General features: G+C 39.3%; 1 protein-coding gene and 1 long non-coding RNA gene across 3 annotated transcripts; one reads left to right on the top strand and one right to left on the bottom strand.

Moving 5' to 3' along the window:
- The first annotated feature begins 45,551 nt into the window (after window positions 1-45,551).
- On the top strand, window positions 45,552-48,614 carry LOC107797924 (uncharacterized). The gene is made up of 2 exons (XR_001650796.2): window positions 45,552-48,161; window positions 48,236-48,614. It is a non-coding gene; the product is annotated as an uncharacterized LOC107797924 (long non-coding RNA).
- Window positions 48,615-48,821: 207 nt separating this feature from the next.
- LOC107769100 (uncharacterized) lies at window positions 48,822-65,580 on the bottom strand. Of its 2 annotated transcripts, XR_012701448.1 has the most exons (12): window positions 65,364-65,580; window positions 65,090-65,305; window positions 62,639-62,734; window positions 62,270-62,358; window positions 62,067-62,195; window positions 60,812-60,926; window positions 60,384-60,468; window positions 60,146-60,255; window positions 59,609-59,760; window positions 56,855-58,463; window positions 49,930-50,026; window positions 48,822-49,256 (listed from the first exon to the last, which is right to left on the bottom strand). XR_012701448.1 is itself a non-coding variant. In XM_075234953.1 (11 exons), exons 1-11 carry the CDS (start codon window positions 65,442-65,444, stop codon window positions 48,945-48,947), a joined length of 1,482 nt encoding a protein of 493 aa, XP_075091054.1. In that variant the 5' UTR covers window positions 65,445-65,576; the 3' UTR covers window positions 48,822-48,944. The 2 variants fall into 2 exon arrangements, 1 of the variants encoding a protein (XP_075091054.1); XM_075234953.1 differs by lacking the exon at window positions 56,855-58,463 and having other exon boundaries at window positions 65,364-65,576.
- Window positions 65,581-72,089: the final 6,509 nt, after the last annotated feature.

Below are 72,089 nucleotides of genomic sequence, written 5' to 3'. Positions count from 1 at the left end.
ATTTTAAAAATAAAAAAATATTTCGTTTTAACTATACTGATGAACACATCTTAAAACAATGGTGCTATCTGAATGAGCGTCAAAATGGCATAGCATAGCCATTTTTACGGCTGACTATCCAAAATTAGCCACCATCTTTAATGTCATTAATTTCTAGCCATTTTAACTTAAAATATATAGGTAATTGACAATTTTGCCTTTCTCTTTTTAAATGTACTGTTTAGTTAGTTTTCGTCTTTAAATCGCTTTTCGCTTTCTTGAGAATACTTTCTTCAAATTTTGTCGGGGTAAGTGTTGTTTTTACAATACTATTGTTGAATTTTCATTCTAATTGTTGCTTCGTTTATTTTAATTTTGATTTCATTAATGTGAGCATTTAAATTTTTGTGGCATTTTAATATCGATAAATTTTTTTTGTTTTTTTTTTCTGTTCAGTTGTTCGACTTATTTATGATAATTTTGTCACTTTGTTCTTAATTTTATGTTGCAACCATTGCGTAACTTGTTTTCATAAGTTGTTCAAATATTTTATAGTCGATGTATATTAGGGTGGATTTTATGTAGTTTGTTGCTTCAACTGCATTATAGATTGCTGGAGTTCTTGTCATAACTTGAAATTCAGAACAATGTGTTGGACTTCATACTTCAAAATTTGATTCCAGTATATTACGCGGGAAGTCGTTGTATATTATGCTGCTTTTTAATTAGTTTGTTGATTTCTACTCCAGTATAGTTTGTTGGAGTTATTGTCAGGTAATTCAAAATTTGGCGTCCAGCATATCAAAGAGTATCTTGTAGTACTTGATCTTTCAATGTAGAACTCAAGATGCTCCTTGATTTCTGCTAAGCAAAAATATCTAATCATAACATTTTTGTCTTAAAAAACAGACCCCGGTTTTACATCATCCAATGATGCTTTTTCTTTTAGTATTATCAATGGTGATCCTTTTGCCTTTCCTTTTGCATTTCTTTTTATCCCTTCAATTGTGTGTGGTATTTCAAAGTGTTGACCTTTTACCGGAATTACACTCTCATTTTCCATTGTAATTTCAAAAATCGACATGTGCTGCTCTTCTGGTATATATGTGGTTGGCTGCAATAATTGTTGATTGTCAATCTCTATTATTGCATTACCTTCTTGTTGTTGATCTACAGTAAAAATTTCAGAATATATTTCTGATACATCAAAAATAAATTTGCAGCCTTTGTAGTATGGATCGTTTCTTAAAAGCATCATACGGGAAGTAAGTTCTTCATCTTTTGTTACATGTATTCCCTTTCCGGTACCTAGGTTGATATTAAGCCATATTGTTGCTTCAAACTTGTTCTTGTCGAGCTCAATAGTTTCAAAAAACTTATTAATGAATTCGTCAAATGAAATCCCATCATTTACAAGCAGAAGCTTGGTTTTATGATCTAAATACTTGTAATCTGGTGTCCATTTTCTATTGAAATCAATAATCAAGAAATTTGTATGCATCTTACATTTAATGTACACAAATAATTCGATATTAGTATCTTGCATTTTATTCAGGAAATAGGGGAAAGATAAGGCATTCACATTTTTGTTTCTTCTATGAATCAGAGCAACTTCCAGTATTATATGCTCGAGAGTTTGTAGTTTTCACATATCTAATCACAAACAAAATTTTATTCAGGACATTAAGGGAACATTAGACATTTAGATGCGTTCTTCTGGTTTGAATCACGGATACTTCCAGTATAATATGCTGGAAGTTTGTGAGTTTTACATATCAATTCAGAAAGGTTCAGCATATTATACTGGTGTTTTGTTCTGCAGTAGCATTTTTTCTGGTTTGAATCAAAGAAACCTCCAGTATTATATGCTCGAGAGTTTGTAGTTTTCACATATCTAATCATAAAAGTCCATCATTTTTTTCAGGATATTAAGGAAACCTTTGACATTTAGATGTGTTCTTCTAGTTTGAATCACAGATACTTTCACTCTCTGACCGAGAGTTACTGAGTGGGTAAATTAGAGTTGACAGCTATAATACACCCCAATCAACGAAACAAGCATTAAAGTTTTTAACTCATTAGGCAAACACCTAGGTAATGGTCACGGCCCTAGGCTTTTTATCCATTTGGAAAAACCTTAAAAATAATTTTTTATAGTCTTCTTCCTTTATTTTGAAATCAATAGAGTAAAATTAGAAATAGAAAACAATCTTATTATGGAATTGCAATCTAGATAATCCAATCACTCACATTGAAATATATACCCCAAACTCCTATCTTAGCTCCCTGTGGATTCGACCCCGACTTTTAGTTGGGTTTCTATTATTGCAAGTGACCGTTTTATACCTCTTTTGAGGTGTGCTTTGGACATGACCAATTTATGGCGCCGTTGTCGGGGAGTTAAATACGGTATTAGCTATACATTTGGGTGTGTTTTTGGAGTATCTTCTTTTTCTTCCGTGTTACTAACTTGTTTGAAAAATCATAGGTATAACCATGGAAAACAAAGAGCTCGAAAATATTGCTTTGGGGGATGTGGACATGGAGGATGAGCAAGTTGATGAGGTTCGTCTTGAACCTCAAGACCATAGAAGAGGCATAGTGCCTCATGACAATGTCCCCGTTCCACCCTCACCTCCACCATGAGTGGCTCCACACCGGGTGTTACCCAATGAAGGATATGCAAGTGCAGTAGTCCCTCCTCACATTAGGGTGGGCAACTTTCAAATCACCAATGTGATGCTCACTTTGCTAGAGCAACGAGGTTTTTTCACCGTTGCTCCAAGTCAAAATGCATACAAACATTTGAAGGGGTTTGTGGACACTTGTTGGGGGAGCAAACAAACAAATGTCTCCAAGGATACATTGAGGCTAAGGTTTTTTCCCTTATCTCTATAGGGGAAAGCTTTTGATTGGTTGAAACGTTTGTCGAACCATTCCATTCACACTTGGGATGAGTTGGCGGAAAAGTTTATTTCTAAGTTCTTCTCTCTGGGGCACATGGCTACACTTCAAGATGAGATTTTGGCATTCAAGCAAGAGCCAAATGAACCACTACACGAGATATGGGAACGCTATAGAACAATGGTTAAGGAATGTCCCAACAACGATAATTCAACACAACCAACCAATGTGTAGTGAACCAACTTGTCGGTGGGAACTTCATGACTACGCCTTATGCGGAGGCGTGTGAGATTTTATATGAAATGGCAGAAACATCATCGGCGTGGCAATCCTGAGCTAATGTTCCATAAGGTAATCCCAATATGATCCACCTTCACAAAGAGTTGCATGAACATGGACAAGCCATCGCCTAATTGACTACCACCATGAATCAATTAGCGAAGGCTCAACTTCAACAAGTGCAAAATCCTAAGGAAGTCAATGCCATGGAGGGGGTGAACATGATGGTGAACAAGAGGAGAACCAAGGGTCCCCAAGTGCAACATCGAGTGGACAATTTTTTGCAAGAGGATAGTGGTTTTGATCAAGATGATTCTTACAATGACCAAGAAAAGGAGGTGGAATATGTGAACAACTTTCAAGGGAAACGAAACAACTTTGAAGGCCCAAAACAACAACAATGGTGACCTCAAAACAATCAAGGCAATTGAAATTCTAACAACCAAGGAAATTAGAGTGGCGAAAACAATCAAGGGAATTGGCATAACAACAACAATCAAGGAAATTGGAGCGGCAATAATCAAGGAAATTGAGAGGGGGGGTAAAAATCAAGGTGGATGGAACCATAATCAAGGCAATCGGGGGTCGGGTTTTCAAAGGCCCCCGATGTATCAACAACCGAATAATCCGTCTCCTTATCCTTACCATGGTTCTAGTTCTTGAACCAATAAGATGGGGCATATTGAGAGAATGTTCAAGTAAATGATGGAAAAGAATGCCGATTCGAACGCCCAACTTTCCTCACACAACACATCGATCCGCAATTTAGAAGTTCAAATGGGGCAAATCTCTCAAGCTCTAAATTCTCGTCCTAAGGGGTACTACCAAGTGACACGGTGGTAAACCCAAAGGGTGGAAACAACATGGGGCATGCCATGGCCGTTACTACAAGATGTGGAAGAGGTGGGAATGTATCCACATCAAGTCAAAAGCAACTTGTGGATGATGAGCAAGTGAAACAAGAAGAAAAGGTCGTGAACAATGTGGTGCAAGCAAATGATGAAGTTCATATTGATATTGATGATAGCATGGAAGAGACTCAAGAGGAGGTGAACTCGTCTAGGGATCACATTAGTGACATATTGGAGTCGGTAGTGCAAAAGGCTAAGGCACCATTTCCTAAGCCTCTACCTCCATACCCTCAAAGTCTTGCCACACAAAATGGCAAGAATCAATTCAAAAATTTTATTCAAATGATGAAGAGTCTCTCAATCAATGTACCATTAGTTGAAGCTTTGGAACAAATGCCCGGTTATGCGAAATTTATGAAGGATCTAGTGACGAAGAAGCGGTCAATGAATTTTGAAACTATCAAAGTCACTCATCAAGTGAGTGCAATTGTGCATTCAATGGCTCCTAAGTTGGAATATCCCAGCACTTTCACGATTCCTTGTCCAATTTGAAGTGTCGAGTTTGCTAAAGCTCTTTGTGATCTTGGGGCAAGTATCAATTTGATTCCCTATTTGGTTTTCACGACCTTGGGAATTGAGCAACCAAGACCCACCTCTGTGAGATTGCAAATGGCCGATCGTACCATGAAGAGACCTTTGGGAGTTATTAAAGATGTCTTGGTTCGTGTTGATAAATTCATTCTTCCGGGGGATTTAGTCATTCTAGATTGTGAAGTTGATTATGAGGTGCCGATTATTCTTGGAAGACCTTTCCTTGCTACAGGGAAGGCTCTTTGTGATGTTGAAGCCGGAGAACTCACTTTCTGGGTGGGTGATGAAAAAGTGGTATTCTATGTGTGCAAGTCCATGCGGCAACCAAATAGCAACGAGGTGTGTTCCTTTATAGACTTGGTGACTGATGTTATTGTTGATGATACAAATGCCACAATCAATGTTGATGATATGTTGGAGGCCGCCTTGCTCAACTTTGATGATGACGAGATGGATGGCTTCATGGAATGTGGGAATTCTTTGCAAGGAATGGGGTCGTATAATTATGCACCCCAAAAACTATCTTTGGATCTTAAAAATAGGACAACTCCTCCTACAAAACCTTCCATTGAAGAGCCTCCTACCTTGGAGTTGAAGCCATTGCCTCCACATCTTCGGTATGAATTTTTTGGCCCTTGTTCTACTTTACAGGTTATTCTTTCCTCTTGTTTGACTGACATGCAGGTAGATTCTACATTGGTGATGCAACATAAGAGGAAGAAGGCTATTGGGCGGACATTGGCGTATTTTCAAGGGATAAGCCCCGCATTTTGCATGCATAAGACCAACTTGGAGGACGGTGCCAAATCATCTATTGAACATCAAAGTAGACTCAATGAGGCTATGAAAGAAGTTGTCAAAAAGGAGATTATCAAGTGGTTGGATGCCGAGGTTGTCTACCCCATTTTTGATAGTTCGTGGACTTCGTTGGTTCAATGTGTCCCGAAGAAGGTGGGCATGATGGTGATCACCAATGACAAGAATGAGTTGATTCCTATAAGAATGATGACCGGTTGGAGAGTCTGTATGGACTATCGCAATCTCAACAAAGTCACAAGGAAGGATCATTTTTCACTTCCCTTCCTAGACTAAATGCTTGATAGGTTGGCCAGCCGTACTTTCTATTGCTTCCTTGATGGGTATTCGGGCTACAACCAAATCCTTATCCCTCCGGAGGATCAAGAGAAAAAAAACCTTTACATGTCCCTATGGTACTTTTGCCTTCAAGCGGATGCCATTTAGTTTGTGTAATACACCGGCGACTTTTCAAAGGTGTATGATGGCTATCTTCACGGACATGGTGGAGGAATACCTTGAAGTTTTCATGGATGACTTCTCGGTGGTTGGGGATTCTTTAGATGATTGTCTTGCAAATTTAGATAAAGTATTGGCAAGATGTGAAGAAACGAATTTGGTGCTCAATTGGGAGAAGTGTCATTTCATGGTCGAAGAAGGCATTGTCCTTGGCCACAAAATCTCAAAGAATGGAATTGAAGTTGACAAGGCAAAGATTAAGGTGATTTCTAAAATACCACCTCCAACTTCGGTGAAGGATGTGCGAAGTTTCTTAGGCCACGCGGGGTTTTACTGGCGTTTCATCAAAGAGTTCTCTAAGGTGGTGAACCCGTTGTGCAAGCTCCTTGAGAAAGATGCTAAGTTTAACTTCAATGATGATTGCATGAGAAACTTTGAATTATTAAAGTTCAAGTTGAAAACCACTCCCATCATCACCGCTCCAAATTGGAGTGTCACTTTTGAACTCGTGTGTGATGCAAGTGACGTAGCGTTTGGGGATGTTTTGGGGCAATGTATCAATAAGATTTTTCATCCGGTCTACTATGCTAGTAAGACCATGAATGGTGCCCAAGTAAACTATATCGTTACGGAGAAAGAGCTCATTTCCATTGTGTTTGCAATTGAGAAGTTTCGCCCGTAATTGATGGGTGCCAAGGTCATTGTCCACACGGATCATACAGAACTTCATTATCTAATGAGCAAGAAAGATTCAAAAGCTTGATTGATGAGATGTGTGTTTTTGTTGCAAGAGTTTTATATTGACATCCAAGATAGAAAAGGAAGTTAAAACCAAGTGGCGGACCATTTGTCTTGTTTGGAGGAGGAGGGGAGGCCGCATGATGGCTTTGAAATTAATGACTCCTTCCCCGATGAGCAACTCTTGGCTATTTCAATAAAGGAGGTGCCATGGTTCGCGGATCTAGTAAACTTCCTTGTGTGTAGAATCATCCTGGATGGTTCTCTTCAAACCAAAGGAAGAAGCTCAAACGGGATTGTCAAGATTATTATTGGGATGAACCATACCTTTTACGAATTTATACGGATGGAGTGATTAGAAGATGTGTACCGGAAGAAGAGCAAGGTAAAATTCTTGGGGCTTGTCATTCTTCACCATATGGTGGTCACCATGGTGGAGCAAGAACGGCGGCCAAAATGCTAAGTTGCAGTTTCTATTGGCCCACTCTTTACAAAGATGAAAGTGATGTAGTGAAAAGATGTGATAAATATCAAAGGGCCAGTGGAATCTCAAAGAAAAATGAAATGCCCCTCACCACCATCTTGGAGATTGATATTTTCGATGTGTGGGGTATTGACTTCATAGGTCCTTTTGTGAGTTCTTGTGGAAACACCAATATCTTGGTCGCGGTGGATTATGTGTCCAAATGGGTGGAGGCCATTGCTCTACCCAACAATGAAGTGAGAAGTGTGGTGGCATTCTTGAAGAAGAATATTTTTACAAAGTTTGGTAATCTGCGGGCTATTATAAGCGATGGGGTCCATATTTTTGCTACAAGACTTTTGACACTTTACTTAGCAAGTATGGTGTTACTCATAAAGTTACGACTCCCTATCATCCACAAGCTAGCGGTTAAGTGGAAGTCTCCAACCGGGAGATAAAGAGTATTTTCCCAAAACAGTGAATGCAAGTTCGTCCTTGTACAAAGAAAAGATGAAATATCTCAATGACAAATACATTTGGAACAAAGAGTTCAAGGTGGGCGATCTTGTGTTGTTGTTTAACTCAAAGTTGAGAATGTTTCCCAGGAAGTTAAAGTCTAAATGGAGTGGTCCTTTTGAAATTGTGGGTGTGACGCCATTTGGTGCATTGGACTTGAAGAACAAAAATAATGAGGTATTCCGAGTCAATGGTCATCGGATGAAGCACTATTTGGGAAAAGTTGGAGATCGCCACGTCGTGGCGGTAATTCAATTTAATTGATGGTATTATGCGTCGTGTCGCGACATTAAATCAGGCGCTTCTTGGGAGGCAACCATGTTTCTTCTTCTTTTCTTTTCTTCTTTTGTAGTTAGGTGTCATTTTTTGTGCTAACTTGATTTGAAGCGTGCTACAGGGATGAGTGTGCCTTACAGGAATGGTGGACAGAAATCTGGCTAAGTGTTGCAAGATTTGCGGACCGCACATTTACAGTTACTGCAGCAAAAGTGCTCTGCAGCCGCATAATTATCTTGAGGACCGCACAAGTGGAAGGTGGAATATACCAACTCTCTGAAGTTGGTCTGTCAGAAAAAGGGTCGATCTGCGGCCGCACCAGGAAATATGCGGCCTCACACACAGTTCTGTGGACCGCAAACAAAAAGTTGATTTAAGACCCCCAGGTAACAGAGTGCGGACCACAACTCAAATTGTGCAGCCGCACTCGCCCCTCAATCCCTCAACAACAGCAACGGTATAAATAGAGGGCTAGGGCTACTATTACTCTTTTTCCTCTCTGAGCACAAAAACTTGCACATATTGGAATTTCTTGTGAATCATCTGCCCACACACAAAACAATTGTGATCACTCACCCCTTTCACTCATTCACATATGGTATGCTTAAATTCCTTGTTAGGATTTTTCATTTTTTAGTTAAAATTGTAGTTTTTAAGTGATTTTAGGCCATTTTTTAGTAGAACTCAATTGTACAACCATGTGGGGGTAAATCTGTAGTGGGTTAACTAATACTTGCTTCTTAGGGACTGGGTCAATGTATTCTCATGCTTTTACGTTGTTGCCATGACAAATTTTGCACAAAAATTACAAAACCTAGTTAATCTTAAATGACTGTTCATATATTTTGAATTATGTGGCTGCACTTGAAATTGTGCGGTCCGCGAAAGTTGATTATAGGGCAGTTCTAGTTAAGCATGGGTCTGCGGACGCAACAAAATTGTGCGGACTACAGAATTCCCTTTGCGATTGCATAACAGCCCTTTCACTATCTTCAGAGAATCTACAATCTGTGACTCAAATGTGCGGTCGCAAGTCAAAATGTGCGGACCGTAGAAAATATATTACGGCCGTACATCAGCCAATTCTCTGTCATCAGAGAGTTGGCAAATTTTGAGTCTCTAAGTTGCGGCCGCATATGAAATTGTGCGAACCGTATTTCACTTCTGCGGCCGCAATGTTAAAATGTGCGGTCTGCAAGGCTTCATCTACGGCCGCAAGAAAATTGTGAGGGTCACATATCCTTCCCTTCAAGCACACTGTGTCTGTGACCCTCTCTGTGTTTTCTAGTGTGTTCTTGTATATCTCATGTGTCTAATTGAACATTGAATTGCAACTAATAATTGTGTCTATCTGATACAGATAATGGTTTGATGTAGAGGCATAGGTGATACTTCTAAAGGGAAGGGTGAACCTTCTCGAGGACGAGGCAAGAGAGCTTTACCTAGTGCCCAATAAGAGGAAATTTGAAAAAAGACAATAGCAAGGAGAGGGAGAGGTGAAGATCTCTCTAAGACGAGTTCATACGCCCCGTCTAGGGACGTATCAGAGGGCGACTCAGCCTCTATTCAGGAACAGCCGGCAGTACAGTTCAAGCCATCAAGGAGATTTTAATTGAGGGACGAGCCGTCATCATCACACAACACTTTCGAGGGTTCAAAAAGTGCTAGTCAGGCTTCTGAGCCATCCACTTCACATGTCCCTGAGGCACCAGATACATCAGTTCAGGACATACCCGATGATGGTAGAGGGGGAGATGCCACAACTGATAGGTTTGAATGAACAAAGAAGAAAGAGGTTTGGAAGGACCGATTCATCTGCCTAGCAGCTTTATAGAGTAGTATCTTACGGATGCGGGGGTGGAACCAAGGTATTTTGATACAAAGGTGAAGCCGAAGAAGCTTTTCTCATGGTACTCACTTATGGATACAAGCAACCCGAAGAGAAAAGGTCAGCCATCTACCACCGCGGGCCAGTCTGATGAGCCAGTTGTGGTAGTTGCGGAGGGAGTTGATGTCCCATCTACTTCGGCCGAGCCTTCCTCCAGTGCCACAGCTATGACTCCACCATCATCCATAGACCCTTCTGCAGCTCCTGCCACAGTTTCCACTATGGATTTGAGGCCGATGCCCATGCCTACTGCCCCACTTTCTGCGTTGCGAGTCTCCCAGAGATTAGCGAGCCTCAACAACTGGATGCAGACAGCAACTGCAAAGCTGTCTGACTTATCCAGTGTTGTTGCAGCACATTCTAATGTTCAGGTACCTCAGTTCCCCCCGACAGTTGAGGAGACATTGAAGAATCACCTAGAGAACCAGAACACCATCATGGCTACCTTAGTACAGCACGGGTCAGTGATCGAAGAGTTGGGCAAAGAAGTAAAGAAGATGAGAAAGTCCCAGGCCATTAAGAAGTTAGTGGACAAGCTTCGGAGGCAGGTGACCAAGCTTGCTGCAGCCGGAGATATCCATTTTGACATGTTGATCGACCCACACCCTTCAGACCCAGATCCTGCAGCAGCATCAGCACCAGTAGGACCAGCTGGCCAGTCTAAGGAGCCAAACTCTGCTACCGACACTGTCGAGGTAGTGCGTCGGATGTTCACCAACCCAGTCACTCCCAGAGTTAAGGATGATGAGATCCAGTTGGATGAAACTGAGGGCGGTGACATTACTATGGACACAGAGATGTCCAAGGAGCCATAGGGAGTTTTTCTTTACTTTTTTCCCTCCTTTACTCTTATTTTGTTAAGCATTGAGGACAATGCTTATTTTTATTCGGGGGGTGGAGTTTATTTGATCTTATTTGGTACATTCTGAGACTATTGGCCTGTAATAACTTGATATTTTTTTTCTTTCTCTTTAGTATTCTGTATACATTCTCTCTTTTTCTCTCATTATGTATATTTAGTAGTTTTTGTTTATGAGCTTCTTTATTGTTGTTCCGTTGTTAGTTCTTAGTTTGAGTTAATAGCTTCTTTGTTTGTTTTAGTAGCTTCTTTTTATGTTTAGTAGATAATAAGCCTTTGATTTTCTTAATGCCACGATTCTTTCCAAAGGTAGTTATTGTGTGAACCGGTTGACTCGTCCCAACGATGGATGGCATGACAACCTTCTTAAGGGAATGAGTCTGTTTTTGGTATTTAGGTAATAATAGAAATAGTAATGAATAAAAAGCCCTAATTGAGTCATGCTCGAAGAGTCAAACGTGCTTTAATTACTTAACTACGTGCTTATGGTTAAAAACAAGATTTTTGAAAGAAATAACTCTAGTTAGTGACTTTGTGACTCTTGAGTTGACTTTGGCAACCATCGAGTGGTTTAAGTGAACCATAGTGATTTTTAAACTTGAATGTGGTCGTTGTGGGCCATCGACTCTGTCCTCGTTAACAATCCGGTTGCGTGAGAGGTGAGATGCCAAATATGAAGAAATCAAAGAAGGAGAAAATAAATGTAATGATCAAGAAAGAGTGATATTAAGTCTCTCTAGTTCTCCAAGGAAAAGAAAGTGCCTCAAAAAATTGGCAAAGTGTGAGCCGAGAAATGAAAAATGGAGTGCTTAAGAAAAGGTGTAAGCACTCACCCATATTGTATCCAACCCCAATCCAAAAGCCTTCATTACATCCCGAAAGAAGTCCTATTTGATTTCAAGCCGAGTGAGCTTACATTAGTGGCTATCTATATGAGGGGCAAGCCTATGGTACTTGAAGTCGTACTTGCGACATTCTCTTGAGAGAGATGAGTGAACTTTTCATAAATCTTTGAATTGAGTGCTAAAATTCTTAAGTGAGCCAGGCAACCAAAAAATAGAAGAGGAAGAGTTTGGAGTCCACCATGACCTACATGATAGAGCAAGAGTCCTTGATGAGTAAAGTCAACTTTTGATGCTCAAATGTCACTTTAGAACTATATGTGCATAAACGTTTTAACTTGTCGCCTTATTGATAATACATAGGTAGTGTGGGTAATTGTTGGTCCCAACTGATGTGTGGATGGCTCACCTTTGACTCGTTGAAATGACCCTTAAATTTTGGATGTGGGAACTAATTTATTTGTTTGAGGACAAGCAAAAACATAAGCTTAGGGGAGTTGATAAGTGGAGGAATTTTGACTACTTATTAGCGCCTTTTAGCTTTTGTTTTAGTCTAAAAGCACTGAATTGTGTTCCTCAAACTAATGAAATTATGTAAAATTGTAGGATTGCTGGAAGTTGGGCTCCTGAGATAAAATCCGACTCAAAAAGGAGCAGTCTAAGCACAAGGCAATAAAGAGAACAGAAGCACACAATGTGCGGTCCGCAGAAGGAATTCTGCGGCCGCAGAAGAAATTGTAGACCGCAAAATTCCATCTGCGGCCGCAAACAAAGAAGGAAAAATTAGCAAACAATTGTGCAAATTGTGGACCACACATGAATTATGCGGCCGCAAAAGCTGGGCTAAGGGTCAAGATCAGAGAGTATGCAAAAAGACCAAGTCTAGAGCCTCAGTGAATTGCGGACCGCACAAGATTTGTGCGGCCGCAGAACTCCAGCTCCTGCCAGATGAAGAAATCTGCGGACCGCGCATGGAATTGTGCGGCCACAGAACCTCACGAGGGGTATTTTTATCCGAGATTTTCAGCCTTGTATAAATAGACGAGTTTCACAAAATTAGGTCAAGTTTGAACCTCTGAAATTACTGTAGCCATTTTTCTTTGCTATTTTAGGAAGTTTTAATTTGTTTTGGTGTATTTACAATAGATTTAATCACTTGAAGCTTTCATTATGAGTTTAATTAGTCTTTCTTCTCTATTTTCTTCAAACCCAATTATGAGTAGCTAAATTTCTACTAGGGTTGTGACCCAATCCTAGTGTGTAAACTTTATGGGTATCTAATTTAATGCTTGTTTATGATTAGGTATTTATTATTTAGCTTAGTTCATGCTTTAATTATGGAATTAATGGTTGTAAATATTAGTTCATGCCTATATGACTGTTTCTATTTGAGAAAGAAAGACTTAGTCTATGATAACTTAGCTAACAAGGAATTGGGTCAATTGAGAGATTGATTAACCCAATTAAATGGTTCAACCTAGAGGTAGTAATAACCCGACTTGAGCTCTTATCAACTATTTTGGGAGATACCCATTTGGTCTTGAGAAAGCCAAATTGGGCAAAACCACTCTCTGACCGAGAGGTACTAAGTGGGTAAATTAGAGTTGATAGCTATAATACATCCCAATCAACGAAACAAGCATTAAAGTTTTTAACTCATTAGGCAAACACCTAGATAATGGTCACGGCCCTAGGCTTTTTATCTATTTGAAAAAACCTTAAAAATAATTTTCTCTAGTCTTCTTCCTTTATTTTGCAATCAATAGAGTAAAATTAGAAATAGAAAATAAATCTTATTGTGAAAGTGCAATCTAGATAATCTGATCACTCACATTGAAATATATACCCCAAACTCCTATCTTAACTCCCTATGGATTCAACCCCAACTCTTAGTTAGATTTCTATTATTGCAAGTGACTGTTTCATACCTCTTTTGAGGTGTGCTTTGGACGTGACCAATAAGCTGGAAGTTTGTAAGTTTTAGATCAATTCAAAAAGGTTCAGCATATTATACTGGTATTTTGTTCTGTATTATTTTATTCAGCATTTTTTATGGTTTGTATCAAAGATACCTCTAGTATTATATGCTAGAGAGTTTGTAGTTTTCACATATCTAATCACAAAAGTCCAGCATTTTATTCAGGATATTAGGAGAAAACTAGACATTTAGATGTGTTCTTCTGGTTTGAACCACAGATACTTCCAGTATAATATGCTGAAAGTTTATAAGTTTTACATATCAATTTAGAAAGGTCCAGCATATTATACTGGCGTTTTGTTCTGCAATATTTTATTCAGCATTTTTTCTGGTTTGAATCAAAGATACCTCCAGTATTATATGCTGGAGAGTTTGTAGTTTTCACATATCTAATCACAAAAGTCCAGCATTCATTTAGGCCATTAGGGGAACCTTTGACATTTAGATGTGTTCTTCTGGTGTGTATCACAGATACTTCCAGTATAATATGCTGGAAGTTTGTAAGTTTTAGATATCAATTCAAAAAGGTCTAGCATATTATACTGGTGTTTTGTTCTGCAACATTTTATTCATCATTTTTTCTGATTTGTATCAAAGATACCTCCAGTATTATATGCTGGAGTGTTTGTAGTTTTCACATATCTAATCACAAAAGTCCAACATTTTATTCTGGACATTAGGGGAACATTAGACATTTAGATGTGTTCTTCTGGTTTGAATCACAGATACTTCCAGTATAATATGCTGAAAGTTTGTAAGTTTTACTTATCAATTTAGAAAAGTCCAGCATATTATACTGATGTTTTGTTCTGCAATTAATTCATTTGGCATTCCTTTTACTGTATTTTTTTAATCAAATAAATATTTTCGGTGTTTAATGACAACATAAAGTACTGAAAATTAAATCACATTTATATATTACACAATCAATCACAGAATAAATTAGTACAAAATAAACGATTTTCATATGAAATTCATCATAATATATAACAATACAGCAATTATTAGTTACGATTTCAATTACAAACGAGAAGAATGGTAGATTAACACAGTGAGAAGAATCAGAAGATTAAGCCAGAAAATTTGAAGAATCAGAGGAATAATCGTGGGAGCTTACTTCAATCTACAGATTGAGCCGCAAAATTCTGCAGAAACAGAGTATGAGGTCATGTCGCGTAACTTTTATAAACAAAGTAGGGATATTTTTGTCAACAAATCATTTCCGTGTTAATGTACTAGCTAAATATAGTTGACTTTTGATTATGTGGCTAAATTTGATTGACCAGCCGTTAAAATGGCTAGTTATAAATTTTTCCTGTAAAACACAAGCCCAAGATGCCCAAAGAAAAGATTCCAGATCTAATGTTGTTTCCTTTGGAAATTTTGAAGATTTTTCACAGTTGCTCAATTTTTAAAGAGTTTTCTCATAAATAATAGTATTTTCTACTTATTCCAAAAATAGCAAACTTTTTTACCATTTTAGCAGATCTAATTTTGAATTTAAATTTGAAAGTTTGATCAATTCCTATTAGGCCCCTAAAAAATCTGCCGAATTTAAATACAATCTTTCCTATTCCCATACGTTATTACTTCATTTAATCTCTTGCTCTTTGCTTTGTCATGTAGACTTTTGGAAGACATTTCCTTCTCTTTTTTTATATTGTCTTCGCTAGAATGGCTTGGAGCACATTAAAGAGGAACTAATATGATAAAATATAAAATTAATATACTAGAATACCACTGTAGGTTATATATTAATACTATTAAATATCATTATTATACTGTGTATATAATATAGTAGAATACCATTGTAATTTATACACCGTTAAATACCATCATTATATCATGTACATAAATATTTATAACGTGTATATATTTTTTTCACGTGTATTTTATATATATATATATATATATATATATATACACACACACTATTATTAAATACACATTTTATACATACAATGGCTGAAAAATTTTATGAACGATTGTATTATATTGTATGTGTATATCATAAATATGTCATGCATAATAGTATTTTATATATATATGTATTATATTGTATGTGTATATCATAAATACGTCATACATGATAGTATTACTATATACTAGTAATGTATATTCATATATAACATTACTATTTATCATGTATTCAATAATTATATAACACAATGTATTATTAAAGTTAATATATTATAAGTATAAAAATTAGATTTAAAAGCATTTATGTGAAGGAAAAATGAGAGCATGTTGAGGTAATGCATTAAATGAGGGAAAGAAAGTTGTGGGAATGATTGTTCAGGCCTTATAGATTTGTGTTAGAAATGTAGTTAATTAGCTGTCATTGTTAATTACTTATTATTGGTAGGACTCTGCAAAATTTTCTTAAATATTGGCTAAATATATTTTTTCCTCAAAGTTTTTGCTAAAACGATTTCAGTTTTTTTACGATTTTTTTCGACCATTCATCAAGAAATGAATTCTTTTTTCTCCAAAGAGAAAGAAAAGTTTTTCAGCTGCAAAACAATTTTTTAGTAAGTTAAACTATTTTTTTCCTCTGTTTCTAAAGATTATTTCATTTATAAATATTAAAAAAAATATGGAACGTGGAGGTTTACTCCAGGGAGATAAACTGGATAAGAGCATTTACTTATTTTCAAGCCATTTCCCCCTCCGTCTGGCGTGAAATGGCGGCATCTTCTCCTCTGCTTTTGCACTCCATGGCCTCCTCTTTCCACAGAGAATTTCCGGCCCATTCCATTCGATTACCGGCCTGTAAATGCTAAGGTTTTAGCCCTGCCCAATAAATTGACGGTGAAAGCCTCATATTGGTGGATAAAAGTGAAGCTGTAAAGGTTAATCACCTGAAAACAAATTACCTCGAAAAGAATATGAAGGAAGAATTCAATTACACCAATATTCACCAGGTATACTTACTTTTGTTTACCCGAAAAATGGATAGAGTTGAATTTATACGTAGTTCCGAGGATATGTGGCGTAACTTAGCACAAAATGTAAGGATAAATAGAAATATAAATATAGATTGCAGAGAATACGAAATAGATAAGGTTGTCAGGAACAATGAATCTTAGGATTCAACAAATTGAATCAATCTTAGAAATCTGAAAGAACGATTTTTTACTGTAGAAGAATATAGCGTTTTTATTATAATGTAAGCCTTAGAAAACTTGTCTTTATAGAAATGGTAACCAAGCCCTTTTATAGGGGAGGAATTTGGCTCTAAGCATAATAAAATAAACATTCAGTGGGAGACCCATGATAAGTCAGTTTTTTCACAATTTCTGCCAAGATTCTCTCTAGTGGGATTGCAACGGCTTTTGTCTGCGAGCTCGATCTTGCTTAGAATCCTCGATTTTGGTTTGAGCTTGATTTCGACTCGAGCTCTTGATCTTGGTTCGAGCTCGAGCCCTCGAATTGATTCGAGGTCAATGTTGGTTAGTCTCTGGATTATCAGCATGATAGATCTACTCTGCATCATGGTTCGATCTCGATTCGAGCTTGATAATGATATCGAACTCGACACGGATCGGCCTCCCCGGGTTCGAGGTTAGTTTGTACCACCTTCGGGATCTTACTTCGATAGATCATCGTTCGAACTCGATCGGACGTGCTAAGGCCGAAATCTATTTCGACCGTATACAGATAGTCCCCTCGTTTCTCAGAAAGAATGTGGCGAGAAACGATATGATTTTTTAACGGCTCGATCGGATTATAACCTGACGTTTCCATCGGGTTCGACCATGACGCATTTGGTAGCTGTCCCGTCGGTTTAGTCTTTCAAGGCATTTAATGCATGTCAGGCGGTGGTCGGCCACCGATGATACTGAACCGCCACCGCTTGAACCTATAAATAACTCTTTCTTTTATCTTTTACCACTTTTACATCTTCTATCTTCCAAATTTCCCAAGTTCTTCTTCGTACTCTCCAACTTAACAGTAAATCTGTGATTTCTTTCTGCAAAAGCCCCTCCTCAATTTTACCAAATCTTTGTCATTTTTCTCTATTCCTCGTTTCTGAACTCGAAAATGGCGAAAACGTCACAAACCATCCCTCAGAAAGAGAAAACTTCATCTTCACAGTGTGCCGCCGATGATACGCCGGCAGAACCACGGCCTGAGGAGTGCGTTCCTGGGGCGTGCGTCCTTACTTCTGATTTCAAGATCGATAAAGGATCATCGGTGCCTGGTCGATGTGAACCAGTATCGAGGTATATATGTTCGATAACCGAGAAGCACCTCCAACAGCTAAAGAAAGATTGCAATTGGGATAAAAAAGAAATAATGATTCCTTCTTCTCACGAAGATATCACTTCGCACATGAGTTGGTTTTTGAATGTGTATTCTTATCCTTTCACGTTGGGTCCCCTCGATTCCGTTATCATTAATTTCTGTCATCAATACCAAATAACCCTAGGCCAGGTCCACCCTTCCTTTTGGCGGATCGTTATCCTGATCCGATATTTCGTAAGCAAAATCGAGGGGATGTCGTTCACCCTCGACCATCTTATCCGATTATACTGTCCTCGACTTTTTCGAGGAGGGTTACTAAGGCTCTGTTCTCGAGTATTGACGAGGACAGGGACTGGGGTTGGATGGGCAGGTTCGTTCGAGTAAGGACTTCGGACCTGATTCCGACTGAAAAGATGCCCTTTCCCGAAGAGTGGAATATGAAATGTAAGTGTGATCTTGATGTTACTTCTTCTTTGTTCTTTCATTTATTCTCTCATCGACACTCCTCTTTTTGTGATGTAGCGATTCCCTGGATGCCCGGAGTAGTTCCAGATCTCAAGAACTGGGTACGAGCCCTTGTTTCGACCTCCACATACGCCGAGCGCTCATGGAGTGATTTGTCAAAGGGTCAGTGGGAGGCCAAAAATCACAGTAAGCTCATTTCTCGTACTTTTTGATGATTCGAACGAGGTGGTTTTCAAAATATTAAGGTTTTTCATATGCAGGTTTGGATAAAGACACGGTTTTGAGGCCCTTGTCCAATGAGGAGAAAATTTCGGCCGCTGTCCCAAAGCCGGTGAAGGAAAATAAAAGGAAAAGAGCCTCCATTCCCGAAGATTCAAAACCCAAGATTAGTATGGCTTGTAAGCCGAACAAGAACGCCATTCCTTTGACCGTGGAAGCCGTTCTGCGTCTAAGGTATGAAGATGAAGAAGAAGAAAACGATGAGTCCATGCTGGTGGTCTGAATGAAGAGAACCACCGATACCTCATTGGCGGCTGGATCAATGATGCTCCATGAGGCTCCGCCTCGAACTGAGGATATACTGGAGAAAGATTTGGGTAGAGTCCCCAAACTATCGGATATCGAAGACGCATCTCATCGGAGTCAACGGGCAGGGGATATGACCGAAGGGGCCCTCGAACCCCTTCGAACCAAGGAGAATGCTCCAGGCAATTCATTTGGGGCAGCAGTAATTGAGGATTCGCCTACCTTTCCCGCTTTTTCCGCAAGGGTGATTCGGGAAGCTCAAGCTCTGGGAACCCTCAATCCAGACAGGCCTCACGATGAAGAAGATCCCTTTCGTGAATTGTTTACCGGCATTGAGGACGTTGCCGGTGCTGGTGATGAATCGAATCTTTTTCACGGATTGCGGCAGGCTTTGAATCAAGTGAGCTTTTAAAATCATTTTGTCGGTACTATCTTTATGTTCATTTTGGCCAAGGCTTATCGAGATCAGACCGATTTGTCTGAGCAGGTAATGATGCTTTTGAAAGACTATGGGCTTGATACCGGAACGATAGCTAACATTTCGGTCTCACAGCTGCAGCAAAAAATCGAGATGATCGGGAAGCTTCGTGAGGAGGTCGACGTGATAAGAACGGAGTCTTTGCGGTGGAAAGAAGGTATGGACCGCTTTGCTACAGAAAAAGAGACTGCTCGAGCCCAGTTATCATCGTCCGAAACCCAACTTCAGAAAATGAAGAAAAAGGCCTGTTTCAAGCAAGAAGAATTGAGGAGCTTGAAGCTCGGTTGGCCTCTGTATTTGCCAAGGGTGAATCTGATGCCGAAAAGGCAAAGGCCGATGCAGATATACTTGTGGCCGTCTATCGGGCCGATGCTGAAGCTGCCCCAAGTCCAGGCAAGAAAGGCAGCCGAGTCCGCCGATACTCGAGCACATTGGGTCGCCGATCTTGCTAAGTGTCGATCCCTAAGGGAAACTCTCGAGGAGATCCATGCTCATGGTTTCGATCTCGCTGAAGAGATAAAAAGGGCCAAAGAACTCGAAGCCGATGCTAAAGCTCTGGTTTCTAATGGCGATGATGATGACGATGATGATAATGATAGGAGTAAGAGCAGATCCGAGAACGGGGGGAGCCTGATAAAGAAGAGACCGCTCCTGACCGAGAAGTTTAGTTCTTAGTTTTTACGTTGTAATCACCCATGCAGATAAATTTGTATATAGATATATCCCCTTTTTTTGCCGACTTGCTTATGTTTTTGTTTCCTGTCTTGTGAGGACTTTATTCACGCCTTATGAATGTTTTCATAATGATTTAAACAACTTAATAAAATTTGGACTTTGTAGCCTCTGTAACCGAGCGAGCGCTTACTCAAACTTGGAGCAATGTAGCCCTTAGGCTTATTAGTTGAGTCAATGATTCGAGCTTGAAGAAATATAGACTGTAGGTGTATTGGTCGAGTGAGTGCTTGCTCGAACTCGAAATAAAAGTAGCTCGTAGGCTTAGTAGTCGAGTGAATAATTCAAACTCGAAGTAATGTAGCCCGTAGGCATAATGGTCGAGTGAGTGTTTGCTCGAACTCGAAATAAAAGTAGCCCGTAGGCTTAGTAGTCGAGTGAATGATTCGAACTCGAAGTAATGTAGCCCGTTGGCTTAAGCGAGTGAATGATTCGAACTTGAAGTAATGTAGCCCGGAGGCGTAATGGTTGAGTGAGTGTTTGCTCAAACTCGAAATAAAAGTAGCCCGTAGGCTTAGTGGTCGAGTTTATCTTAATTCTGATTGCATAATAAATCTCAAAATAGAGGAATTTTCCTTGGATATAAGATGCTGATAAAGAAAAGAACTTTCTTCGCACGTTATTACACGCCTGGGTTCGGGCCAGTCGATATGAGCATGGTTCGCTTCGACCATTTGGCTCTTAAAATTTTTCCTATTGGAACCCTGTTGTTGTGAAATAACTCTCTTGCGAGGCCTCGGATATTGTTGTAAATGCTACACGATCAATGGTTGCCTCATTAAAAACCTTGCCGAAAAACTCATTTGGGATAAAATCGGTCTAAGGGAAAAAGAGTGCAACGTGTACTTTCAAGCAAGAGATCCATCTTAGCCCTTGTTCAGACTTCTGCAGGGGTCAGTTTTGAAATATAAACGAATATGGAAAGGTCGTACCTTAGCAGTAGTACCGTTTTAGATGTGATACATTCCAGTTGTTTGCCTTTTAAAATGCCGAGCCTGTACGATCCCTTTCCGATGTTCTCGAGCACCTGATATGGTCCTTCCCAATTCGGTCCTAGTTTTCCTTCGTTCGGATTTTGGGTACTGATGGTAATTTTTCTTAACACTAAGTCCACAGGCTTGAAATGGCGGAGCTTGGTTCTTCGATTATAATATCTTTCAATTCGCTGCTTTTGGGCGGCCAATTGGACGAGAGCAGCTTCTCGTCTTTCGTCCGATAGTTCGAGGCTGGTATTCATAGCCTCGTTATTTGATTCTTCCATCGCGAATCGAATTTTGGCACTGGGTTAACTAACTTCGATTGGTATCAAAGCTTCGGACCCATATACTAAGGAGAATGGGGTTGCTCCCGTACTGGATTTTGACGTCGTCCGATATGCCCAAAGGACTTCGGGCAGGATTTCTCTCTATTTCCCTTTAGCGTCGTTCAACCTCTTCTTTAAGTTTTGAATGACAGTTTTGTTCGTTGATTCGGCATGTCCATTCCCACTAGGGTGGTATGGCGTCGATAGTATCCTTCTTATCTTGTAGTCTTCGGGGAATCTTGTTACTTTGCTGCCAACGAATTATTTTCCATTGTCACACATTATTTCGGCGGGTATCCCGAATCGGCATATGATATGATCCCAAATAAAGTCTATAACTTCTTTCTCTCTTATTTTCTCGAACGTCTGCACTTCAACCCATTTAGAAAAATAATCAGTCATAAATAAAATGAATTTGGCTTTACTTGGGTCGATGGAAGAGGGCCGACGATATCCATTCCCCCCTTCATGAACGGCCATGGGGATAGGACTGAGTGGAGTTGCTCTCCGGGTTGGTGGATCATCGGTGCAAACCTTTGACATTTGTCACATTTACGAACAAATTCCTTCGCATCTTTGCCCATATCGATCCAATAATACCCTGCTCTGATTATTTTTCGAACTAATGTATTGGCTCCAGAGTGATTCCCGCAAGTACCCTCGTGCACTTCCCATAGGATGTAATCGGTATCTCCCGGACCCAAGCATACTGCCAACGGTCCATCGAATGTTCTTCGGTATAGTGTTCCGTCCGAAGCCAATGTGAATCGAGCAGCTTTAGTCCATAGGGTTCTGGAATCTTTAGGGTCCGATGGGAGTTTCCCGCTCTTCAAGTATTCAATATTCTTATTTCTCCAATCTCAGGTTAAGCTTGCAGAATTTATTTCGGCGTGACCTTCTTCGATTACCGATCTCGAAAGTTGAACAATATTTCCCAAGCCCGAGTCATCTACCTTGACCGACGACCCCAAATTCGCAAGCGCATCGGCCTCATTATTCTGTTCCCGTGGTACATGCCGTAAAGTCCATTGTTTGAAATGGTGCAAAGTGACAAGCAGTTTATCTAAATACCTTTGCATTCTACCTTCTCGAACTTCGAAGGTTTTGTTTACTTGACTCACCACCAGCAAGGAGTCGCAATTGGCTTCAATGACTTCTGCTCCCAAGTTTCTAGCTAGCTCGAGACATGCAATCATGGCTTTATACTCGGCCTCGTTATTAGTCAACCTGACAGTTTTAATAGATTGCCTAATAGTGTTACCCGTGGGTGGTTTCAAAACTATGCCCAGCCCGTACCCTTTCATGTTCGAAGCCCCATCCGTAAAAAGGATCCATACCCCCGATGAAGTACCTGATTTCAACAGGAGTTCTTTTTCGACTTCGGGTACGAGGGTTGGCGTGAAATCGACCACGAAGTCTGCTAAAATTTGAGACTTGATGGTCGTACGGGGTTGATATTCGATATCGTACCCACTGAGTTTGATGGCCCATTTGGCCAGTCGGCTTGATAACTCGGGTTTATGCAAAATATTACGAAATGGGTAAGTGGTTAACACACATATGGGATGACATTGAAAGTACGGCTTTAACTTTCTTGAGGCGCTTATCAGTGCAAGTGCCAATTTTTCTAAGAGCGGATATCTAGTTTTCGCTTCTCCTAAGGTTCCACTCGTATAATAAACGGAGAATTGCGTACCTTGCTCTTCTCAAACTAGGACACCGCTTACGGCGACTTCCGATACTGCCAAGTACAAACAAAGTTTTTTGTCTGTTTTTGGAGTGTGAAGTAGTGGTGAGTTTGATAGATATCGCTTTAGTTCCTCTAATGCTTGTTGGCACTCCGGGATCCAAGAAAAATCGTTCTTCTTTTTGAGTAGAGAGAAAATATTTGTGACTTCGGTCAGATGATCTTGAAATCAACCGGCCTAATGCTGCAATTCGACCCGTTAGCCTTTGTACGGCCTTCACGCTATCCACAACTACGATGTCTTCGATGGCCTTAATTTTATCGGGGTTAATCTCTATTCCCCGATGTGACACCATGAAGATGAGGAACTTTCCCGAACCGACCCCAAAAGCACATTTTTCGGGATTGAGCTTCATGTTGTATTTCCTCAAAATTTCGAACGTTTCCTGCAAATGGATCAAACGGTCCTCTGCGTGCAGGGATTTAACTAGCATGTCATCAATATAAACTTCCATTGATTTTACTATTTGTTCTTCGAACATTTTATTAATGAGGCGTTGGTAAGTAGCCCCTGCATTTTTTAGCCCGAAGGGCATCACATTATAACAATACGTTCTATATTTGGTGACAAATGAAGTCTTTTCCTGGTCCTCCGGGTTCATATGGATTTGATTATACCCGGAATAGGCATCGAGAAAAGTGAGGATCTTGTAGCCGGCCGTGGCATCGATCATGCGATCGATGTTGGGGAGCGAAAAGGAATCTTTGGGGCATTCTTTGTTCAAATCCTTATAGTCCACACACATTCTAAGTTTGATCCCTTTTTTAGGGACTACAACTACGTTGGCTAGCCATTCGGGATATTTCACCTCCCAAATGGACCCTACTTTGAGAAGCTTGGTTACCTCGTCCTTTATGAATGCGTGCTTTCTTTCGGACTGAGGTCTTCTCTTTTGCTTCACCGGTCTGAACCTGGGGTCCAAACTTAGCCGATGCATCGTTATGTCCGGCGGGATCCCTGTTATATCTAAATAGGACAAGGCAAAACAATCGATGTTATCGATAAGAAATTGAACGAGTTTCTTCCTGAGTTCGGGGCTCAACCCCGTTCCTAAGTATACCTTTCGCTCGGGCCAGTGCTCGATTAATGTGACTTGCTCTAGATCCTCGATTATTGATTTGGTGGCGTCGGAGTCATCGGGAATCACGAAAGATTGAGGGACCTTTTGATCATCATCCTCTTCGATTTTCTAGTTGCCTAGCTGGGTTGAAGCCGATGTCTGTGATTGCTATTTGATGTCCCATTCTCCTTCCGGGCCCGATCCTTTTATCGGCGAAAGTGAGGACATTGGTTTAGCTTCATCGACGGCGAACATTTTCTTTGTGGCTGGTTGTTCTCCGTACACCATTTTGACACCTCTCGATGTCGGGAATTTGAGGGACTGGTGTAGGGTCGAAGGTACAGCTCTCATGTTGTGGATCCATGGCCTTCCGAAAAGGGCGTTGTATCTCATATCGCCTTCGATCACGTGAAACTTTGTTTCCTGGATGGTTCCGGCCACGTTTATTGGTAGGATTATCTCACCTTTGGTGGTTTCACATGCCATATTGAACCCGTTTAGAACCAGAGTCGCGGGTACGATCTGATCCTGTAGGCCGAGCTACTCTACTACCTTCAATCGGATGATGTTGGCCGAGCTACCTAGATCGATTAACACACGCTTAATTTTAGTTTTATTCATGAGTACGGATATTACCAGTGCGTCGTTATGAGGTTGGATGACCCCTTCTGTATCTTCATCATCAAAGGACAAAGTCCCCATGGGTGCGTAATCTTGAGTCCGAGATCGCTTTTCCCTCACCATCGATGTTTTAGTGCGTTTAAGCACTGGTCTCTAAGGGGTATCGATGTCGCCGATGATCATGTGGATGACGTGTTTCGGTTCTTCTTACTCATTTTGCTTGCTGAAATCCCTGTTTTTAAATGGTTCTTCGCCCTATCACTCAGAAATTTTCGAAGGTGCCCTTTGTTAAATAAGCGAGTTATTTCCTCTCTTAGTTGCTTGCAATCTTCCGTTCCGTGGCCATGGGTACCATGATATTCGCACGTTTGATTAGGATTTCTTCGGCCAGGATCGGTCTGCATGGGTCGAGGCCATTTAGTGTCCTTGATGCGTCTGATGGCTGATACGATAGCGGATGTACTAACGCTGAAGTTATATTCTGATAATCGAGGTGCTTCTATAGGATCGGCATATTTATTGAAGCTGCTCTTACTCATAAGCCCCCGATAATTTTGCCCTCAATCAATCATTCGATTGTTCCGAACTGCATTGCGTGTTGAACCGTTGTTCACCCGATCTGCGACGTACGATCGATTTTGGTCTCTGTTCGACCTTTGTTCTCTGTCGATCTCCTTTTGGTTTTTAGTAACTGTCCTGTTCTGATGAACGGGTCCGTATGGAGCTCCCAACTGATCATCCTCGACCCTAATTTTCGATTGGTATCGGTTGTGTACATCTGCCCAAGTTATCGCTAGATACTCGATCAAATTTTGTTTCAGCCGATGTGATGCTGTCGAACTTAGCTCATTCAACCCTTGGGTGAAAGCTTGTATGGCCCAATCGTCTGTGACCGGGGGTAATTCCATGCGTTCCATTTGAAATCGGGATACGAATTCCCTCAGCATTTCATTCTCCCTTTGCTTTACTTTGAAGAGGTCTGATTTCCTTGTTGCAACCTTTATGGCACCAGCATATGCCTTTATGAACGAATCTGCTAACATGGCAAAAGAATCGATGGAATTCGGCGGTAAATTGTGGTACCAGATCATCGTTCCCTTTAAGAGGGTCTCCCCGAACTTTTTCAACAACACGGATTCGATCTCATCGTCCTCCAAATCGTTGCCTTTTATGGCGCATGTGTAAGAGGTGACATGTTCGTTAGGATCGGTCGTACCGTTATATTTGGGATTTTCGGGCATACGGAATTTTTTGGGGATTGGCTTCAGCGCCGCACTCGACGGAAAAGGCTTTTAATCTTACTGTGTTTTTCTTTTTCTTCTTGCTCCAAAATCTCCAAGATTTATGATTGAATTTTAGAGTTGAAATACTGAGAAATAATTCGTTCTAGTTTATTCGGCACTGATATCATTTGGTGAGCAAATTATATAAGTGCTTTGACTTGGTACTTCAAAACCCACAATTCTTTAGTGTTACTTTGATAATTGACTTGTAGGTTCCGAAGATTGAAAAGATTGTGGTAAATTGTGGTATTGGAGATGCTGCACAAAATTCAAAGGGTTTGGATGCCGCAATGAATGATTTGGCACTAATTACTGGGCAAAGGCCAGTGAAGACGAGGGCTAAGAATGCTATAGCTACTTTCAAAATTAGAGAAGGTCAACCGCTTGGAATCGCTGTTACACTTCGAGGAAATGTATGTTGGCCTTTCTTTTCTGCTTTTTAGCATTTCAATTTTTTTGTTTTTTGAAATTCCTTCTTTTAGCTAAAATTCACTTGCAATTCCATTTGTTCTATATGCTATTATGTGATTTATATCTGGGTAGTTAGTGGACGAACATCCGTAATATAATTATTTTACCAAAACATGTTAATAGGGAATTTAGGAGCAAGACTTGATGTTTTAGGGTAAAGCCTTCTAAGATAAAGGGAAAGCAAGAAATAAGTCGTACCTTTCAAATTTTGATCTATATTTTGTATGTTAAGTTTAATTTGGTCCATAACTTTTGATCTATTTCAATTTTATCCTAAATAAATATATGATTTTTCACATAGTAGTCCTAAGCCATCATCAGCTAATTCCAGGCTAAACCTGGTTAGCATTTGCTAAATGATAGTGTCTAATGTGGAAAGGGACCAGGAAACAAAAGAGAAGGACTAAATGAAAAGAAGATGCTTTTCTTGGTCCGCCACACTATCGGACCTTTTGACCTATATCCCTAGACATTCGTTTCTTCCTTTTGGAGGGGGAGGTCTTCCTCCACAAACTGAAACTGAAGCAGCAAAAAATACTGATTTTCACCCTAAAGTTAATTGATGCTCTAATGTGCTCCAATACGGAATTGCAAATTGGAGGAACATTCATTATGTTGAAGCTTGTGATCTGCATCCATTTCTTCACACTCCAGGCATGTAGCGGCTGGCCTGTTAATGGCAGGTGGTAATTTGTGTTCTGATGCACGAAATTTGACCCCTTGAAAAAATTCTACCGATGTCCAATTTTGCTGGAGGAAGTTATTCAAAAGAAATTAAACAAAGCCAGTGATATCTCTTCATTTAGTCGTTATTCTCCTATTGCCTGCCATCTTCTTTTGCCAACTCTCATCTGGGCCAAACTCTTTCACGCTACATTTGCAAATTGGACATAACGCAGCAGGCCCTTAATTTCAAGGCAAACAAGTTGGGTTTCTTTTAGCAGGAAGAGATGTAGAAATACTGCTTAGTTGAGCCATAGATGCAGGAATAAGAGGAATAACTTGAGGGGAAAGGAATAACGTGAGGGGAAAGTTTAGTGGAAGAGGGACTTGCTAAAAGAATCTTCTTAGGTAAGCAGAGTTTCAGAGAAGAAGAGAAATGGTTGGCAGAAAAAGCGGAGAAGGAATGGGTGAGATAACAAATAAATATCAAATTTCAATGAAATCTTTATTCGGAAATTGCTAAAACTATAAGGTTTCATGACTCATTTCGGAGTTAACTGGGAGATGTAGTAAACACTAACTAGTTAACACTTGGAGACCAAGCTAAACCTTTGACTTGGAGATCATGTTGCTCATGCTGCCTTATAGCTGCTGCCAGTCGAACATGTTGCCCAAGTTTTGAGTGATTGTCAGAATTTCTTGCCGTCAAGTTTCTATTTGTGAGCTGCCAGCTGCAATAAAATGCCGCTATACTACAAACCCAATCCCTAAAAAGATCCAGAAACAGCTAACAATAATAGTAATGACCACTAAAAAGAAGGTAAAGAATTTTTTCCGGGAAAATAAAATAATCTTAAGTAATTTCTCTTGCATTTGTCAATTATTGTTGCAATATGTATTACATCAGGACAAATGGATAGTATGTGAAGAGAGGGTGCTAAGGTTATGGGAAATTTCCATTAGCTTGTTTTTTCGGGGGTGGGGAGGTGGGGCTGGGGTTGAGTGAGGATAGTGATGGAATCTGGGATGGGTAAGGGTGCTGATAATACAGTGAATCCTACACCGGTTAATGATGCGATGGGGAAGTTTTTCTTTTTTCATCAATGCTGGCCCAGTCGAGGCTCATCCATGCCCAATCCCGATGGGCCTTCGAGATGGGTAAGTATTTCGAGTGGATTGGAATTGATGGCTTCTCCCTTTTGCTGTAGTGGGCTTGAGGACTAGTCATATTCGTTTAAGATGATCTTAAGACAGATGAAATATTTGGCACCCAGTCAAATTTTAAGCTTTACAACAGTGTCAATCTCATGGGGAACTGTTTCGATTATATTAGCCGTTGGCGTTTTTTATGCTAGTTATAGACCCTAGTCAGTAATGTGCTTGAAAGATCTTTGTGCATGCAAAACATTTGCATGGTGTTTGGGGTATTTTAGCAGTTTCTAAAAAAAGTTTGCACCAACTGTTTCTGCAAAAAGTGTTTGTTTGGTGACAAGTTTGCAAAAAAGGTTCAGTTTTTTTATTTTTGGATATTTGATTTCCAAAAAGTTTTTGCAATAAAATTTTCAAATTAAAAATAAAAACTCCCCACTTTTTTTATTTTGAATATTTGATTTCCAAAAAGTTTTTGCAATAAAATTTTCCAATTAAAAAAACTCCCCTTGAATTTTTTTTTTCTGTAAAAACTCGCATAAACACCACCTTGATCGTGATTACAGAAAAACTAATTTTGTTGAAGTGACTTCAGCAAAACTTGAAATGCAATGATCAATAGCTGAAGAGAAATTCACATGGTCTGAACTTGGACAATCCATTTGCTGATCTACCATTATCACGACCCAATTTCACCTATAGGTCGTGATGGCGCCCAACACTACAGCTAGGCAAGCCAACTAATAAGTCAAACGTACATTGGTTAAACTTTTATTCCAAGAAAATAACAAAATACCAACTTCTACCAATGTGTGTGTGTCAAGACCCGGTGTCACAAGCGCATAAGCATCTAGTAGATTATACAAAACTCCAAATATTGTCTGAAATAAAATAGACAGAATATAAATGTAAGAAGAGACACTGGTAGCTGCAGAACGGCTCAGAAAGGCAGCTCACCACTATGCCTCGGGATGACGTGGGTATGTGACGATAGGTCCTCCACTAGTACCTGTCTCAGATCCTGCACAAAAAGTGCAGCAAGTGTAGTATGAGTACGTAAACAACGTGTACTCAGTAAGTATCAAGCCTAATCTCGAAGTGGTAGAGACGAGATGGCCGACTTTGACACTCACTATGGGTCAATAATAACTGAAATAAAACTAGGATATTGAAATCAGCATAAATTACAGAATTTATAATAATTTATTTAATCAGCGAAAATAATCAAATTCCTTCAAATGTAACAATTCTCAATATATTAATTGAATTTCTTCAATTCAAATAATTTTTAATTTATCAATTAAATCTCATTTACAGGAGTAACAATTAATTCCTTAACAAGCAAGAATAATAATTCATTAAATTCTAAAGATTTTTTAATTTATTAATTAGCTTCACAAGCTGAAATAAATTATTAAAGTATTGTGTAATTATTATTATTAAGCACGATTTCTGCCGAGGACGTACGACCCGATCCAGAGTGTCGTGTACACTACCGAGGGACGTGCGGCGCGATCCATAGATGCATCTATCATGCCGAGGTGTTTCGGCCCGCTCCACAAGAAAGGAGGACATTTTCTTATGTGCCTCCGGAAAGAGAGTATATTTATTATAAGATAAAATTTGGGAGGAGAACAATTTCTTTTAACAATTAATTGATTTAAACAAAAATTAAGCATATGAAAATTTCATATTTTTCTACTTTTCATGACAATTCACAATATATACATCAATTATTTTAATTAATAAAGAATATAATTCACACAAGTAATTCATGCTTTAAGTCTTAAACTACCCGGACTTTAACATTAATAGTAGCTACGCACGGACTCTCATCATCTCGTACGTACGTAGCCCCCGTAATTAGCAATAATTATTTAATTTTAATTACCTATGAGGTAATTTCCCCCTCACAAGATTAGACAAGAGACTTACCTCGTCTTGCACCAATTTAATCCACTATAAGGTCTTTTTCATGATTATCCAACTCCGTCTGGCTCGAATCTAGCCAAAATAATTCGATACAATCACCAAATATTATAGGAATCAATTCAATAAGAAAATACCACATTTTAAATAAAAGATCCCGAAATTAATTAAAAATTTGCCCGCGAGGCCCACATCTCAGAATCTAGCAAAAGTTATGAAATCCGACAACCCATTCAATTACGAGTCCAACCATACCAGTTTCACTCAAATCCGACTCTGAATCGATACCAAAATCTCAAAACTTCGTTTCTATGAGATTTCTAAAAATTTCCCAAATTTAAATCTCAACATACTAATTTATGGTGAAAACAATGATATACTTGTATATGTATACCAAATTCGAGTTAGAATCACTTACCCCAATGTTTTTTCCTTGAAAATCTGTCAAAAACCGTCTCTGCTCAAGCTCAAGTTCGTCAAAAATGGCAAATGGAACGAATGCCCTCTTTTTATATAACTGCCCACCAGCCTTCGGAACTGGTCCTCGAACTGGGCCTCGATCACAGGCTCGAGCCTGGACCTCGGTCATGGCCTCGATCAGGGCATCGAGCATGGGCCTTCGATCAGAGCATCGAGCATGGGCCTTCGATCAGGGCATCGACCATGTGTCTCGATCCTAGCCCTCGAGCCTTACCTTCGATTATGTCCTCGAGCTGGACCTTCGATCATGGCTTCGATCTCAAGCTCGAGCCTGAGCCTTGTCAACCCTGGGCTCGATATCAACACAGAATATCCAACAGAAGAGGAAACACTGCAGTAGCTTTTACGTCTAAGTTTTGATCCGTTAACAATTCGAAACTCACCCGAGGCCCTCGGGACCTCAACCAAATATACCAACAAGTCCTAAAACATCATACGAACTTAGTCAAACGTCTAAATCACATCAAACAATGCTAAAACCATAAATCATACCCCAATTCAAGCTTAATGAAACTAAGAGTTTTCAACTTCTACATTAGATGTCGGAACCTATCAAATCAACTCCGATTGACCTCAAATTTTACACACAAGTCATAAATTACATAGCGGAGCTATGAAAATTTCCGAAACTGGATTCCGACTCCGGTATCAAAAAGTCAATTCATCGGTCAAACTTCCAAACTTAAATTCTTGTTTTTAGCCACTTCATGCCTAATTTAACTACGGACTTTCAAATAAAATTCCGAGCACGCTCCTAAGTCCAAAATCACCATACGGAGCTGTTGGAATCATCAAAATTCTTTTCCGGGGTCGTTTTCACATAATTAGACATCCGATCTCTATTCAAACTTAAACATTTTAATTTTTCTTCAAAATTTCACATCTTGGGCTAGGAACCTCGGAATTTGATTCCGGGTATACGCCCAAGTCCCAAATCACGATACGGACATACCGGAACTGTCAAAACACTGATCCGAGTCCGTTTGCTCAAAATGTTGACCAAAGTCATCTCAATTGAGTTTTAAAGCTCTAATCCACATTTTAAATCAATTTTTCACATAAAGACTTTTCATGAAATTTTATGAATTGCGCACGCAAGTCGAGGAATGATAAATAGTACTTTTCGAGGTCTTAGAACATATAATTAATTATTAAATTTAAAGATGACATTTTGGGTCATCACATTCTCCACCTCTTAAACAAACGTTCGTCCTCGAACGGGTTTAGAATTATACCTGAAGTGCTGAATAAGTCTGGATATCTGCTCCGCATGTTTTCCTCGGCCTCCCAAGTCGCTTCCTCGACTGGTTGGCCCCTCCACTGGACTTTTACTGCAGAAATCCTCTTGGATCTCAACTGGCAAACCTGTTTATCAACAATGGCAATTGGCTCCTCTTCATAATCCAAGCTATTATCTAGCTAAACTGTGCTGAAGTCTAACACATGTGATAGGTCGGCATGATACTTCTGGAGCATAGATATGTGAAAAACCGGATGAACTCCCGATAGGCTGGGAGGCAATGCAAGCTCATAAGCAACCTCCCCAACTCGTTTTAACACCTCAAATGGGCCTATAAACCTTGGACTCAATGTGCCCTTCTTCCCGAATCTCATAATTCCCTTCATCGGTGAAACCTTCAAGAGAATTTTTTTCACCTACCATAAATAATATATCACGCGCTTTATGATCCGCGTAACTCTTTTGTCTAGACTGTGCTGTACGAAGTCGCTCCTAAATCAACTTTACCTTTTCCAAGGCATCCCTTACCAAATCAGTACCATATAACTTAGCCTCACCTGGCTCAAACCATCTGATAGGTGAACGACATCGCCGACCATATAAAGCCTCAAATAGAGCCATCTCGATGCTGGATTGGTAACTGTTATTATAAGCAAACTCGGCCAAAGGCAGGAAATGATCCCACTGACCTCCAAAGTCAATCACACATACCCTGAGCATATCCTCCAAAATCTGAATTGTCCTCTCTGACTGTCCATCGGTCTGCGGATGAAAGGCTGTGTTGAGCTCTACACGGGTCCCCAACTCACTCTGTACTGCTCTCCAGAAATGTGAAGTAAACTGAGGGCCTCTATCTGATATGATGGAAATTGGCACACCGTGCAACCGAACTATCTCCTGAATATAAATCTGGGCCAACCTCTCTGAAGTATACGTAGTCATAACAGGAATAAAATGTGCCGACTTGGTCAACCTGTCAACAATCACCCAAACTGCATCAAACTTCCTCAAGGTCCGCGGAAACCCAACTACAAAATCCATAGTAACTCGTTCCCATTTCCACTCTAGTATGGTCATCTGCTAGAGTAGGCCACCTGGCCTTTGGTGCTCATATTTAACTTGCTGGCAATTTAGACACCGAGCTACATACTCAACTATGTCCTTTTTCATTCGTCGCCACCAATAATGTTGCCTCAAGTCACGATACATCTTCGTAGCACCTAGATGAATAGAATATCGAGAACTGTGTGCCTCCTCCAGTATCTTTTTCCTTTGTTCATCCACATTAGGAACACACAGACGATCCTGGAGTCGTAGAACACCATCTGCACCAATAGTGACTTCCTTGGCACCACCTCGTAGTACCGTTTCACGAAGAACCACCAGGTGTGGGTCATCATACTGGCGAGCCTTGATCTGCTCAAATAGTGAAGATTGGGCCACAAAACATGCAAGAACTCGGCTGGGCTCTGAAATATCCAGCCTCACTAGTCTGTTAGCCAAGGACTGAATATCCGAGGCTAATGGCCTTTCCTCTACTGAAATAAAAGCCAAACTACCCATACTCTCCGTCTTTCTGCTCAAGGCATCTGCAACCACATTTGCTTTGCCCGGATGATACAAGATAGTAATATCATAATCTTTTAGTAACTCCAGCCATCTGCGCTGTCTCAAATTTAGATCCCTCTACTTGAACAAATGCTGCAAACTGCGATGATCAGTGTAAACTTCACAAGACACCCCATAAAGATAATGCCTCCAAATCTTAAGAGCGTGAACAATCGCATCTAACTCCAAATCATGTACCGGATAATTCTTTTCGTAGGGCTTCAGCTGACGTGAAGCATATGCAATAACTCGCCTTTCCTGCATCAATACACAACCCAAGCCAACGCGTGACGTGTCGCAATACACTGTATATATTCCCGAACCAGATGTTAACACTAACACTGGTGCTGTAGTCAATGATGTCTTGAGCTTCTGAAAGCTCACCTCACAATAATCGGACCATCGGAATGGAGCACCCTTCTGGGTTAATTTGGTCAAAGGTGCTGCAATAGATGAAAAACCTTCCACGAACCGATGATAATAACCTGCCAAACCCAGAAAACTCCTGATCTCCGTCGCCGAAGTGGGATGATGCCAATTTTGAACTGCCTAAATCTTTATGGGATCAACTTTAATACCTTCACCCGATACAATATGTCCCAAAAATGCTACAGACTCAAGCCAGAACTCACATTTAGAGAACTTAGCATATAACTTTTGTTCTCGCAATGTTTGAAGCACTACTCTCATATGCTGTTCATGCTCCTTCTTACTACGTGAGTAGATCAAAATGTCATCAATGAAGACAATGACAAATGAATCAATATATGGCCTGAATACCCAGTTCATCAGATCCATAAATGCTGTCGGGGCATTAGTTAAAGCAAAAGACATTACCAGAAACTCATAATGACCATATCTAGTACGGAAAGTAGTCTTCGGAACATCCGAATCCCGAATCTTTAACTGATGGTACCCCGACCTCAAGTCAATCTTAGAGAATACCCTAGCACCCTGCAACTGGTCAAATAGATCATCAATACGCGGCAACGGGCACTTGTTCTTAATAGTGACTTTGTTCAATTGGCGATAATCAATACACATCCGCATTGTTCCATCCTTATTTTTCACAAATAATACTGGTGCACCCCAAGGCGATACACTCGGTCTAACAAACCCTTTGGCTAGTTACTCTTCAAGCTGTTCTTTCAATTCTTTCAATTCTTTCGGAGCCACGCGATACGGTGGGATAGATATAGGCTGGGTGTCTGAAGCCAAGTCAATATAGAAATCAATATCACGATCAGGTGGCATACCTGGAAGATCTGACGGAAATACATCGGGGAACTCCCAAACTACAGGCACTGAATCAATAGCCGGAGTCTCTGCAGTAGTATCCCGAACATAGGCTAGATAAGCCAAACAACCCTTCTCAACTATGTGTTGAGCCTTTATAAAAGAAATAACTCGATTAAATGAACTAACAGGCAAACCCTTCCACTCTAGCTTAGGCAATGCTGGAATAGCCAAGGTAACAGTCTTGGCATGACAATCTAGAATAGCATGATATGGAGATAACCAGTCCATACCCAGAATAATTTCAAAATCGATCATCTCAAGCAATAGGAGATCTGCTCTAGTTTCATAATCACAGAATGTAATAATACAGGACCGGTAGATCTGGTTCACAACAACAAAATCGCCCACAGGAGTGGACACATAAACAAGAGTACTCAAGGACTCACGAGAAACACCCAGAAATGGAGCAAATAGAGATGACACATATGAATACGTAGATCCTGGATCAAATAATACTGAGGCATCTTTGCCACAAACAGAAATAATACCTGTAATCACGGCATCTGAGGCCTTTGCATCTGGTCTAGTCAGAAAAGCATAGAGCCGAGCTGGAGCGCCAACTGTCTGGCCTCCGCCTGGCTGACCTCCACCTCTAGGACGGCCCCTACCCACCTGTCCTCCACCTCTGGGTGGTCAGACTACTGGTGGAGCAACTAGTCCGGTAAGCATAGGCTGCTGACCCTGCTGTACTGGTCTACCTCGAAGCCTGGGGCAAAACCCCCGCATGTGACTAGGATCCCCGCACTCGTAACAACTCTTCGGTACGATGGGCTGCTGACTAAGTGTCTGGCCCTGGGGACCTGAATACCCACTGGGAGGACCCTGAATAGCTGGTGGGAGGTAAGAACTCTCTGGGATAGCACTGAGATAAGGTCGCACTGGAGCACCTCGAGGAGGTGGTGGTGCTGGATATGGGGGTCTGCTGGACTGTCCCCTTACGAACTGACCTCTGCCCCCGGACGGAGCACCTCTGAACTCTCCAGAGTACCTGAACCGCTTATCTCTCATAATCTGCTCTCGGCTCCGCTAACGTACACCCTCAATCCTCCGGGCTATCTCTATAACTCGCTCATAAGAAGTACCCATCTCAACCTCTCGAGCCATAGTGGCCTGAATACCAGTATGTAAACCGGCTACAAACCTTCGCACTCTCTCCGCCTCAGTAAGGAGTATCATTAGTGCATGGCGAGATAATTCAGAAAACCTCGCCTCATAATCAGTCAAGCACATCTGACCCTGCTGGAGCTGCTCAAACTGAAACCGCAACTCTTCTTTCTGGGAGGGTGGAATATACCTGTCCAAGAAGATATGGGTGAACCTGTCCCAAGTCATAGGAGGAGAATCTGCTGGTCTGCCAAGAGCATAAGACTGCCACCATCTACGGGCTCTACCCTCTAGCTGAAAAGTAGCGAAATCAACCCCATGGGATTCTAATATCCTCATGTTGTACAGTCTATCCTTGCAACGATCAATGAAATCCTGTGGATCCTCATGTCGCTCACCCCCGAAGACAGGAGGATGTAGTCTAGTCCATCTGTCCAATAGTTTCTGAGGATCGGCGGCTACAGCTGGCCTGGGCTCAGGTGTAGCTGCTGCCACTGGCTGGACTCCACCCACGGGTAGTGCACCCTGGGTCTGATATACAGCAGTTGCCTGTCTATGAGCATGCGCGATAGGGGTCTGTGCTCTCCCGCCCGCCTGAGATGTGGCTAGGTCTGCCGGAAATAAACCAGCCTGAGTCATATTGTCCATGAATCGCAGCATACGACCCATGACATCCTGAAATCCCGGTGCAGATGTGAAGTCCACCGGAGCTGGCTCTGCCACAGGCACCTCACCCTGCTCCTCAATAATGGGATTCTCTGCTGGATCCACTGGCGGCATAACCGAAATAGTCCTGGGACGTCCTCACCCTCTACCACAGGCTAGAGCCCTCCCTCGGCCTCTGCCTCGGCCTCTAGCAACTGGGGGAGTAGCTCTTCCCTGGTCTGGAATCTCATTAGAGCGTGTTCTCACCATCTGTGAGAGAATAAGAGAAGGATATTTAGTACTACATCAATTGCATGATGGAATATGAAGAAAGGTAGTTTCCTAACACCATATAGTCTCTCGAAGATAAGTACAGACGTCTCCGTATCGATCCGCAAGACTCTATTAGGTCTGAAAATAACGTGTGAGACCTACATGAACCTAGGGCTCTGATACCATGTTGTCACGACCCAATTTCACATATAGGTCGTGATGGCGCCCAACACTACAGCTAGGCAAGCCAACTAATAATTTAAACGTACATTGGTTAAACTTTTATTCCAAGAAAATAATAAAATACCAACTTCTACCAATGTATGTGTGCCAAGACCCGGTGTCACAAGTGCATGAGCATCTAGTAGATTATACAAAACTTCAAATACTGTCTAAAATGAAATAGACAGAATATAAATATAAGAAGAGACACTGGTAGCTGCAGAACGGCTCAGAAAGGCAGCTCACCACTATGCCTCGGGATGACGTGGGTATGTGATGATAGGTCCTCCACTAGTACCTGTCTCAGATCCTACACAAAAAGTGCAGCAAGTGTAGTATGAGTACGTAAACAACGTGTACCCAATAAGTATCAAGCCTAATCTCGAAGTGGTAGAGACGAGATGGCCGACTTTGACACTCACTGTGGGTCAATAATAACTGAAATAAAACTAGGGTTTAAATTAGCATAAATTACAGAATTTATAATAATTTATTTAATCAGCGAAAATAATCAAATTCCTTCAAATGTAACAATTCTCAATATATTAATTGAATTCCTTCAATTCAAATAATTTCTAATTTATCAATTAAATCTCATTTACAGGAGTAACAATTAATTCCTTAACAAGCAAGAATAATAATTCATTAAATTCTAAAGATTTTTCAATTTATTAATTAGCTTCACAAGCTGAAATAAATTATTAAAGTATCGTATAATTATTATTATTAAGCACGATTTCTGCCGAGGACGTACGGCCCGATCCAGAGTGTCGTGTACACTGCCGAGGGACGTGCGACGCGATCCATAGATGCATCTATCCTGCCGAGGCATTCGACCCGCTCCACAAGAAAGGAGGACATTTTCTTATGTGCCTCCGGAATGAGAGTATATTTATTATAAGATAAAATTTGGGAGGAGAACAATTTCTTTTAACAATTAAATGATTTTGTTAGTTTATAGATATGTATAGTATAGTCTTGTCCCACATTGGAAGAGGAGTAATATCTCCTTGTAGTGTATAGCTATAAATAGGGATCTATTGTATTTTATTTATCATCTAATATCAATAAAATATTTTCTCCCGTGCCTTCTCACATGGTATCAGAGCATTAGTGAGAAAAGATCGTTGTGCGTCATTCCAGCGTTAACCGGAAAGAAAGAACTTAGTCATCGTGTAATTTTTTCGGTGACCTAAGGCTTGTCTAAGTGAAAGTCACTTTCTGTCGGTGTTGTGCTAAAACCAACACCACCACGAGGTAGATCACCCTCTGACTACCAACCCCTGAAATTTTATTCGGCAGAAAATCCGCCACGCTCCTCCACGCGCCGGTAACAACTTTTTCGACGAGGGTTCCGGCCACTCTCCGGCCATTTTTTCACGAAGCTTCTTCAGGACAGTGTGCTCTCCTCAAAATTCCGAGCCTACCCATCTAATTCAAATCAAATTTCGGCTATTTTTATATTTTCCGGCGTGAACAGTGACCTTTCTGGCCATTTTTTGAAAATACTTCTTCAGGACAGCTTGCTCGCAAAGGAATTCTGAGTCTATCCATCCTGGTTACAACAAATTCCGACAACTTTGTAATTTTCCGGTGAGCTACAGTGTTTCCGGCGTGAACAGTGTTTCCGGCACAGAACAGTGTTCTATTTTTCTGCAGTAAACAGTGTTTTTCAAGCTATTTCTTCAGTTTTCTCACAGGAGTTGCTTATTTTCACTACTACAAATTAACCCTACTACTACAAATTGTAGGAGTATATTGAGTTCCTTCAGTATAAAGCATGTAAGCAGACATCTTCTGAGATAGCTTCTGTTGTTCAAACAAGTAATAGCGTGACTTGTTTCTCCCAATCTTCATCCTCTGAGTCTTGGGTCATTGATTCAGGTGCATCAGATCATATTTCTGGTAACAAATCTCTTTTCACTACTATTTCGTATTCTCAATCTCTTCCAAAAGTCACAATGGCCAATGGGTCTCAAACCCTGGCAACTGCAATAGGTCAAGCAAGTCCACTTCCTTCCTTACCTTTAGATTCAGTCCTTTTTGTTCCCAATAGTCCTTTTAATCTCATAGTTGTTAGTTGCTTAGCCAAATCACTTAAATGTGTTGTTTTATTTCTTGATGACTATGTTTTTATGCAGGAACGCAGTACGGGGCAGATCATTGGTACCGGGCGTGAATCAAACGGACTTTATTACCTTATCCTTGCTAAATCACATGGACTCACATCTTGTCTTCCTTCTACAACTTGTCATGTTACTGATTCACCAGATTTATTACATAAACGGTTGGGACATCCCAGTTTGTCAAAACTTCAGAAAATAGTATCTGGTTTATCTCACTTGTCAGCTCTAGAGTGTGAGTCATGTCATCTCGGTAAGCATACCCGCTCCCATTTCCCTCGGCGTCTTGATAATCGAGCAGAGTCACTTTTTACTTTAGTCCATTCAGATGTTTGGGGTCCTAGTCGGGTCAGTTCCACCTTAGGATTCCGCTACTTTGTCAGTTTCATTGATGATTATTCCATGTGCACTTGGATATTTTTGATAAAAAATCGATCTGAGCTGTTTTCTATTTTCCATACCTTCCACGCTGAAATTCAAAATCATTTTGGGGTTTCTATTCGCACATTTCGTAGTGATAATGTCCGAGAGTATTTGTCTTCCCCATTTTAGCAGTTTATGAAATCTCATGGGATTATTCATCATACATCTTGTCCGTACACATCTCAACAAAATGGTGTAGCTGAAAGAAAGAATAGACATTTTATTGAAACTGCTCGTACCCTACTCATACAATATCATGCTGCGCTGCATTTTTGGGGGAATTCCATTCTTACATCTTGCTATCTTATTAATCGTATGCCATCTTCAGCTATCCAGAGCCAAGTTCCATTCTCTGTCATGTTTCCCCACTTACCTTTGTTCTCTCTCCCACCCCGTATCTTTGGAAGCACTTGATTTGTCCATAACCTTACTCCAGGAACAGATAAGTTAGCTCCTCGTGCTCTTAAGTGCGTATTTCTGGGTTTCTCGAGAACACAAAAGGGGCATCGATGCTACTCTCCTGACCTCCAGCGGTACCTTATGTCCGCTGATGTTACCTTCTTTGAAACCCAATCATACTTCACAGGTTTAGGTCATCACTTAGATATTTCTGAGGTACTACCAGTTTCATCTTTTGGAGATTCAGTCACTCCAGCTCCACCACCTACAACACCTACAACTCTAGTTGTAGCTCCATCACCTATAGCTCCAGTTGTAGCTCTACCATCTATAGCTCTAGTTCCACCACCTACAGCTCCGGTTGTAGCTCCACCACCTATAGCTCGAGTTCCTCCATATAATCCAGTTCAACCTTCTACAACTCCTCCACTCTTGACTTATCAACGTCGTCCACATCTAGCTTCAGTCCTAGGTGATTCATACCCCGCATCAGATTCTGCACCTACTGCGGACTTGTCTCCTCTTAGTCAACAAATTACACTCCGCAAAGGTGTACGATCCACACTTAATCCTAATCCCCACTATGTCGGGTTTAAGTTATCATCGTCTGCCATCACCACATTATGATTTTATATCTTCTTTGTCCACTGTTTCTATCCCCAAGTCTACAGGTGAGGCACTATCTCATCCAGGATGGCGACATGCTATGATTGACGAGATGTCTGCTTTACATGCGAGTGACACTTGGGAGCTTGTTCCTCTTCCTGCAGGTAAGTCTACTGTTGGTTGTCGTTGGGTTTATGCAGTCAAAGTAGGCCCGGATGGCCAGGTTGATCGGCTTAAGGCTCGTCTTGTTGCAAAAGGATATACTCAGATTTTTGGGCTTGATTATAGTGATACTTTCTCTCCTGTGGCTAAAGTAGCATCTGTTCATCTCTTTTTGTCCATGGTTGTTGTACGCCATTGGCCTCTTTATCAGTTAGACATTAAGAATGCTTTTCTCCACGGTGATCTTGAGGAAGAAGTTTATATGGAGCAACCACCTAGTTTTGTTGCTCAGGAGGAGTTTAATGGTTGTGTGTGCAAATTATGCAGGTCACTATATGGTTTGAAACTTTCCCCTCGATCTTGGTTTGGTAAGTCCAGCACAATTATTCAGGAGTTCGGCATGACTCGTAGTGAGGCTGATCACTCTGTGTTTTATCGGCATTCTGCTCCTAATCTGTGTATTTATCTAGTGGTTTATATTGATGATATTGTTATTACTGGTAATGATCAGGATGGTATTACTAATCTGAATCAACATCTCTTTCAGCACTTCTATACTAAGGATCTGGGCAGATTGAAGTATTTTCTAGGTATTGAGGTCGTTCAGTCTAGCTCAGATATTGTTATTTCACAGCGGAAGTATGCCTTAGACATTCTTGAGGAGACTGGAATGATGGGTTGCAGACCTATTGACTCTCCTATGGATCCAAATGCTAAGCTTCTTCCTGGACAGGGGGAGCCTCTTAGAGACCCTATGAGATATAGGAGGTTGGTTGGCAAATTGAATTACCTCACAGTGACTAGACCTGACATTTCTTTTCTGGTGAGTGTTGTAAGTCAGTTTATGGATTCTCCCTGTGATAGTCACTGGGATGCAGTTGTTCGCATTCTTCGGTATATAAAGTCAGCTCCAGGCAAAGGATTACTATTCGAGGATCGAGGCCACGAGCAGATTGTTGGGTACACAGATGCTGATTGGGGAGGATCACCTTTTGATAGACGTTCTACGTCTGGATATTGTGTTCTAGTAGGAGGTAATTTGGTCTCGTGGAAGAGCAAGAAACAGAATGTAGTTTCTCGATCTAGCGCCGAAGCCGAATATTGGGCCATGGCTATGGCGACGTATGAGTTAGTTTGGGTCAAGCAGTTGCTCAAAGAGTTAAAGTTTGGAGAAATCAGCAAGATGGAACTAGTGTGTGATAACCAAGTTGCTCTTCATATTGCGTCAAATCCGGTGTTCCATGAGAGGACTAAACACATTGAGATCGACTGTCACTTTGTCAGAGAAAAAATACTTTCAGGAGATATTGTTACAAAGTTTGTAAAGTCGAATGATCAACTAGCAGATATTTTCACTAAGTCTCTTACTAGTTCTCGTATTAGTTACATGTGTAACAAGCTCGGTACATATGATGTATATGCACCGGCTTGAGGGGGAGTGTTAGTTTATAGATATGTATAGTGTAGTCTTGTCCAACATTGGAAGAGGAGTAATATCTCCTTGTAGTGTATAGCTATAAATAGGGAACTATTGTATTGTATTTATCATCTAATATCAATAACATATTTTCTCTCGTGCCTTCTCACAGATTTAAACAAAAATTAAGCATATGAAAATTTCATATTTTTCTACTTTTCATGACAATTCACAATATATACATCAATTATTTTAATTAATAAAGAATACAATTCACACAAGTAATTCATGCTTTGAGTCTTAAACTACCCGGACTTTAGCATTAATAGTAGCTACGCACGGACTCTCGTCACCTCGTGCGTACGTAGCCCCCGCAATTAGCAACAATTATTTAATTTTAATTACCTATGCGGTAATTTCCCCCTCACGAGATTAGACAAGAGACTTACCTCGTCTTGCTCCAATTTAATCCACTATAAGGCCTTTTCCACGATTATCCAACTCCGTCTGGCTCGAATCTAACCAAAATAATGTGATACAATCACCAAATATTATAGGAATCAATTCTATAAGAAAATACCATATTTTAAAGAAAAGATCCCGAAATTAATTAAAATTTCGCCCGCGAGGCCCACATCTCGAAATCCGGCAAAAGTTATGAAATCCGACAACCCATTCAGTTACGAGTCCAACCATACCAGTTTTACTCAAATCCGACTCCGAATCGATACCGAAATCTCAAAAATTCGTTTCTATGTGATTTCTAAAAATTTCCCAAATTTAAATCTCAACACACTAATTTATGGTGAAAACAATGATATACTTGTATATGTAGACCAAATCCGAGTTAGAATTACTTACCCCCAATGGTTTTCCCTTGAAAATCTGCCAAAAGTCACCTCTGCTCAAGCTCAAGTTCGTCAAAAATGGCAAATGGGACGAATGCCCTCTTTTATAAAACTGCCCAGCAGCCTTCGGAACTGGTCCTCGAACTGGGCCTCGATCGCGGCTTCGATCACAGGCTCGAGCCTGGACCTCGGTCATGGCCTCGATCAGGGCATCGAAGTTGGGCCTTCGGTCAGGGCATCGAGCATGCCTTCAATCAGGGCATCGAGCATGGGCCTTCGATCAGAGCATCGAGCATGAGCCTTCAATCAGGGCATCGACCATGGGTCTCGATCCTAGCCCTCGAGCCTTACCTTCGATCATGTCCTCGAGCTGGACCTTCGATCGTGGCTTCTATCTCAAGCTCGAGCCTGAGCCTCGTCAACCCTGGGCTCGATATCAACACAGAATATCCAACAGGAGAGGAAACACTGCAATAGCTTTTACGTCTAATTTTTGATCCGTTAACCATCCGAAACTCACCCGAGGCCGTCGGGACCTCAACCAAATATACCAACAAGTCCTAAAACATCATACAAACTTAGTCAACCCTCTAAATCACATCACTTCGATATGGGAACTGTCTGGCCTCCGCCTGGCTGACCTCCACCTCTAGGACGGCCCCTACCCACTTGTCCTCCACCTCTGGGTGGTCGGACTACTGGTGGAGCAACTAGTCCGGTAAGCATAGGCTGCTGACCCTGCTGTACTGGTCTACCCCGAAGCCTGGGGCAAAACCCCCGCATGTGACTAGGATCCCCGCACTCGTAACAACTCTTCGGTACGATGGGCTGCTGACTAAGTGTCTGGCCCTGGGGACCTGAATACCCACTGGGAGGACCCTGAATAGCTGCTGCTCTACCATTGTCACGACCCAATTTCACCTATAGGTTGTGATGGCGCCCAACACTATAGCAAAGGCAAGCCAACTAATAAGTCAAACGTACATTGGTTAAACTTTTATTCCAAGAAAATAATAAAATACCAACTTCTACCAATGTGTGTGTGCCAAGACCCGGTGTCATAAGTGCATGAGCATCTAGTAGATTATACAAAACTCCAAATATTGTCTGAAATGAAATAGACAGAATATAAATATAAGAAGAGACACTGGTAGCTGCAGAACGGCTCAGAAAGGCAGCTCACCACTATGCCTCGGGATGACGTGGGTATGTGATGATAGGTCCTCCACTAGTACCTGTCTCAGATCCTGCACAAAAAGTACAGCAAGTGTAGTATGAGTACGTAAACAACGTGTACCCAGTAAGTATCAAGCCTAATCTCGAAGTGGTAGAGACGAGATGGCCGACTTTGACACTTACTATGGGTCAATAATAACTGAAATAAAACTAGGATATTTAAATCTGCATAAATTACAGAATTTATAATAATTTATTTAATCAGCGAAAATAATCAAATTCCTTCAAATGTAACAATTCTCAATATATTAATTGAATTCCTTCAATTCAAATAATTTCTAATTTATCAATTAAATCTCATTTACAGGAGTAACAATTAATTCCTTAACAAGCAAGAATAATAATTCATTAAATTCTAAAGATTTTTCTAATTTATTAATTAGCTTCACAAGCTGAAATAAATTATTAAAGTATCGTGTAATTATTATTATTAAGCACGATTTCTGCCGAGGACGTACGACCCGATCCAGAGTGTCGTGTACACTACCGAGGGACGTGCGGCGCGATCCATAGATGCATCTATCATGCCGAGGTGTTTCGGCCCGCTCCACAAGAAAGGAGGACATTTTCTTATGTGCCTCCGGAAGGAGAGTATATTTATTATAAGATAAAATTTGGGAGGAGAATAATTTCTTTTAACAATTAATTGATTTAAACAAAAATTAAGCATATGAAAATTTCATATTTTTCTACTTTTCATGACAATTCACAATATATACATCAATTATTTTAATTAATAAAGAATACAATTCACACAAGTAATTCATGCTTTGAGTCTTAAACTACCCGGACTTTAGCATTAATAGTAGCTACGCACGGACTCTCATCACCTCGTGCGTACGTAGCTCCCGCAATTAGTAACAATTATTTAATTTTAATCACCTATGAGGTAATTTCCCCCTCACAAGATTAGACAAGAGACTTACCTCGTCTTGCTCCAATTTAATCCACTATAAGGCCTTTTCCACGATTATCCAACTCCGTCTGGATCGAATCTAGCCAAAATAATTCGATACAATCACCAAATATTATAGGAATCAATTCTATAAAAAAAAAATACCACATCTTTAAGAAAAGATCCCGAAATTAATTAAAAATTCACCCGCGGGGCCCATATCTCGGAATCTGGCGAAAGTTATGAAATCCGACAACCCATTCAATTACGAGTCCAACCATACCAGTTTCACTCAAATCCGACTCCGAATCGATACCGAAATCTCAAAAATTCGTTTCTATGTGATTTCTAAAATTTTCCCAAATTTAAATCTCAATACACTAATTTATGGTGAAAACAATGATATACTTGTATATGTAGACTACATCCGAGTTAGAATCACTTACCCCAATGTTTTTCCCTTGAAAATCTGCCAAAAGTCGCCTCTGCTCAAGCTCAAGTTCGTCAAAAATGGCAAATGGGACGAATGCCCTCTTTTTATAAAACTGCCCAGCAGCCTTCGGAACTGGTCCTCGAACTGGGCCTCGATCGCGGCTTCGATCACAGGCTCGAGCCTGGACCTCGGTCATGGCCTCGATCAGGGCATCGAAGTTGGGCCTTCGATCAGGGCATCGAGCATGCCTTCAATCAGGGCATCGAGCATGGGCCTTCGATCAGAGCATCGAGCATGGGCCTTCGATCAGGGCATCGACCATGGGTCTCGATCCTAGCCCTCGAGCCTTACCTTCGATCATGTCCTCGAGCTGGACCTTCGATCGTGGCTTCTATCTCAAGCTCGAGCCTGAGCCTCGTCAACCCTGGGCTCGATATCAACACAGAATATCCAACAGAAGAGGAAACATTGCAGTAGCTTTTAAGTCCAATTTTGATCTGTTAACCATCTGAAACACACCCGAGGCCCTCCGGACCTCAACCAAATATACCAACAAGTCCTAAAACATCATACGAACTTAGTCAAACCTCTAAATCACATCAAACAACGCTAAAACCATGAATCATACCCCAATTCAAGCTTAATGAAACTAAGAGTTTTCAACTTCTACATTAGATGTCGGAACCTATCAAATCAACTCCGATTGACCTCAAATTTTACACACAAGTCATAAATTACATAGCGGAGCTATGAAAATTTCCGGAACTGGATTCCGACTCCGGTATCAAAAAGTCAACTCATCGGTCAAACTTCCAAACTTAAATTCTTGTTTTTAGCCATTTCATGCCTAATTTAACTACGAACTTTCAAATAAAATTCCGAACACGCTCCTAAGTCCAAAATCAACTTACAGAACTGTTGGAATCATCAAAATTCTATTCCGGGGTCGTTTTCACATAATTAGACATCCGGTCTCTATTCGAACTTAAACATTTTAATTTTTCTTCAAAATTCCATATCTCGGGTTAGGGAGCTCGGAATTTGATTTCGGGCATACGCCCAAGTCCCAAATCACAATACGGACCTACCGGAACTGTCAAAATACTGATCCTAGTCCGTTTGCTGAAAATGTTGACCAAAGTCAACTCAATTGAGTTTTAAAGCTCTAATCCACATTTTAAATTCATTTTTCACATAAAAACTTTCCATGAAATTTTACGAATTGCGCACGCAAGTCGAGAAATGATAAATAGTACTTTTCGAGATCTTAGAACACATAATTAATTATTAAATTTAAAGATGATATTTTGGGTCATCACAACCATCATATGTTATTTGCTTTTGTGCTGCAAACTCAGATCTTCTTCTTGATGGGTGATTTTTTCTTTCCTTGACCGGTTCATTAATCTTGGGCTTCCTCGAACGAGGGACTTTCAAGGTGTAAACCCCAATAGCTTTGATGGTCATGGAAATTATAGCATTGGCTTTCGTGAACAGAGTGTCTTCCCGGAGCTAAGTTATGATGCTCTTGGTAAGCCAAGAGGAATGGATGTTTGCATAACAACAACAGCTGAGACAGATAAAGAGGCACATAGATTACTGGCCCTCATGGGTATGCCATTTAGAGAAGGTGCTGTTGGGCAGGCAAATGTCATGCGAAAGAAAAGGCTTAGAGCTCACCATTTTGACTCAAAAGCAAAGCAAAGGTCTAGGAGATGAGGTTGATCCAATTTCCAGGGTTAATTGAGTTGATTTGTTGCTCTTCCAGCATGGTTTTCGGCTTTTTTAGCGTACAATTGGGATGGAAAAATCTTTACTTGCACATTTACTATCATGTTGGTGATATCTTGAAGATACATGATTTATGTTTTTCTCTTCATATTCCCATATCTTTTGTGTGATTTCAGCCCTGCAGGTCACTGGTAAATCACTACAATCTCATTGCTTCTAGTAATTCTTTTTTGTTATCAATTTTGAAATGTTAACGTAACTTTTGAATAACTCATTGAGTCAGGTTTTAACTAATTTAACTCAAAATTTTGCACTATTTCATTTTCTTACTCTTCCCATGATGGATTGTACTTGAATACTAGCTCCTACTATTTAGAAGCAGGAGTAAGTAGGTCTTCGTCGTCCTGTTGCGGCTCAAAAGGTCAGTTTTACCCCTCTACTTAGTTTACATTATTTCCTAGCTGAACTTAAATTGGGCCACTTTAGAGCCCTTTTAGGTAAAGAAAAAGTGGTGTTTGCCTTTTGCAATTCCTCTGTCTTCTTTCAGTCTCTCCGGGTTCTCCGATTTTTCTCTCCTTTCTTTGTTTCTGCTTATGAAATTATTGAGTTATGTTGTTTCTATCGTGGTCCGAAGTTAGTGGCGATGTAACGAGTACGGAGATGTGCATATATTGTTTTGGTTTTAATTTGGTCATTTAAAAGGCTTTTGCTAATTTCTGTGATTCAAGGAGAAAACTTGCATATATTTATAGCTCAAAGCAGTGTCTCAGCTTTGAAGGATAGTGGAAAACATGTCAGTAGTTGGCCTCTACTTTTTGAGATGTACTGAATTATTTCAGCATATGATATGGAAACATGTCATTATATTTGGTATCTATATTTTCAGATTCAATAATTGTGAACTTCGGTTATTGTTGATAGAAGGTATGTGTTTCCAAGACCTGTTGATTTATTCATCTTCAATTTATGGAATTGCTGATGCCCCTTATCATCGACAGTATGATTGGATTCGATTCTTCAACAACTGATTATCCGGGGAAAATTCCTAGAGGAGCAGACGTCCCAAGCGATGATGATGATACCGGTGAGGAGCATCGCCTAAATTATTTGAATTGCCGGGAAACCAAAAATTTTAGTTTGGAATGTTTCTTCCGAAGTAAGATAGTGAATGCTCATGTGCTTAAATTAGCGTTATTAGGCTGACTAAGGGGTATCAGTTTTCTGAGAAATTTTATTCAAGCAAGTGCTAGTGTCGTTCCTTCTATGTCGTACAAGCATTATTAAGCATTTATTGTTGTAATACTTTATACAACACATTAATGACTGGAGACAGGAGGACTGGAAGGCTGCCTGCCTTCCAGGCGTTCATGGTTTGAATTTTGCGCATCATTTTGAGTTTGTGGTGTACGTTCATCCAAGACAGCTTTTTTCTTGCAATATTTTACTCTTCTCCAATGTATGGCTGTCGAAAATCTGTTTTAGATTGTATTTCTCAGTTGAAAATCTTAACGTCTGAAATAGTCGAACATCAAACTTTTCCCATGTTACCTGCGTTATTTGCCAACACAAACTTGATCAAACTTTGTATAACAATAATCTCTGGATTAGCGTAAACTCAAACCTCAAATCATTCTAGACGTTTTAATTCATGGCAAGAGTACATACAAGAGACAGTAACTGATAATTTTTTGTAAGCCACTGTGTTAGCTAGGATGACCTGATAACAAATAGCACAACTCCTAGAATAATTGATATAACAAGAACCGAAACAGCAATCGTGAAGCTAAAACTAGCTGGCTTCGTAGATTTCTGGTCACTTCCCAAGCTCGTACCAGCTCTATTCTGCCTTGAGAGTGAATTGTCTGGCTTTGGTAGCAACAAATATGGAGTTGACACCTCCCTAAACGATTTTGTTGTGGTAGATACCAATGCAGAAGCTTCAGTTTCAGGCTCCAAGATCTTGGCAGAATCGTTCGGGAACTCTATAGACATGAGCTCGGCAAAATGATCCTTGAGAACCTGTCATACTATAGCACATCAGAGCTGAATGTATGGTATAATCTCAAAATTATGACATGTTTAGTTGCATTGAGCAATATGGTAGGTAAAAAATGATCTAACAAATACTGCTCTAACAATTAATTTACCAAATAGCTTCGTTGCCAAGGGAGATCCAATTCTTTAGCAGCTGAACCTTTAATGTACAGCCCCATATACAATTATCACAGGGAGACAACAAAATGTTGCAGTAAGGATCTCAGCAAGTGTGATATCAAACGAAAGTGTGCTCATGGTTCGGTGAGATAAAGGAAGAAGCTTCAGTTAACGACAAACAATATAGAAAGGTATTGGTTTTTCTTGAGAATCATTTTTATCCTAAAAATTCATAAGGAACACATTCCTTAAGGTGGTCAACTACTGAAAAACTGTACAAGAATCATGTATTCTACCACCAAGCTCTCATAGTGTTTTAGAGATGCAAACAAGCAAAGAAAAAAGTGCCTGCAGCTTCAGTATAGTTACAGGACTTTGAAGTAGTGCCTACATCAAAGACATAACTTCTTTTGCTTTTCAGGCAAAAAGGCAATAAGACTAGAGAAAAATATCATTTATGTTTCATTATACGACCAATAAAACAAACTATAGCTGAGAAATATTACTTGCTTCACCAAAGAATATGGGCACAACTCACCTCAACTGATTCAGACGGTTGTATGTAGTCACAAAGGAATGTATCAGCCAGCCAGGGTAGAAATACTCTTCGAGGAAATGACAGGCTGCACTCTTTTCTGTTTAAAAGATCAAGTTAACCATGAGAGAAAGCACGGGAAAAAATATATTTTTGATATGAGATGATGAATACAATACAAGAGGTCCTTATTTATGGTTATACACTACAAGGACATATTACTCCTATTCCAATGTGGTACAAGACTATATTATGTACATAGTTTTAAACTAACACTCCCCCTCAAGCCGGTGCATACAAATCATATGTACCGAGCTTGTTACATATATAACCAATACGAAGACCAGTGAAGGACTTGGTGAAAATATCTGCAAGTTGATCATTCGACCTCACAAACTTTGTAGCAATCTCTCCTGAAAGTATCTTTTCTCTGACGAAGTGACAATCAATCTTAATGTGTTTAGTTCTCTTATGGAACACCGGATTTGATACAATATGAAGGGCAGCTTGATTATCTCACACAAGTTCCATCCGATTGATTTCACCAAATTTCAACTCCTTGAGCAATTGTTTGGTCCAGACTAGCTCACATGTTGCCATGGCCATTGTTCGATATTCTGCTTCTGCACTAAACCGAGCAACTACATTCTGCTTCTTGCTCTTCCAAGATACCAAATTGCATCCTACTAAAACACAATATACAGACGTAGAATGTCTATCAGAATGTGATTCTGCCCAATCAGCATCTGAGTATCCAACGATCTGCTCGCCTCGATCCTCAAACAGTAACCCTTTGCCTGGAGCCGATTTTATATACCGAATAATGCGGACTACTGCATCCCAATGACTATCACATGGTGAATTCATAAACTGACTTACAACACTCACAGGATAAGAAATGCCGGGTCTAGTCACTGTGAGATAATTTAATTTACCAACCAGCCGCCTATAGCTTGCAGGATCGCTAAGCGGCTCCCCCTGTCCTGGCAGAAGTTTAGAATTCGGATCCATCAGAGTGTCAACAGGTTTGCAACTTATCATCCATGTCTCCTCAATAATGTCTAAAGCATATTTTCTTTGAGAAATAACAATACTTGAGCTAGACTTTCAACCTCAATACCTAGAAAGTACTTCAATCTGCCCAGATCCTTAGTTTGAAAGTGCTGGAAGAGATGCTGCTTCAGATTGGTAATACCATCCTGATCATTGCCATTAATAACAATATCATCAACATATACTACCAGATAAATACAGAGACTTGAAGCAGAGTGCCGATAAAACACGAGTGATTAGCTTCACTACGAGTTATGCCAAACTCCTAGATAACCGTGCTGAACTTACCAAATCAGGCCCGAGGAGACTGTTTTAGACCATAAAGTGACCGACGCAAGCGACATACAAAGCCACAAGACTCCCCCTGAGCAACAAAACCAGGCAGTTGCTCCATATAAACCTCATCCTCAAGATCACAGTGAAGAAAGGCATTCTTAATGTCCAGCTGATAGAGAGGCCAATGACGAACCGCAACCATGGATAGAAAAACGCGGACTGATGCCACTTTAGCCACGGGAGAGAAGGTATCACTGTAATCGAGCCCAAATATCTGAGTATATCTTTTGGCAACAAGACGGGCCTTAAGTCGATCAATCTGGCCATCGGGACCAACTTTGACTGCATAAACCCAACGACAAACAACAGTAGATTTACTTGAAGGAAGAGGAACAAGCTCCCAAGTACTACTTGTCTGTAAAGCAGACATCCCGTCACTCATATCCTGTCGCCATCCTGGATGAGACAACGCTTCACCTGTAGACCTAGGGATGGAAACCGAGGACAAAGAAGATATAAAAGCATAATGGGGAGATGACAGACGATGATAACTCAAACCGACATAATGAAGATTAGGGTTAAGTGTGGTCCGTATTACCTTTCCGAAGTGCAATCGGTGTACTAGGAGCAGGGTCCGCAGTAGGAGCAGGGTCAAGTGCAGGACGAGAACCAGTTGGGCCTAATGTAAGGCGCGAACGACGATGATAAGTCAAGAGTGGTGTTCATGTGGCTGGGGAACTAGGAGGAACAACACTAGACTCCTCAACGGTTGGTATGGGTGAAACCTCTGTGATCGAAGGTGGAGGAGAAGCTATAGTAAACCCCTCAAAGGTCGGTATAGGTAAGACCTCAGATATATCATGGTGGTCAGCAGAAGTAAAAAAGGTTTAGACTCAAAAAATGTGACGTCAGCTGACATAAGGTACCTACGAAGATCAGGTGAATAACAACGATATCCCTTCTGAACACGAGAATAACCAAGGAAGACACACTTGAGAGCACGAGGAGCTAACTTATGTTACACCGGGGCTAAGTTATGAACAAAACACGAGCTCCCAAAAACACGAGGTGGAAGAAAGTATAAGGCTGAATGGGGAAACAATACTGAATGCGAAATCTGATCCTTGATGGGAGATGAAGGCATCCGATTAATCAAATAACAAGCTGTGAGAACTGCATCGCCCCAAAAACGCAACGGAACACGAGATTTAATTTTTAGTGTGCAAGCAGTCTCAATAAGGTGCCTATTATTTCTCTCTGCAACTCCATTTTGCTGAGGGGTATAAGGACAAGATGTCTGATAAATAATTCCTTGAGAAGTCATAAACTACTGAAAATGAGAAGATAAATATTCTAAGGCATTATCACTGCGAAAAATGCGAATAGAAACACCAAATTAGTTTTTGATTTCAGCACAGAAACTTTAGAATATAGAAAATAACTCAGAACGATCTTTCATTAAGAAAAGCTAAGTACATCTTGAATAATCATCAATAAAACTAACAAAATAACGAAATCCCAAGTTTTAACTGACTCTACTAGGACCCCATATATCAGAATGAGCTAAGGAGAAAATAGACTCTGCATGACTCTCAACACTAAGCGGAAAGGAGGCTCGGGTATGTTTCCCAAGCTTATACGACTTACAATCTAATGTAGACAAACTAGATAAACTAGGCACCATCTTCTGAAGTTTGGATAAACTCGGATGTCTTAAACGTCTGTGGATTAGGTCTGGAGGATCTGTAACTAGACATGTTGTGGAAGGACCGAGTGAGTTAAGGTAGTAAAGGCCTTCTGATTCACGTCTTGTACTAATTGTCCGTTCTGTACTGCGGTCCTGCATAATAAAGGAATCATCAGTAAAATATATATCACAATGGAGGGAACGAGTCAAACGACTAACAGATGCGAAACTAAAAGGACAACCAAGGACATAAAGAACGGAATCTAGGGGATAGAAGAGAAGGGGTTAGCTTGCCTAACTCCTTTTGCCTTAGTTTGACATCCATTGGCTAAAGTAACAGTGGGAAGAGACTGTACCAGAGATGTGATCATAAGCGCCCGAGTCCATGACCCATGGTCCAAGGGTCTGTACTAGACTGGAAACACAAGCAAAAGAACTACCAGCAACAGAAGTATCAGTCTGGGCAACCGAGGCTACTTGTGGAGATGTCTGCTTACTTGCTCGATACTGAAGGAGCTCATTATATTCTTCTTTAGATAAAGAAAATCTCTGGTTACCTGTAGTCTCGTTCTGAGCAACGTAAGCATTTTTGGGTGGACGACCATGTAAGGAATAGCACATTTCACGAGTGTGTCCAAGTTTGTGACAATAAAAACACCAGTGTTGTCAAAAGTGAAAAGTGCAAAAAAGCGCTAAAGCCCTATTGAAGCTTAAAGCTTAAAGCGCACTTAAAGCGTGGGTTTCACTGATAAAAATCATCAGTGAAACCCATCTTCTGTATAATCCCACTAGTGGGGTCTGGGGACGGTAGTGTGTACGCAGACCTTACCCCTACCTGGGGTAGAGAGGCTGTTTCCGATAGACCATCGGCTCCCTACCTCCAAGAACTCCCCATCTTGCTCTTGGGGTGACTCGAACTCACAACCTCTTGGTTGGAAGTGGAGGGTGCTCACCACTAGAGCAACCCACTCTTGTCAGTCTAATTGATTAACTAAGCAAAGAAAATAAATAAGAAGTATACCATTACGAGTACTTACATGCTCAAATACTCACACCCAACAACACTAGTCGTTAAACCCAAAATTCTAATGGCTAATTTTTGGAGATGAGGAGCTAAATTACCATATAAATTCCACCATTCAACTGTAAAAAGTGTTATGTTGACCATCGTTATTTGTTATTTCTAAGTTAATGTAACTATGCAAGTATTAAGTAAAATTTTAAATATAAACTAATAATTGAGAATTTAAAGGTTAATATTTTCGGTTACCAGGAGATCTTGTCGTTCTAGATCTTTTTGCAATCGGAAGGCCAAATTGTTGTTCAGCTTTAGTGTACAGTGGTATCTCAGATATAATCTTGTCTTGTACTTCAGTGCTTGGAACCAATTTTTCAATACAAGCGTACAACCCATTTGTTACTTCTCTACAATTTTAAATAGCTGAATTTTGATAGAAGTACTCTGGATTTAGATAATGTCAAGCTGCATGTAATGGATGATCCAATTGGCATTGCCATCTTTCATCAATAATCTTAAAGATATTTTTATACTTTGCAATATTCCCGTCAAATGCATTTGCAATAGCCTTCTTAGCTCTATCCATGGCTTCATAAATATACCCCATTGCAGGTTTTTTCTCATTATCAGCTAATCGCAATACTTTAACAAGAGGCCCCATTATTTTCAAAATATACACAACCTGGTTCCAAAATGTTGTCATCAAGACGGTATGAGTTACACTTTTTCCCTTTGGTAACTTAGACCATCTACTAATCGCCCATTTGTCAGATATAAACATTGCTCGCAAATTAGTTTTTTGATATTGCAATCGTTGCAAAGTCAAAAAACTCGTTGCAAATCGAGTAATCCCATATTTCACCAACTCTTTATTTTTTGTGAAATCTCTCATCATATTTAAGACTCCTGAGTGCCCATAAATAAAACCGACAAGGGCAATTGCTCTTTGAAGGACCTTCTTAATGTTTGGAATCTTCCCTATGTCTTCCAACATTAGATCAACACAGTGCGCTGCACATGGCATCCAATATATGTGTCTTCTTTTTTTCTGTAAGAGTTGACCTATAGAAAAAAAGTTTATAGATATGTTAAAATTTAGGAATCAGAACCTTGAATCGATATTAGAAAGTAAAACATAAAACTTAAACATTTAAAGCAATAAACTCTTACCGGCCAACACAAAGTTGCTACCATTATCACTTATAACTTGAACCACATTATGCTCTCCAACACGCTCCACATATCTATCAAGCAATTCACATAGTTTCTCTCCGGTCTTAACAAATGAGGAAGCATCTATTGACTCCATAAACACTGTTCCATGTAGAGAATTCACCAAAAAATTTATCAAAGTTCTTTGTTTTCTATCCGACCATCCATCCACCATAATGGAACATCCATACTTCAACCATTCTTCTCTATGTTTGTTTATAATCTCATTGGTTAACTCAACCTCCTTCCTAAGTAACGGAACCCTTAATTCGGGGTACCTTTGGAGGCTTCAAGTTTGGACCATACCTTCCTATAGACTCAACTGCTTCCTTAAAACTTTTTGAGCGAGCAACATTGAATGGGATCCCATTATCGTAAAAGAAGCGAGCAACTTTTTGAATTGTCATGGCTCTTGCTTCTTTATCACATGAATCTTTGATATTTGTTTGCCTAAGTGTTCCTTGCTTTTGTAGAAACACATCCATGGGTCCCTTTCCTTTGGCCAATTTCTTACTAGAGCCACTAGGAAAGCTTCCTCCACCTCTTTTCTTATGAATGATCTCGTGGACTTCATCTTCTCCACCAACATCGTCTTGATAATCAAACTCATCAAGTCCAGAAAATTCGTTAGTATAGACTTCCTCTCTTATTTTTTTCTCCTCCGTGTAATTTTTCAATTCCTCTCTAACCTCTTATGGGCATACTGCACACTTTGTTGCATTCCTAAAGTTCCCAATCAAATGTTGTTTTGCCCGATTAATTCCACCAATGGTTGTTTTTCCACAAAAATTGCATGAGACTCTTGTAGTGTCATTAGGATCCTTCAAATGATTATATTTCCAGCCAGGATCCCTTCGATTGCCTTTGGACAAGTCCTTTGCCATTTCTAATTCTGAAAAAAAAATAAAAAATATATATATAATGCATCTTGCAAGCAATTATAATTTTTAAATAGTAATACATAACAAGAACACAAAGTTGGACAGTCCTCTGTCATTTATAATTCTAAAAACTTATTAAAAAGTAATATGTAATGCATTTTGCATGCAATTATTTTTAAATAATAATATACAACAAGAATTTTAAAATAATAATATACAACAAAAATATAAGGTAGACAAATCCCCTATCATTTAATTCTGAATTAAAATAAATTAATATTATGACATTTGCATGCAATTATAATTGTTAAATAATGATATACAACATACAACAAGAATATAAAGGTGAACACCAGTGGGGTCCACCACAATGCCATGACTTCTAAGAAAGTGTTGAGTCCACTATTTGTGTCTTTATATTTATCCTCTCTTAGTCTCTTTACAGGTGTTGCATATATAGTGATAGTTAAATAAAAGTTAGACAACATCAATCATCAAACGATGACAAGTGTCCCATTTAATTCTACAAATTTTCTACAAAGACAAAAAGGACTAATTATAAGATTCCAGCACCTGACCCATTTATTTTCTAACTTTACCAATTTATTCACTTTACCAAAAGGAAAAATAACAAAAAATTTAATCACAAGAAAAAGTCAATCCAGTCAACTACTCATCTTTAATGGAGAATTCTTGTCTGTATCTCTTATTACAAAGGAGTAAAAGAAGAAAAAAATGAGTAGAAGAGAGAGAGGCATACAAAAAGCATAAGAGATAAAGAAACAGAGAAGAGAAGAATACCTGTGATAGAGGCTTGTCCCGCTGCAGTTGTTCGATTTTGTCTTTTTCTTGCAGTCCTTCAACTCCTCTGGTCTTCTTATAATTCCATCATCTTCTCTTTTCTTAATTTTTTGGGAAATCTGATTTGCTCCCTTAATTAATTTTTCCATATTTCCCTGGCTATTTGCCATAAATATGGTCTAGGGAACTGTGACGACTAACTTATTATAATTTTAAAAAAGGAATGTAAAGGTCTTCTGACACACGCGCCTCGCTTGAGGTCACGCGGAGCGGCAAAGTGTTTGTGCGCCTCGCTTTTGCACTTAGGCGCGCTTTTAATTTCACTGAAGAACACTTGGGTCTAGATCTTCCAAAACGACCTCCTCCTCGTCTATTCTCCATAGTTTGAGACGCCCGAACATCCACTGTCTGGGATGCGAGAACAGAGGAATCAAGTATCTGTGATGAGATCACTAGGTGACTTGGTGCTGCAGCAAGGCGGAGTAATCGAGAGAATAAGTCATCAACTGTGGGGACAGTCGGACTAGCCAAAATCTGGTCGCGTATTGAATCAAGATCATTAGGAAGTTCAGTGAGGGTAAGAACTAAAAACATCTTCTGTCGTTGCTCTTGTTGTTTTTCCACACTAGCAGAAACTGGCATCAACTTCTCAAATTCCTCCATGACTGCCTGTACTTGACCCAAGTAAGTAGACATATCTAGTTCCTGCTTCTTTAAGTTTGTCATCCGCGATATCACATCATAGAAGCGAGATATGTCATTAGTGTATAAGGTACGAGCCTTTGCCCAAACCAAATAACATGTCCGGAATGGACGAAACAAAGGCATCAACTTGGAATCAAAGCCACAGGATGCTACATAACTGAGCATCGATCTTTGCCCAAAGTGCTATCGCCTTTTCATCTCTTTCGCTAGACTGTTTGATTAGATGATCTTGAACACCTTGACCTTTACACCACAACTCGACAGATGAAGCCCAAGCTAAGTAGTTTGAACTTCCCATTAAAGATTCCGAGGTAATCATAACACTAGAGCTTCCAGAACTATGTTTTTAGACCCAAAAACATCAAATCCCAAAGATATCGTTGCAAATTATTACCAAATAAGAGAAAGAATCAACTGTAATCCACTGAAACTGAGTAAGGAAACACTGAAACAGAATAATGAATTATTGTAGCTGCCGGAATGTTACTGTAGCTGCCAGAATGTTACTGTAGCTGACGGAAAAAAGTGGTAGGAATGAAACAAAAACAGTAGGGGTAGGATCGGAATTACCAGACGACCCAACTGTTATGAAAGGACTTTTTCAAAAAATGGCCGGAAGAGGGCGTACGCGCCGGCGCGTGAGCTCATGCGCCTTAGCTTCTGGTGACGCGTGGGGGCGCGTGAGGAGGCTTCTGCCGGAGATTTTTACTGGGGTTTGGTCGCCGGACAATGACTACTCTTGTGGTAGTGTTGGATTTTGCACAACACTGACGGAGATAAAGCAGACGCAAACAGCCTTGAAAAAGTTGCCGGAAAAAGTTGCCGGAAAAAGACTTCCGGTGACCAATTTCTCTTCTCGGAGTCGCTGGAATTTATGCACAGCAATAAATCTCTCACAATTGCTCTGATACCATAAAGTACGGGAAAAAATATATTATTGATATGAGATGATGAATACAATACATGAGATCCTTATTTATAGCTATACACTACAAGGACATATTACTCCTATTCCAATATGGGACAAGACTATATTATGTACATAGCTCTAAACTAACAATCCTATTTCAGCATCATTAAGAAGCCAACTTCTACCGACTACCGTCTAGTAAAAGATGAAGGTCAAAGTGTGAGAAACTACAAAACTGATAAGCAAAATGAAATTCTTTTAATCTGAGATTTTAATAACAATAATCACGCTACTCTATCAAGAAAACTACAACAATATAAAAACAACAGTAATCATCATCGGCATCATCATCACGCCACTATGGTATGGAAACAACAGACAAGCTACTGACCATGATTCTCAGTTTAAATTCATTTAAATTCATCTAAGTCAGACCAACTACAGTACACACTAATGTTAATGATGGGGGATCTCCTGCACCATGTTCAATTGTGGCCCAACTATACATACAGGAAGATATATGGCAAAACGCATAACACTTCCACATGCTAGGAAAAAAAAGTGATATCACCATTGAAAACAGGGGAACACTCGTCCAGAATGAGTTGTCACTATATGCCCTGAGTATCCCATATTCAACATGTAATAAAACAAACTGTGGCCCTGTATATTGACGTAATGGACCTTCCTTCTGTGAGTATAAGGTTATTTTCACCGACAAAGCAAAATAACTTAACTATCTGTGCCTCATCAAGGAGTACATTTTTATTATGAATCTGGTGTAAGCGGAACATGATAGAACGCTGCTCAGAGACAATAAACACAGCTAATGAGAATCCCATCTATAAGGTCAAAAAGAGGTCACGTCCTTTCCAGTCATAGGGTCATAAATATGACCAATGACAATTTTACTTTTGTAGTTCTCAATAAGAAAATGATAGAGGAAGTGTCAAGTTCTCAATTTAGAATTTAAAGCTTATAAAGAGTCAAATGAATCTCATTAAAATACTAAAGCTTAGACCATATAGATAAAGAACTAGAGAATTTTGCAAACGGATGAGGATGTCATGGTGAAAAGAAGTCACAGTGTTGATTTTGGACATTTAGAGGAGAAAAGATTCCATTAGACCGTGTTATACCTCAGTAACTGTAAATCAAGTTGCAGAACTGCACTCCCATTCAATATGTGGTTGCTGCTCTCTTCAGTTTTGTCATCTTTAGAATCTGATTCTCTGTCTGCCTCATCACACATGATATCTAATCTGCTTCTTAGACTCTTAATTATGTCTTCCTAAGCAACAAGAAGACCAGAAGTTAAATGCTGACCAAAAAACAAGAAGACAACCAGGAGCCACGATTTAACATCAAGCAGAGCAAATGTAAGATAAATTCAAATTAACCACTAATCCAAACAGTAAAATACTCCTTTTGAGGTAAAATCAACATTAAATCTAGAACCAGCTGTACTATGCACCTGTGATCTTGAGAAAACACAAAAGAAGCTTTCTGCTTCCAGTAATCCATCTAATATGCTCTGATAATATGGCTTTTTGGAGGCAAACAAATGGATCCAGATCTATTGAAACACCTCTAACGTCCACGAATGCATAAGCAAGAGAAATGTACTAAATTATTGAGTCCTTAAGCAAACACCATCAGATGCAAAGTTAAAATACCTTTATGTCAGTCAAAGCTTGAGAAACTGGTTCCTTCGAATTTGAGTAAGCATAGGAGCAGATAGAGCCACTAAAGACTAGAAGACCTATTACCTCCTTTTGTCTGCATGCTTCATAAAAACAAAATACAAAAAGAAAAGAATGAGAGAAAGCTGAAATTATTTATACAGCAACTAGCTTATATTTAGTTAAATTCAAAAGAAAGGCTAATTGTGTAAATTGGAAAATATTTACAGACCTTCCAAATACTTATCTTCCGTGAAAGGTAGGAGGAATTCAACATCATGTAAGCCGCCTGAATCAAATTGCTCATCTTCAATTGCCTAGAAATGAAAGAAAAGAAGGTGAAAAATACCCGGCATAGTTACCAAGGAAGGAGATCGGGTTCATATTTTGATAAAGGGCCAGCAAGCAAATCAAGTCTAAAGGAGCAGCCTATCACATATTTTAATGCCACTTTGATATGTTATTACTCAAGAACCAGAACCATTTAGAGTGCGTCTTTTCTGTTAGATTCAAATGAAAGAAAGGAAAAAACAAGTTCCAACACCAGGAGGTAGTAAAACCATAAGGCGTGGACATGAGGATGCAGAAGAGGAAAACTAGCATCCAAGTTTAAGGATATTGGTTGATCTAGACTGATACCAGAAGTTCAGAGTTCATTACCAATTTCCCATCAATCAATGCCTTGGCACTTTTAAGCTCATTGGCATGAATTGAAATTCCATGATGAAGAATGTCAGCCAATCTTTTGCTAATTAAACCCTCGGAAATGGGCAACCTGGAAACACATTGCTCAACCGTGAGATAATTTTCTGTACTTCTCTGAGATCTCTAAAGAAATTCACTAAAAAGAATTAACAAACATAATTGATTTTTATACTTCAGGAAAAAACAAAAGGTTAGGAACAGGGGAAACAGTTCACGAGTTATATGGCGGTACTAACAAGGTAACACAAGTTTGAAGTGAACCATTTTTGTCGCAAACATGAACTAGGGGATGGTAACAGTGTCTTGAATGCACAATAATGGTTCTGATTTATCCATCAAGAGCCATGATTCTGGCAGAAAATATCATATTTGACATACCTAATATTAGGAAAGTCAGAAAACTGAATATTTTTGCCACTGGCACGGTGAGTATACCTTAGTCTGGGAGATATATTATATAGGGATACATCACACGAAAAGTAAGTGTAAAGCAATAAAAAGTCAAAAACAGAGAAGAGAAAGTGCTTGACCTAATCTAGACACAACCTCCAGTTCACCATCACATGGAGGTAGTAGTTTATTAATCATACTTCTTTGCTGCACCAAAATGATCCTAACAGACTTGAGATTAATAATATAAATTGGCTGCAACCAACCAAAGGAGTCGTTGAACACTTTATTGCATACCACTTGATCTAAATTTGCAGCAGTTACACTTAATGGAACTAATATGATATTCAAAATCCCTCCTTCCTCTCTGCTTCCTCTTTTTTCTCATCTCCCGTCCCCCTCCCTCAAAAAACAATCTCTTTCTTCCTTCTATCATACTAGTGCAGAAAAATATATCCAATGGCCATACTGCCATACAAGCTAACAGTTCAACAACCAAAGTTTCCCAACATTTGAGACAAGCAATTTTTTGACTCACGATTTTGGCTAATGTTCTTCAATGACACACTAATATGGCACTTCTCCTACCTCTCTACAATCCCAGGGCAAAAGCGGAAGGATTTTTTGCCTCCTGGTCATGCCAAAACAGAAATATACTAACCAACAATCATACAATCAAAAACGAAACAAATGAGTTGAGATAGATGGAACTTCTTTTTTAATCTGAAATGTGGCACTAAGAAATCAGAGCTAGTGTTCTGTCCAATACATCAAAGAATGATATAACAAATGAGCAATAACAGTAGCAAACAAAGTTCACCTTAAATCAAAGTTAAATGTGCATCTGAATGCCTGAAGGGTACTAAGAACTTTTCCCATTTTAAAGTCACAAGGTCGTAGACTGCTTGACGTAATATTTGAAGCCAGCGAGCAATTTCGACAAGTCCACCTGGAATACATTATCTGCTAAATCAATAATAAGGGCCAACTTGAATATAACAACACATAGTTACACAAAGTTACCTCAAGGGACTGTAACCAATGTGAACAAGCAATCTCTCGTCCCAATCCACTTCCAACAGAGGGGCCGCTTCAGAAACTGCTTTTGCAGTCTGTACAGTTATACCATTAGCAAACGAGAAAGAGAGTAAGAATACCAATAATGACAGAATTTTTCATTGAAAAGTAATTACGAGTGATGGAAATTGGAAATTATAAGTTTCATGTTTCACTAAAAATTTTCTGGAAGGTAACTGAAGTTAAAGAAAAAACAATGGAGACAGACTACACAAGAGCCTCCTATTCAAGGAAATAACACAATACTGCAGTTCTGATAGACCCTCAGTACGAAGCAGTGAAGATGACTATAACTTCAAGTTATGATAGCAAAACCTGACAAAGTGTGATGGTTGAATTTTTGAATGAGCTCTCATTGGTCCAGACATAAATGCCAACCACCTTCATGCCACCCAATAGCATTCTCCCAACCTGAAAGATAAAGATATTAAACCATAAGCTACATAGAGGATTTACATGATTTATAATATGCTGATGATTCGCTAAGATGGCATTTTTCCATGAAATCTGAAGTTAGTGTCCAAACGATTCAGGAAACTAAAAATTGACAAGTCACAAGCAGAACACCCTAAGGTAAGGAAGGAGGGCAGGAGGAACTTTTTAAATCTGATATACCTATTTGAATGTTCTGACAAAGAGAATTCATACACAAGTCTACAAAGTTTTGATGGTAGTTTGTCGGGTAGAGAAGGTATTTGCATTATACAGAGTAAGAGCAATAGAAGTATTACTGTTGCGTAATTTTAAGGACATCACAGAAAATGAAAGGCGCTTTAATGCGAGCGCCAAGGCGCTATGTGCGCCTCAACGCATGCACGCTCTGTCAAGCAAAGGGCAGCACTAAACAATAAGAAGTCAGCAAAGCTATATTTTTAATTGTTAGAAGATAATGATATGTTTGTGAATAGAAAGAGAAAAACAGAAATCTACAATTAGAAAACTAATCACTAATTTATATTTGGAACTTATAACCACATTTTAGCATCTGAATCAGTTCGGATTCATGCCGGGGAGGTCGACTACAGAAGCTATTCATCTTGTGTGGAGATTGATGGAGTAGCATAGTATAGGGAGAGGAAGAAGGACTTGCATATGGTGTTCATTGAACTAGAAAAAGCCTACGATAAAGTCACAAGGGAGGTTTTATGGAGATGTTTGAAGGCTAGCGGAGTTCCAGTAGCTTACATTAGGGTGATTAAGGATATTTACCACGGAGCTAGGACTCGGGTGAGGACTGTGGGAGGAGACTCGCATTATTTCCAAGTGGTGATGGGGTTGCATCAAGGATCAGCTCTTAGCCTATTTTTGTTTGCCCTGGCGATGGATGTGCTGACGCGACACATTCAAGGGTAGGTGCCATGGTGTATGTTATTTGCAGATAAGATAGTACTAGTGTTATCAAAGGCGAAAAGCGCAAAAAAACTCTAAGGTATATTGGGGCTTTAAGCTCAAAGCGCAATAAAGCATGGGCTTTAACGAAGAAATGCGCAAATGGAGAAAAACTACAAATATGTATGTGTAGACCAAAACTAATATCTATAAGCAATACCAAATATATGGACTAAGAAAATGAAGAAAATTTACAATAAAGTGAAGTATCAATTGTTTAGTATGGTCCTCTTCAAGATTACGCTCATTGGCTTGGAAAAGTATGCCTTAGAGGTTTGATGACAACGATGAAGTGCTCGCTAAGCGAGGCGAAGCGCTCAATATGTTTTAAGCCTCGCTTCAGGGCTTAAGTGCGCCTTTGATAATATTGAATAGTACTGATTGACGAGACACGTTGTGGGGTAAACGCTAGGCTGGAGATGTGAAGACAGACTTTGGAGTCTAAAGGTTTAAGTTTAGTAGGACAAAACAGAATACTCGGAGTGCAAGTTTAGTGTTGGGATGTATGAAGCAGAAGTAGACGTGAAACTTGATACACAAGTCATCCCCAAGATACAAGGTAATCGGGAGATTGACGAGGATGTTATAGTGGAAAGAGTAGGGATTGTTGCTTACAAACTTTTGTTACCCCCTGAGGTCTAGATTCACCCTACTTTTCATATCTCTGAGATGAAGTTTTGCTATGATATTCCCACTGAAACTGTGCACCCTCATGTACTTGATTTGGCTAGTTCTTTATGTCCAACTCCAGAAGCTGTGTTGGAAAGGAGGTTGATTAAGAAGAGTCACAAGGCAGTGGCACAATGCCTGATTAAATGTGACAGACTTGGATGCTTCTCAGGCTACTTGGGAGTTTGCTTCTGCTTTAAGAACCAGGTTTCCTTTATTCACCCTTGAGGACGAGGGTGTTGTTCATCCAGGGTATATTGATACACAAAATGGGGTAACAGGTGATATGGAGACCAGCTAAAAGCTAACTAGGCTGATGAGTAGGATTTTTCAAATTAAAGTTGTAATTTTTATTTTGGCGGGAAAGTTAGTTAAGAGTATTTTCAGTACATTTATTTGAGCATTTCATTTTTGTGTGTCTAAGGGTTTAAGTAGGATTTTGTAACTTGGATATCACACTTATGCTATGATAATACAATATGGTTCCTTAGTCTAAACTTCTCTCTCTTCCTTTCCCCTTCTTCTTCTTCTCATTGAATTGCTACTATTCTATTGTAGAGTGAAGCACCAGTGCTCCACCACACAATCTCAATACCATTGTTGCTTTGTCACCTGATACCTCAATTTGGTATCAATGTCTCATAATTTAGCAGACATAAAATACACATAACAGAAAGTAGAGAAAAACAAAAAGGCTAAAAAGTGAACCTGACGAGCGTGTTCAGCAACCCAATCTTTGTCAATGAACAATGCCGAAGAATCAGGCTGCAACTTCCCTTTCAATGTCTTTTTCCGATCATCTTTTACGCTGCCGCTGATTATGGAACAGGCCGGTTTACCGTCGTCGTTTGGCGGCGTTGGGATTAAATCAAATAGGAATCCTCGATCTAATTTCGAACTCAAATTCCCAATTACAAGCCCTACCTGTTAAAAAATATCATTAGTGTTTATATGTTATTTCCGTTATACATGAATTGGATACCTGAGAAGGAAGTCCAGATTTGCCAAGCCGATTTTCAGCTAATTTGAGCTGTATTTCTTCTCCCACTACTGCTTTCACCATTTCTTCTCCTTTTGCTTGCACTCTTTGATTTCTGTTACTGTTTTTGACAGTTGAAATAATTAAATAATTTGCTCACTTGGATTCTCTTAATTCAAGACCAAACCTAGAACAAGCCCAAGCCCAGTTGTCAAACTTGGAGAAAAGTATGGGTAGAGTCGGATTTAAATGGAGGAAACTACAGGAGTAGTCATAAATAGACAATATCTACCAACAATTAGTTACTACCAAAGTAGCCATAAAAAGTTACCAATGAAACACAATATTAAAAAAATCTAAGAAAAAAAATGATTTTTTTCAATGGGTATGTTTGAAATTTATTGAAAACACATAATAAGCAATATATAAAATTTAAGAGAGATTGGAGGTGATTTGGAGTTAATTTTTGTGATTAAATGATATATAAATTCAAAAAAGTATAGGCAAAAGTTATTTTTTTATGAGTATAGTTAAAATTTATTGAAAATATATAGATAAGATAATATAAAAAAAATTGAGGAATATTGGGGTGATTTGGATTAGTTTTGAGTCAAAAATCATAGTTGAAATCGAATTTAAAAATTTCTCTACAATATATGTAGAGAACATGTATCTCGTATATAGGTATACATGAATGTACAAGAGATATACGAGTGATACATATTTAATACACAAAAGATACACATAGATACATGGGAGATACACAGCTGAAGTGTCATATATTCGTGTAAGCATGTAGTCATTTGATTATTCTTGAACCCGCTCTTATATCTTTTAACAAAGTGTAATTTTGTATTTTTAAAATACTCCGTTGTTAGCTGAAACAAAATTAGAAGTTAAAGAAAAACTCTAAAATAGTCTTTCCATATTTCTTTTTAGTACCATAGCCATGTCCTAGTATAGTGAATTGAAACTATCGGTATATCTGTCCCCCTGATCTTTCACCTTTCAGATTTTCTTTCACCTTTCAGATTTTTAATAAGAATCTCATGATCATGTGTAATTCCTTGGACCAAAATATTCATATGTACCAAATAATTCTGTGGAGTATTAAGACTATTAATGTTGATTGTCTTATTTCTTCAAATTAGTCTTAACAAGATAATTATGTCACCAATTGTTTCTACCTATATAACATGAATTGCCAATTTCTCTAGGTTTTCATCGATTCGTTTAGTCGACAAGAAATTTAAAAAGAAACACTAAAGCTTTATAAAATTTTATTATCATATTAAAATCGAATACTTTAATTGTTTTTACAAAAGAAATGTTCCGTAAAGTAATGAGTGGAGGCGGAGTGTGATCTATTTCCAAGGATTGGAACAGTAAACCATCGTACTTGTTCCAAAGTTTTGAACTTTCCCACAAAATAATTATAGAAACAAAAGAAAAACGAATCCAAACCAAACACAAAATGTGAATTATTTTCATGATAGTATAATTTTATATCCTAAGGGTACACATTAGACTTGGCTTCTTTTGCCAATCAGTGTCATTTTTAAAATAGTAGTGGACACGAGTTTAATGGAAATACTCTCATGGCTCGTCTCCACAAGTCTTTTATGATCTTGACATATATTGGGCCTATCTCTTCCCTCTTGGACATCTTTAACTAGAAGGAAACTGTGATGCACTTGTTACATCATCATGTTCTACTCTAATTATTCAAAAAAAATAGAGCTCGAAACTAAAATATCTGGTAAAAGGGGAGGAAACACATTAATCCACCATACGCTTAGGTGGTATTCCTATTCTATTCGTTGCTCTTTCTGAGATATAACTCTCAATTCTCATCCTTCTCGGAAAAATTTCAAGATTAACATTGCCTACATCTGTGTGGATTACAAGCTGATGATTAATTGTACAAAAGCTTCCATTGTAAATTCACAATCTTTAATGAAAACTTACAACTTCCATTTCTACTCACCAACATTAATCTGGATTCAACCACTTGTTATTTTCTCATCTTTTTATTCTATCTAGAATTATGTTTATTCAGGATTAATTCTCAATGCTGTCCTTGGATTTAGCTAATGAACTAATTTTCTCTTACTAGGATTATGATAAAATTCAAGAATTTGTTTAATTTTATTACATTCTCTTGCTTTAAAAAAAAGCTACCCAACTATTTTGCCAGTTGCCAATGGTGCATTATCAATACTTTTGGTTAAATTGTTGACAAAAGTACATTAACAAATGGTTGCACGTGTAAATACAAGCCCACTAGGAAACTAACATGCTATACAAAATAGATACTAGCAAATTAATACACGTTTGCTTTAATCGATTGCCATCTTAATCCGACAATCAATTTCCTTCCCTCAAGTGTCACAATTGCTTAATGTGTTACGAAATCTTTACTTGGCACTCTATTATTGTTTTAGTATAGGGTAAATTTGCGGAATAATTAAGGCATAATTCGTTGGCTACTTTGAGCAAATGCCAACAAAGATGCTTCGTCAACTATCCTAAAGTATACATATTTTAGGAATCAATGAAGCATATGGTCCTTTTCTGGAGGATTGATGAGTCACTCACTAGAATAAAAAGCTCTATTTTGTGTAATCTCATCAAATAAAAGGTAACCTTTTATATCTTTCTATATCCATATGTATATTTATACGAGTAAACATACACACATATAGAGAGAGCGTGTATGTTCAGTATTTACAGCAATTATAATATTATTCACATTTTTTGTTCGAATCATATATATATATATATATGGAAAATTTAATATATTTAATTTGTTTGTAATAATAAATAATTACCTCTTTTAATGTCGAATAATTAACTTAAATAGTTACACATTCCACTGCTTAATTTGTATATATCGGTTAGAAAAAATAACGGATGGATTTGACCAACTATTTGCGTAAAGTTCAGTATTAACTTACGTATCATGCAGTTTGAAAGAGAAGCTTCATCTAAAAATCTTGATAAAATTAGTATAATCATCTCAAAGGATTAGGTCAAAGACTTATCTTGGAATGAATATTGAGACAATAGGGTAGGACCACCCAAATAAACATATGGCTATTGTTATGTTACTAGACCACTATGATGAAGAAAAGTCTGCCATTTTGATTGGCGAAAAGTACCAAGAAGACAGTGATAGACCGGAAATATTTCATTCATGATTTTTCGTTTTCTTTTTTCTTTTATTAGTTTGTCTTCCAATCCATGAAATTTATGTTGCCATATTTTTCTGTTAAGGGTTTCTCTTTCTTTCCATAAATAAATTCTACGAGGAATAGATTACTGAAGATGCTTTGGTGCAAGGTAGCCATAAATTCTCGATTCCCTTCCTGTCACTAAAATATTACAATTTCCACCGGAAAAAATGCAAAAAAAAACTAGTAGTAATTAATTCTTTGGCATTTTTGACAATGGAATGTGATATGTCAAAAGAAAAAAGAAAAAGTGTTCATCTAAGAAATTATTATCTAAAATAATCATTGAAAAGGTGACGATTAACAACACACAAGCTTTTCTCAATTTTTTTGAAACTTGGACTGCTATACAATTCACCTCAACTTGATTTCTTGTATACTCCGTTAGTCCGTTTTGTTTACCCGTAAAACGATACAGTTGAATTTGTTCATAGTTTCTAGACAAGAGAATTTATTTGATCCAAAAGATAATGAAATAACTGATGAAATATAAATAATTAACCTTAGAATGTAGATGGAACGACAGAGCTGATGGGTCCGGGAACAGAATTTTCGGGCACAACAATGATGATATCAAAAACGAGAAAATAAAATTGTATTAAAATGCTGTATAGAATGTAGTGTAAGTCAGTCAGAAAATTCATGTCATTTACAATGATAACTGAGCTCTCTATTTATAGCTATGTCTAGGAAAGGAAGTCATAGGATCATGCTCTTCTTTAATGTCAATTATAAGGGTCATTGATGAAGATGTAACGTTAGACATAAATGCCAAATTCCTTGTAACGGACCATCATCCTTAATACTGCAAAATATTCTGTATTAAATGTTACCGGGCGCAAAGCATTTAATACTCCTTTTATGATCGTTATTCCTTCCGATGACAAGCGGAATAGCTATGCTCGGTGGTCATTGGTGGCCATCGCCATCTTGTGTTCCACGTGTCCTTCCTTTAAGCGGCCACATGTCATGTCGTATTTTTTCCTATACAGATAATCTCCCTGCTTTCCGGTGACACAATCTTGAGTTACTGGAAAGTTGGTAGAAAGCACCTTTTTGGCGGGAATTAATATAACTCCCTTTGAAGTTTTCTGACAGTTGATTAGACGCACGCCTCTCCGCATTTAATGCCCCGAACACGCGTCATCCCATGATTCAGCACAACTTTTGCCGATTATCGAGGTAATCATAGCCATGAATTTAGCCGCCAAAATTTTACTTATACGCATCAGCCTCCTCTTATATACTTCATAATTTCTCAAACTTCTAACTCGCATCTCTATTTCCCAGCCTTTCTCTGATCTTCTTCGAACAAGAAATTTTCCTTTCTTCTATTCCAATGGCTTCCTCTTCAAAACGTGCTAGTTCTTCAAAGGGCAAGAACAAAACCGAGGATTCTGTTCCTCCAACAGTGGGTTCTATCATCCCAAGAAGGCTTAGTACTTCGAAGAATTTTGAAGAGAAATTTCCTACTGCTAAACCTCGCACATGGGTTGTTAGTAGGTACCCTTCTTCTATTCGTCCTTCCAGTATTCCTACTATGAAGGAGGACTGCCGCTTTCCTGAGTTAGATATTATTGCTCCTGATTTATCGGAGCGAGTAACCCTTCCCAAGGAAGGTTTTACATATTTTTCACGTATTCCTTTACTTTAGGTGCGTTTTCTTTGAGCGGAGAGCTCGATCCCGTGATTGCGAAATTTTGCCTTCGCTACCAAGTGTGCTTGGTACAGGTGAGCCCTTCAGTATGGAGGATGGTTACCTGCTTCCAACGCCTGTGTCAGGAAATTGGGGAAGAGTTATCATTAGCTCGTATGATGAACCTTTATTCCTCTAAGATATTTTTGGGAGGTATGATAAATCTCTGTAAACGTAGCCACCATGCTTTATTGACTAGCATGGATGATGACAATGACCGTGGGTGGATGGAACAGTTCGTTGCAGTTGCCACTAGTGACATTATTCCAACAACAACTTCATCCTTTACGGTTGCTTGGAACCGTTCTCGTAAGTTCCCTTTAATACACTTTCTCTTACTAAATATTCTTTCATGCATGTATTGATCCTTCAACCTTCATATGTTACAGCGACTCGATGGACCGCACCGATGGTAGAAGTCTTGGACCGGTGGATTCAGAAGATCTTGGACATCACAACGCCCGAAACTCATTTGTGGAAAGAGTTGTCCCTTAAATACGGGTGGAAGGCCAAAAATTATGGTAACTTTATTTTACCTTGTTTTCACTTTTTGTATATGAAGAACTTCATTGAACCGTTCTGACTTGTTCACGAAAGGCTCAGTTGATGTCCCCGAGGAGGATGTTTTGGCTGACCCTGCTGATGCGGTGACCTATCGCGCAATGCACACCTCAAAACAAGGTATGACGCGGTTGATTGCAATTATAGTAACCCAACGAAGAGTCGGGATCGAATCCACAGGGAGCTAGATGGGAGTTATGAGTATATATCGTAGTGCGTGAATTTAAATTATCTTAATTTGCACTTCCACAAATTGGTATTATTTCTATTTCTATTTTAAAGCTAAGGATTGCAAAGTAAAGAATTAAGACTAGGATAATTATTTTTGATGTTTCTCTAGTTTGTAAAAAGCCTAGGGCTATGACCATCGCCTAAGTATTCGCCTAATGGGATATAAACCTTAATGCTTATTTTCTTGATTGGGGTGTATTATAGCTATCAACTCTTAACTACCCACTCAATATCTCTCGGTCAAGGAGTGATTTTGCCTAACTTGGCTTTCTCAAGTCCAAATGGGTATCACACAAAAAGTGTAACACTCCTCAAATCTATAAAAGTTTTAACACACGCAAATTATAGAATTTAATTTTTAAACTTGCCTTGAGTGCATAAAAATTATACTTCTATTACGGATTTAAACCCTGGTGATTGACTTTTGAGTTACTTCTCTATTTAAAAATAATTGGATATACAATTAGGGGAATATTAATAATTTTAATATTATTAATTATTAAGAGTGTGTATCATTAATTATTAGTTAAGTTAAAAAAGAGGGTCAAAATAACCAGGGGGAGGCTAGCCTAAAGCCCATAAAATGGGAAGACAAAAGGCTTAAGGCCTTAAACAATAGGTTTCTGTTCATTCACGCAAAAGGCAGAAGGCTAAAAAGCCTTGTACGAAAAACAGAACTAGTGTCATGTTCACTCACGAAACAGAGAGCCACAAAACATAGGCTGCTTACTCACGCAGGCAACAAAAAGTTTGGGGTTTCTTTACAAATCACTAGTTCTTAAACTCAAGTATATAAAATTCCCTATTGTCAATTATCCTATAGTAGTAATAAGTAAGAATTTAATAGTTAATTCCCTTCTTCCTCTGTATCAACAGTAAGTTCAATATTTAGGTGTGGAACTTTTAAATTAATTAAAATGCACTGGTTGTTGTAAAATAAATTGGACTGGAGCTTACGTATTGGCTCGAGGAGTTTTGAGGTGAGTTGATATCAACAGTAAGTTCAAT

The sequence above is a fragment of the Nicotiana tabacum genome, chromosome 17 (assembly GCF_000715075.1).
Source record: "Nicotiana tabacum cultivar K326 chromosome 17, ASM71507v2, whole genome shotgun sequence".
Classification (NCBI taxonomy): Eukaryota; Viridiplantae; Streptophyta; class Magnoliopsida; order Solanales; family Solanaceae; genus Nicotiana; species Nicotiana tabacum.
Note: the sequence above shows the minus strand (reverse complement) of the source record. Positions and strands in the feature narration are given on the sequence as shown.

Bases quoted from the DNA above. Each gene is read 5' to 3' on its own strand.
- LOC107769100 (XM_075234953.1), bottom strand. From the start codon at position 65,444: ATGGTGAAAGCAGTAGTGGGAGAAGAAATACAGCTCAAATTAGCTGAA. The intron at 60,469-60,811 runs GTAATGAACTCT...TTTCATTTCTAG, and splicing joins CATTGATTGATGGGAAATTG to GCAATTGAAGATGAGCAATT. The intron at 60,256-60,383 runs GTCTGTAAATAT...GTTTTTATGAAG, and splicing joins GGAAGATAAGTATTTGGAAG to CATGCAGACAAAAGGAGGTA.